Genomic DNA, 72,089 nt, shown 5'->3' on the forward strand with positions numbered 1-72,089 from the left:
TGACCTCATCTGTCAACCTGTCCATCACCATTGCAAACAAGAAGGGGCTCAAAGCTGATCCCTGATGTAACCCCACCTTCTCATGGAATAATTCATTTTATTTATTATAATTTATTAATATGTTTTAATGACTGTACTGAATTTTATTCTAACTTTCACTTCATTAGGAAGTATATGGAAGGAAAAATATGTTTTTTTCTAAAGAAATATCACACAAATCAAAAGTATTTCATATCTGTTGAGGTCTTTACATTGATGTCCACATGTTTACAGTCTCATGCACAGGTGTGGACAAATAAAGCCTTATATTATATAATAGGATGCTAGTATATGTGAGCAATGTATGTTATTCATATTTAAAATATTTTCTGTCATATATTGCTCTATGTTTATATGTGATACACGAGTGTGTTTGTATACGTTGATATTTGGCTGAAATACATGAACAAAGTTTCATATATATGTCCATATATGACTCATATATGTTGGGTATGCAGGAAACGCATAAATGCCAATATAGGTCATATATTTGAAATTCATATATCAGATTTCTATTTGGGTGAACTGAGCAGATCTTTAAGTCATGACATCTTTTCTAACTCCCTGCTAAGTGCTCTGATATACACAGGCTTTAAAATGAAGTTAATCTGTATTATATTTATACACATTGTCTTTATTTGCATTATGTTTTAAAGGGGAACTTCATCAAATGTAACAATTCTCTGCATCATTAAACCATTAAGATGTAAACAGGGTTTGGTGTGCAATGCCCCGCTCTAGAGAAACTTACAGAGCCAGAATTGTTCTCAGTGGTGGTGATAGGAACCAGACGTCCACCTCTAAAAGCTCCCTCACAGAAAGTTTTTGCGTGAAACGTTTACACTGCCTGATGTCTGAGACATTGCTTTCCTATAGTTATGAGAAGGTTTTGGACCAAAACATACATTTAAAATCCATACAGAATGTTCTAAGGCAAGAAACCGGTCGGATTCCTATAGTAAAAATGTCTATATTTATGTTTTGGACATCTGTCCCTATCACCACCACAGCAAAGACCTTTCATTTCATACTAAACGCCTCTAAATAACTTTGTTTACAGCTTTATGTTTGAATTATAGTGAAATTTTAAGGGTTCGGTGGAATTCCCCTTTGAGGTGGAATCTTCTGTGCACCAGTTAATGGCAGTGGTGACTTTTTCCCTACATTTTGTTCCCCTAAATGACTCAGCAAGTGCATATCTCGTGAACATACAGGCACACTAACTCTACAACCTCGATATCTACACAGAACCTTATAATGAGAACCTTATAAAGCTAAAACACCCAGATACTACAAACCTTCTACAGAATAAAACCTTCTCAGTCAGAAATTCTCAGCTAGATATTCAAATATAGCTCGATTTCCTTCACAGTTGTAACAGAAAAGGACCGCCCTCTGCTGGACACTTTTAGAACAGTCATAAGTCGGAGACGAACTACAACTCCCGTCGTCGCTCCGTGTTGGTTCGGACCAATGAAAACACGCGCCTCATGAATAATATGTATCGAGACTTGTGATTGGTCATCCACGTGGCCATGATTGAAACGTGAACGTTGTGGTTTTTGGTGTTTGGAAGCCGGTTGTTTACCTTTTTCTCTCCCTGGTTTTTTGGGCAGGTTTGTTCGCCGTTTTGAGCAAATTTATTGTGTTTTTTTATTTTATTTTAAATACACCATGCCTGTTCATTCTCGGGACAGAAAAGAGTCTAATCACGAAGACATGGACGTGGACTTTCCTGAGCAAGAAGGCAGCAGCTCGGACGAGGAGGACACAGTGAGCTCCACCGCGTCTGAAGATGGAGACACTTCAGGTCAGTATGAGCCTTTAATGGTCTAGATACGCCATGTGAACACTAAAGCCCCCAGTCTGTACGAAGTTCCACCGAATTTCCCGTTCCACCTTAAATTGCGCAGCAGTTACATTGTGGCGCCTGCGGGATTTAAGGTGGAACGGGAAATTCGACAAAAAGCAAACTTCAGCCTCGTGATTGGCTCATATCAACAGAAAAACGTGTAATTCTCCACTCTTTAAAAACGGTTCCTCAAAGCTTCTTGGGTAAAGGCAGTGGTTGCATTTAGAACCATAAGTTCTACTCTGTGTAGAACCATTTGCATGTATAGATGGTTCTTTGCATGGTGAAATGGTTGTTCAGATTGATGGGGGATATCCTGTTGTGTATGGCTGTATGCAGCACAAGTTTAACATCATAACCATAGCAGAACCTTTTTTTGGTGCTATATAGAACCGGATAATAAGCCGGAGAACCATTCCAGCATGCAAACAATGATTGAAGCGTGCGAATGGTTCTGAATTCTTGAAGAACCTTTTTTTTTTTAAAGATTGCAGACCCCTTTGCGGCTATACCATATGTACCATATGCAACACGCCGGTCTGAAGAACCATTTCAGAAGAAGTACCCTTGAGGAACCATCTATTCTAATTGTGTAGTGTGATTAATGCAACCTGTCAGGAAGAAAAAAGAAAGTTTTTCGTTTCCATAATATTTTGTTGTAATGTTCCTGAGGGTGGTTCTCTAACAGCTTGTGTCAGGCCGGTGCCTGTAGGCCTGGGCGCTCATGATGTGTTTTCACATTTCCAGAGATGGATGATGAAGATTGCGAAAGGAGGCGGATGGAGTGTTTGGATGAGATGACCAGTCTGGAGAAGCAGTTCACTGACCTCAAGGACCAGTGAGTAGCATTAGATTTTGGACACTCAGAAGATAAATTGGTAGACTACCGTAGCGCAATACTACAGTAATACACAAGCACAGCGGGCCTCATTTACCAATATCTCCCTGATGTTTTCTCTTAATGGTGCGGTCTTAAAGCACAGGGCTGTTCTCACCTTTGTGCTTGAGTGTATGTAGATTCAGTTCTTACCTAAGAACAAACACCACATAATAAACATTGGTGAATGTCAGAATGTCAGTCTTCATAAAAACTGCATAAGTGGGTAAGGAAGAGATTTCTTCATGAGAACGGTTGCTGAATGAGGCCCAATGAGGTTCAAGCCTGAGTAGACTGATAAATCAATGTGATCAGTTATTAATCTCAGCATTACTGAGCTCTGCTAAAGCCTGAGTAGACTGATAAATCAATGTGATCGGTTATTAATCTCAGCGTTACTGAGCTCTGCTAAAGCCTGAGTAGACTGATAAATCAATGTGATCAGTTATTAATCTCAGTGTTACTGAGCTCTGCTAAAGCCTGAGTAGACTGATAAATCAATGTGATCAGTTATTAATCTCAGTGTTACTGAGCTCTGCTAAAGCCTGAGTAGACTGATAAATCAATGTGATCGATTATTAATCTCAGCGTTACTGAGCTCTGCTAAAGCCTGAGTAGACTGATAAATCAATGTGATCAGTTATTAATCTCAGTGTTACTGAGCTCTGCTAAAGCCTGAGTAGACTGATAAATCAATGTGATCGGTTATTAATCTCAGTGTTACTGAGCTCTGCTAAAGCCTGAGTAGACTGATAAAACAATGTGATCAGTTATTAATCTCAGCGTTACTGAGCTCTGCTAAAGCCTGAGTAGACTGATAAATCAATGTGATCAGTTATTAATCTCAGTGTTACTGAGCTCTGCTAAAGCCTGAGTCGACTGATAAATCAATGTGATTGGTTATTAATCTCAGCGTTACTGAGCTCTGCTAAAGCCTGAGTAGACTGATAAATCAATGTGATCGGTTATTAATCTCAGTGTTACTGAGCTCTGCTAAAGCCTGAGTAGACTGATAAATCAATGTGATCGGTTATTAATCTCAGTGTTACTGAGCTCTGCTAAAGCCTGAGTAGACTGATAAATCATCGTGATGATCAATTAATGTCTTGGAAAGTGTGAAAACCCCGACTTCCTTTATCATGAAACTTTGTCAGGTTGTACAAGGAGAGGCTTAACCAAGTGGACCTCAAACTACAAGAGGTGAAAGCTGGCAGCGCTCCCGAGTATCTAGAACCCCTTGCCAACCTCCAGGAGAACATGCAGATCCGTACAAAAGTGGCTGGTGAGTGTCCATTAATGAAAACTGCATCAAACTTGAGTATTATATTAGTAATCAAGTAATCTGCTGATCTGATGAAGAAATGGCCAAACAGTCAAATTCATTTAACTGAATTACGGATTCAAACATTCCAAAATACCTACTTTTGCCTTTTGCCATCCCAAATCTGCACCCAGAACCAGTTTTCTGCTTGTTTGGGTGAGGAGCTCATTATCTCTGGTTTACTTTCACACACAAGAATTCCAAACCATGATCGATTGCGGTGCGTCTCTTTTCTGCATGCAGTGGTCGGGACTAGCTTTGCTGCTTTTTATGATTTTCCTTGGATACATACTCTCAAATGGCAAAGAACAGCACTTTTTGTCCAAAACCATTTCGTCAGGACCAACATGAAACTTGGTAGGTAAAGGTAAGTGACGCAGTCTCGTTACGAAGTCGGCCAATCACGCATTGAACCCCACACATGACACTGAGGAGCGGAGAGCTTCCACCCGTGCGGTGGGCTGCGCCAGAGTTTACTGGAAGCGAATCCCATACCACGGAATTCAGGAGGACCAGAGATCAGATCTGGACCACTTCCAGGCTCACTAACAGCTTTCACACTTGAGCAAACTTGCCAAACCCGTAGAGCAAGCGGTCCTGGGCGCAGAAAACAGCTATAGCATGAAAACGTCCCAAATGTAAAAATATTTTGAGCAAGCTTCATAAATGTTTTGTACAACCTGCAAATCTGTACTGAAAATGGAAATAAGCGCCGGTTGTTTATGAACATTTCAGCTGAAAGTGCAAATGTTACAACTTTCCCCAAAGGCGGTGTTAACTGAAGCAGACTCGGGGTGAGAGTTTAACTTTAGCTGGAAAAAGGCTGAAAATGTTAAAACACAATTAATTCAGTACAGTTAATGTTATTTGAACCAGACAAGCTTTCTAATCTAAAATATATAAACATAAATTCTAAAAGTATATACAATATATAAGCATATATGAAAGAGGCTGTTAGACACTGGCAAATTGACTCAAAATATAACAGCAAATATCACGTTAAATACATTTAAATCAGTGATTTTTTTTAAAATCAGTTCCTAAAGGCTTTTATTTTGTACTATTGTACTATTTGTACAATTCCGTGACTGTGTTGTAAGCCTGTGGCCACCACTGAACCACAGACATCCAGCAGTGCAACGTTCCTAACGGCTCTAATCCTTAAGAATGAAGTCTTGTTAAAACTAGATTGTTTATGAATAAGGATAATTGTCCGGATCTTGGGGCTCTGCTCACTTCCGGGTAAATGTAATGAAGCTGGCTCGTGGTTTTATGGAGCACGCTCACCGGAGAACTCCATGAATTAAGGATATAAATAACATTTAACAAGCCAGACTGAATTGAACAGCTTATGAGCTTTGAGCTTTGCTTTGAGCATCGTAATTCATTACACTTTGATGTGTCTTGCAGGGATCTACCGTGAGCTGTGTTTGGAGTCTGTGAGAAATAAGTATGACTGTGAGATGCAGGCAGCCAGTCAGCACTGGGAGGTATGAACTATCACTAGGGCCTTGTGTTGTAGATTATTTATATATATATATACACACACACACACAAACATATATATATATATATATATATATAAGTGCGTATGTATCAGTTTTACAGTGACTCTTTCAGTAAAGAGTTCTGGCATAGAGCTGTCACTCTAACCGGAACCTACTTATACCATGTTGCATATTCATAATCAGTGAATCTAAAACCTCCAGAAGAACTAAAGTGATGTTTTTCTTAACTTTAATTGTAAAGCAAAATGAATTTCATTGTTAATATAACGTGTAGGTCCAGCTCCTAAAGTCCTAACCAATGGGAGAGCTCCCTTAGCTACATCTACCTAAATACAGAGAAAACCGTCCTGATTTTTATTTTTATTAGACGTTTCAAAATTTTAGCTCATTGCTTCTGACCAAAACTATATATGAAATTATTATATTTAAATAAATTTAATAATTCAATTAAATAATATACGCAATATTAAAGAAGTGATTTTAATAAATTAAAATAAACCATAAACTTCAGGCGTGCCTTTTTTAGTGTACAGAAATCTAAACGCCTGAGGCCTGGGGGATTCCCGCTGTAGACAGAGAGAGGTATTCTGTTGATCTTCACGGTGAAATTTGGGTGTGGGACAAAAAAAGAAAAGAAAAATATGATAAAGTATGGAAGACAAGGTGACTTCTGACTTCTCGCTGCCTTCCAGCCATCGCATTGGCTTGCTCAGTCCCACCAGCAGCACCGGATTTAGTTTAAAGAAGAACTGATTAGATAAACCAGGTATTGCATGATGACTGTAAATACTGGAGTTCCTTGAGGAGAAAAGACATCAAATCAAAATGGATTTTTTGTATTTATTCTAATGTGAGTGTTTTCTGATCAATAAACGCAGTTCTGTTGTGTTTGTTTACATATTATGAGTTTCAGGAATGTCAATACTGCAGTAACATTTAACCAGCAGTATATCGTACAGCCCTGGCTGTTTCTAGCCTCATGTCTCTTTTATTAACTCGTTTATTTTGAGGCTGTGTTGTTTTCATCTGCTTCTCTGACAGAGTGAGAAGCTCCTGCTGTTTGACACGGTTCAGAGTGAGCTGGAGGAAAAGATCAGACGGCTGGAGGAACACAGGCACAGTATAGACATCACTTCAGGTAGAAGTCAAGCCTCTATTACATAAAATATTTGACAGATTTCACTTTCTCATCCGCACATCTGGGTTTTTGACTTGGCATCTTACAGTACCTTGCCTTATTATACCTAACTGTATAGTAGGTTTTCATAATTCTGAAGTACATGTAATTATAAGGAATAATTCTAACCGTTTGACATTATTTTTGAGATTTAAAGTCAGAATTATGAGATACCAGCTCGTTATTATGAAATATCAACTCGGTGTTTTGAGACACTTCCTTAGTGTTGAGTTTCTAACTCATTATTGAGATTATTATTACTTATTCTAATTTATTATCAGAAACTAATTTATTATGACATACTAACTCATCATTATGAGACGCTAATCTTCACTTGCTCACTGTTTTATTTTTTGAGATGCGAACTTGTAACTGGAAACCCCTCATAATTGTGACTGAATGTCTCTTAAAATGAGACGCTGTCTTATAAAATCTGAGTCTGAATTATGATACCAGCTCATTATTATAGGAGATTAACTCATTATTACAAGGCACTAACTCATCATTATGCCATATTTAATCCTTATTATGAGACGTGTTCTTGTTATTGTAACTTACTAAATGGCTTGTTTTATTTCTCGCTAATAAAACGACATTATTTCAGTAAAATTGATCTCACTTTTTTTCTTTACACCAGAACTGTGGAACGATGGCTTGCAGGCGAGGACAAATAAAAAGAAAGATCCCTTCTGCCCTGGCAAGAAAAAGAAACCTGTTGTTGTGTCAGATATCCTTTATTTTATTTTTATACTTTCAGCTACACACTTAAAAATGATGGTACTTCAAGGGTTCTTTAGTAAAGGAAACGGTTCTATATAGAACCATGAACACTCAAACAACCCTTTGCATGAAGATAACGGGTTCTTTGCATTGTAAGATATTTCTTCAGATATATTCAGATTCATATAACACCAAGAAGAGTTCTTTTGTTAGTACAAGCTTGACATTGTAACAGTAGAAGAACCTTTTTTGGTGCTGTATAAAACTTTTCAGAAAGGTTCAACATGGAACCATCTACAACATGCTTGCCATGAAGCTGAAGAACCATTTCACAATACAAAGGATACACTGAACCATACAAAGGGTTCTTTGAGTGTCTGAACCATCTTCTTCACTAAAGAATCCTTGTAGAAGAACCTTTTACTGTAGCACAGAGTAATGGATGCACCCATTTATACTCTTTGCCTTTGTAAAAGGTGTTTTGCCGTCTTTGAAAGCCTCTATGTGGATAGTTATGGCTCAGCTGAGTCCATCTCTAATATAATCAGTAGCTATAGACTTTTTAATCGAATTATATCTATTATATCCAAGTTTGCTTTAGTTAGTATTTGAGTGTTTGTTTCCTTAATCGCTCCCACGACCGTACATTGTTTACATGTTGCAAGACCTGGACATACTTGAAGACTGGACAGCGATAAGAAAGGTTTGGACGGGTTTTCACGAGAGTTGTATTGATTTATGAAAGTGGGTTGTGTTATTCACTGTGCTGTGTTTCACAGGCGATGGCTTCGATGGGACCACACAGAGTCAAAGTTGACGGTAAGATATTTCTGCAGTTTGTCACCCTGACAGTGTGATACCAGTCTGCTGTGAATCATCAGACTTGGGAATTTCCTTATGCAATGATTCATTTTAGGCATGTGTGAAGCGTTCTTATGAGGAGTGTTTAACAGTGTGAGTGCCGTGATTAAGAAAAGGAAAAAAAAGAAACTAATTACTTAAAATTAGTTCAGCTGTATTTCACCAGACATCCACAGCGAGGTCTATTAGGTCTTAGAGAGGTTTACTCTTTTAGGTCAAAACGTAGGAAAACAATTACAGATGTGTTTCATAACATTTATGAATTGCTGACATTTTAAGCTTTTTTTCTCCCTTCTTGTAGAGGGGAAAGATTCACAGAGCTCATTATTATATAATGTATAAATGTAATATTACAATACATGTTATGTCACAATGTGTTTTTCTGATATACTGATAACTTGGAACAGACCACCTAGTGCCACATGAAATAAACAGCCATAAACTATGAGTTCAGTTATTTGTATTCGATACTTTAATACATACTTCTACTAAGTGGGAAGTGTTGATTAAGCAGTGATGATATCCGTGATATGCCTAGAGAAGCATGTCATGAAAACGATGATTATGGTCATAATGCTCAGCCCTACAACACAGCTGTGTCTCAGTTTATTTACATTTCATTACAGAAAAAATATAAGAAGTGGCTAAAAATGTGCCTTACATTACGAAGTTAATATGATCTTTAAACAGGAATGCTGTACTTTATACCATCTCCATCTAACACTCTATATGTTGTAGTACTGTCTGATTTAAAAAAAAAAAAAAATATATATATATATATATATATATATATATATATATATATATATATATATATATATATGTGTGTGTGTTTTATCGTTAAATCCCTGCTTTTTTCAGCTTGTATAAAGTGATAGCATGTGTTAGGAAATATACATAGAATTAACACGCTATAAAATATTATCAACATCTGTTGTATGACCTTCTAAAAGTGATAGGATTGTGAGAATGATGTCATTAAAGGCCCCATGGGTGGGTTCCTGACGTGATTAACTAAATGAGTTCTTATGATTTGTATATTGCCTTTTTTATTCCAAATGTGTTGCAATAAGCATGAAAACAAATAAGCATGGCCATATAAATTAAAACACACCATATAAATTAAAACACGAGAGTATTATGTTGTGGCGACAGGAAACTTGCAGCTTCACAACATGGCTGTGCTACCATCAAATGTTTGAGATGCTTGGGCTGTGCAGTTAACAGTAGGCTGAAATGGGTTCCCTTACGTTCTGGGAGTTTTGACTCTTTAAATTGTGATGGTCTGAAATTTTTGTTTCACTTCTGTCTAGTAAACTCCTAAATATGGTCTGTGGAGCTGTTGGTCTGCTGAGTCAGCACTTTTGCTAGTCTAACAAATTATTCCACAGGCAAGTTTGGTTCTGTCAGATGTGGGCAGCTCGACGCCCTACAGAACAGGTTAGGCTCTGCCTTTTTGCCTTTTCTGACTCGAGTCAAATTTGAGTCTTTACCTCAAATCTTGTTTTGATAGAAAATCTGTTAGAACTGTAACAGGCTGGTGTGTGAGGCTGTTAGCACCAGCACTAACAGCTCCACACCTGTTTACAGTTTACCAGATGTGGGACAGACATTTCAGACTTCAACAGTTTTAAAGACATAATTACCGAAACGAAGGCAAGAGTTTGGGCCGTGGTTGGCGCGCTGAGGCAAAACTGGCGTCCCACTGGCTTTTTCTTCAGCGTTTTCCTGGCACCTCACTGGTGGATAAGCAGAGTGTTGGTCGAAATTCCACGTCTCATCACTCATTCTGCCATCAAAGTCCAGTTTATTTCATTTGTCTCTTTTGTTACTCTTTGTAAATTAGTTTAGTGTATAATTTCGACTTTAATATCATAAATAAAGCCGATTATGCCGTTTCGCAAAGAGTCAGCAGCATTTTAGGCCTGGTTGTTATTTTTTTTCCCCTTTCGATTACATTCACATTCACAGCATTTAGCAGATGTTCTTGCTCAGATCTAGAGAAAGTATCTTTGCTAGTTACAGATCTGAGATCTACAGGTCTGAGAGAAGTCCTGAGCTCAGATACGGCTGGAAACAGAAATCCATGTTGATACCTAAAGAAAAAGAAACGGAGTTAAACTCAGTGCAGTGCAGTGCATTACAATTAATTCTGATCGTTTGGAATATTGGTCTTAGCTTATTTTCCAAAAAGGCTGTGTTAGTATTTGTTTGAGGAAAATAAAGCTAGTTAGATCTTGTATGCAGGACAGTAATCTGGGTGGGTCGAGGGTGGGCCAACAGTCCATATATAGTCATTGGGGTGCCGCCCTTATGAAGCCAGGGGACTGATATATGCTCACTATCTAGGAACCACTGTGTATAATCTTAGCTGTTGTTGTTGTTGTTGTTGTTGTTGTTGTTGTTGTTGTTGTTGTAAGATTGCTCATTTGTTTATTTTAATTAATAATGTTACAGTGGGAGGTCATTTTTTTGTGATTAAGGCAGTTTGCATAGTCAAACATATACATATTTTTAAAAACGGATATTTTTAAAGGTGGATTTTGTTTTTATTTGTTTAAATTACAAATGTAAGGCTACTTTAACACAAAACTAGGTAATATGAATTGTTTTTCAGTGCGCTCATAATTATCGTCTTCATCCACTCTGTGAAAGTGTCGGTGGTGCTGCATGCTTTGTGTAATTACAGTTTTCACCAGAGGGGTCTGCAAATCCTGATTATGTACACAGCGCAGCTTCGAATTATATAAGACAACATGGATATATGAATATGTGGTGCCCTTTCTGTGGCCTGAGACTGTAAAATGCACTTAAACCATATCATGGCAAACTCGGATTAGAAATAGTGACTCATTCAAGATCACATTTGCATCCTGTGAAACTTCCAGGGTCAGTTAATAGATGCCCAGTGTAACCAAACAGGACAGCGAGAAGGTGTGTGGGTGTGTCTGTAATGGGAAAACCTGCTTTCGTTCAGCAGTTCCATCGAAAGCTGAGCGGCATCATCATGTCGCCCGATCTGAGGACGGCCGCTTGTTCTACGACAGCAAGTGGTATAGCCGAGGGCAGGCCATATCCATCAGCCGCAAGGATGAGTACCCCACCAGGTAGAGCCGTGTGAGCTGATTGTTAATCAGTATTGCAAAATTGGCTTTAGCTGTAGTGATTTTAGCCATGCCTGCGGTATGTAAATGAGCCCTCCAGCCAATTGTGTTATGTTAATGAATCAGGGTGTTCAAGGCATGTCCTCCACCAAACATTAATCCAGACCTTTCTTTAACCATATTACAGGATTCAGTCTTCCAACAAGTCAGTAGAAGTCACACACACACACACACACAAACGTTATTGCTTTTCGTTTTTATTACCTTTTATAAGCCTTTTACTTGACTTTTTAATTTGAATTTGCTTATTTATCCTCTTTTTACAATTTTATTATTTTGCTTTTTTTTGTAGTTTTGCTCATTTTACTTTTAATTTGATTAAATTCGAGATTTATTAAGCAGAAAATCTCACAGAAGTCTCAACAACTAAATCTGATATCAGATGTTTGAGTGTTCAGTGTGTCCCTCTCACCCTTTAATACAGCCTCCATTCTTTTCAGGAGACTCACTTTCGGTTTCTCAAAGAATCTGCAGACACACCTCCAAAGTTCAGTCTTAGAAGTTGGTTCAGTGTTTTCTGAAGTGATCAAACACATTCAGTGATGTTGAGGTCTGGACTCTGGGGTGGTCAGTCCATTGTTCTGACAACACCAGCAGTCCCGTTTTTGTCTTTCTGTCTTTTGGGGGGTGGGGGGCAGTTTTGGAAACTCCCTTTTCATTTACCTTCTTTTGACTTTTCCCTTCCTTGTGCGAGTGGATTATCCCATATCAAATCTCACAAGTATCTCTGAAGAAGAATAACTTGAATGGATTTTGGCTTAAAATGAAATAAATAACAAGTGGTCTTTATTTATTTAAGCTCAAAATACTTTTTTGTGAAGTTCATTTATTTCATTGTCGTTCACTTTTGGCAGTAGCAGTTAAACGTGCCTGACAGTAGGGGGTGCACAGCACCCTTTACACTAAAACACCTCTTTGTTTTTCTCCTTTAGTGCCATTATAACCACCATTAACCACGACGAGGTGTGGTACAAGCGCTTCGACGGCAGCAAGTCAAAGCTTTACATCTCCCAGCTCCAGAAAGGCAAATACACCATCAAGCACTCGTAGATGTTCTTCTGTTCTCCACTTCGGTCTCTGTGCCTCTGTTCTGCCCCGGACGCACAGAAGCGTTGACCCCATCTTCGGTTCTTGCTCGGTTCTCATTTGCTTGCTGAAGCTGTGATGGGTTGTACGTCTGTGTGCCATACTTTTTTAGCCCTCTTGGTCTAAGAGGAACACAGTGCTGCTAAGAAGAATAAAAAAAGACTGGTTGCCAAGGAAACAGTGAAAGGACGTGTATGTCTGTGTGCATGCACATGTGCCTTGAATAGGACTACGACACATGAGCTGTTATTTCAAGAAGGCTTTGTTGTAAAAAGTGAGAGAAGGGTGAGGAAAAGCTGCCTAATGCCAAATAGAGCTCTGTGTGCATCGCCAACTCGAAACCCGAGGATAAATCAAGTGTTCTTTGTCATATTATTGTCAGTGCATCGTGTGAGCCTGCTAGTCATTTGTTTTAGTATTTAAAAGGGAAATTCCACCCATTAAAAAAACCCTGCATGATTAAGTGTTTGAGAGTCATTCAGATGTGAAATGGTTCAGACGGCTTTACAGTGGTGGTGATGGGAACCAGGCGTCGCCATGACTACAACACAAATATAGACACTTTATTTACCTCCCAGAACCACCAGAGATCCTACACGAGTCTTCTGAGCTTATATGGAATGTTGATGATGGTAAAATTTCTCTCTCTTTCTTTACGGACTCTTTTGCCTCACAGTGTCCTGCATGTATCTTCCACCATGAATGGATTTTAAAGTGACTTTCTGTGAGGCAGCTTTTAGAGGTAGATGTCTGGTTCCTGTCACCACCGGTGTGAACAATTCTGGCTCTTAAGCGTCTCTAGAACTGAGCGTTTCGCATTAAGCTCCTCTGAATGACTCTGTTTAAATCTTAACCATTTGATTATGCAGAAATTTTGGAAAGTCAATGGATTTCTCCTTTATGTTGTAAGACATGCACATAAACTGAAGCAGAGCCTTTTTAAGCCTCTGTCTAAAGATTGTACATACATACCTCAGACCTTTTCTTTTTCATGAACTTGCTTAATGTTGCTTACGTCCATTTCAGTGCCAGAAATGTAGCATTAAAAGAAGCTTGGATCAAATGCGTAGTTGTTTCGGAAGCCTTATTGAACCATGTTCTCCAAAACATCCACTCTAAAGAATTTTAAAGATTCCCAATCATGGAAAAAAAACACTTCTTGTCCAGTATTTTCTGTCCTCAATGCTACAACGGAAAGTGCCATTGCTCAATAAAGAAACAAAGAAAACCTTAATACGCAGTGCGGTGTAAAGATCTGTTTATCTGGGCAGCAAGCAGGTCTCCTGAAAATAGAAGCTGTATTACCAGTTACTGAAAAATCTGATATTATTTAGTTGTGGAAGCGTCTGTGTAATTATTTGTTAAATGCCAAAATGACATGACGAATGAATAATTTGTAGTTAAGGGCCATTTTGACCGGAAAGTAAATAAATGAAGGGTGGTCTCTGACTTTTGTACGGTACTATATATTTAGTGTTTATGGATTTTAGGCTGTTCTTTAAACCAAACTGATGCACCCAGCAAATTACTTTACTCTCCAGTTAAATATCAGGTCCTTTGCATCACAAGTAAAGCACATAAAATGTTATTTAACTGCCTGACAATAGAGACACCAGGCTTTTACCTAGTACCAGGTAAAAGCACTGGGCCTCATTCATCAACCATCATTCAGAAGAACTTCCTTCTTAAAACCCATTTACACAGTTTTCATGAAGATTCTGACATTCATCAGTGTTTTCTTATCTGGGATTTGTTCGTAGGAAAGAACAATCTACACACACTCAAGAGCACAAAAGTGAGAACAGTTCTGGGCTTTAAGAACACGTCATGAACTTTTCTCAAAGTTTGTTTGTTGTTTCTTAAGAACAAACTTGGGAAGATATTGGTGAACGAGGTGCAACGTGCACAGCGCGAGGCCTCTGCGGCTGCTGCAGGCTCTGTCAAGAAAAGAAAATCAATATGCAATATGTCAGTGCACGAGTATAGTCGATGTATTGGTCATCTCTAGGTGTTTTACTAAGACCAAAGTGCGAATTGGCTGTCCTGGGGTGTCTGGGACTTCCTAATTTAACCTATTGGACCCCCTGAATGTCTCAAAATCAAAATTCTGTGGAGTCCCTGAAAATAAACGTATTTTCGCATTATGTTGTCCGTTAAAGCAGATGCTCTGTTAAAATAGATTCAGTGAAGCTCATCGTTTATCTGCTTCACCCACAATCAGCTCGTCTTTGCTGCACTGCTGTGCGCTGCAGCAGACCAGTTCACCCAGTTGGTCCTTCATAGCCTAGAAACTGTAACTCTGCCCGGCTAGTACTTTGGCCTATCAGGATATGGCATGCATGTAAATGTAGCTTATGATAAATATATGTCTTATCCTGAATGTTGCACACAAACTCTTCCCATACCGGGAAGGTACACCAAACCTCTCTGAATCATCTGTTTACACCTCAATGATGGAATTATAAAGACAATTTTGAAGTGTATATGGACTATGGCTTTAACTACCTCTGGAAAAGGCCAAACCTGCCTGTAAACCAATCAGGACAAAGTGGCATGTTTACCCACCTGTCAATCATGTTTCACATCCTCAGCAAGCAGCAGCATGGAGATTTTTAGCAGTTATAAATGTGACTTCTAATTAAACTAACCTGCTGCGGCTGGTTAGGTCTGATAGAAATAAAACAAAAGCAATAAAGACAGACTGAAAATGACGGAACTAGAGCAGAAGAGTGCAGGAGTGCAGTAGAGAGAGGACATTAGGTTGGTTGGAGGGTCTGAAGAGGGACTCTGAATTTGCTAGACAGGTAATAATTATTTTACTCAGCACATTTGCGCTCGAGCAAAGCCGACAAACTGAGATTTAACGTTAAGCTAGCCTCTCTGTGGGCTCGGGTTTGCTGTGTATGCTCACCACTGATTTAGCTACTGAGAGATGGTCGTGTGAACTGATTCATTAAGATTTTAGGCAGTTAGGCTCAGCATGATTGAATTGAATTCTGCAACACTACACACGAAAACCACGACGAGTGCAGACACTGAAAGGGTGAGACGTCAGTTGTAAAGAAATGAAATGTAAAGAAAACGTGAACGATGTTCTCAAACTCAGACCTAATGATGTGAGTCGATTCCAAAAGAATCGATTCTTCGAGTCCCAGGCCAGTGACTCCAAGAGTCGAAATGCTCGAATTCGACTCCCCGATTCCTTGTGTTTTCTTTGTAATCGACTCGAGTCGAATCGACCTGAGCACAGACTCGGCTCAACGATCCGTCCTGCGCTGCGGCTCGTTTGCTTCAGGATTTGGGTCGCAGTAAACATTTACTAGAATCGGTACACGGAGCGAAAACCAAGAGCGAAGACTTATTCGCCAGCTTTTGATTCAACTTTCCGGTCCACCTTAAATGACGCCGTTCTTACATTCTGACATGCAGGCAGCCGCTGCATAAACTAGAATTTAAGGTGGTGCGGAAAAATCCAAGTTTAGGCTCGAGAAGAGAGGAAGAAGTTAACACCACACTGTTTATTTTTCAAGGGATTGTGACTACAGTCGTGATGCTCTCAGTGCACCACTCAGCTCCAATCTGCAACCTGTAGCTACTCTAAAAACAGGGTAAACCGCGTTTGGAGTGGTCTGATATACTGTCTACTGCACCCCTTCATCACCGGCTGTCTGGGTCGTGAGCCAGCAGGGGGCGCACCGCTCCACGCCGCAGTTCGGCCCCGGAGTTAATCCAGTTCGTCTTCACGTCTGTCCCTTGGTTCAGAGTAGTTTCACCTTGTAGCGTCTAAAATGCAGCGGTTTACCCACGTGGGTGCTGCTTGTTCAGGGATTTGACGCTATTTTTGTGAAATGAACCGCGTGTTGTAATCAGGATCCAGTATAATAAACTCTTCCCATACCGGGAGTCGAACCCGGGCCGCCTGGGTGAAAACCAGGAATCCTAACCGCTAGACCATATGGGAGTGCTGGTCGTCGCCCTGTCAGCAGCGGTGATCTCTGAAATCAGACCACAGCGCCGGCCCGAGAGCTCTTCCCTGGGCAGAAATTGGGTCCAGTGGACCCGCTGTTCTGAATGGGGACCCGGAGAGGTCAATCGTGTCACGTTCTGGTCGCCTTCTCGTGCTGCGGATGGCCGGAACGCCTTAATAAGGCAAATTCCCCGAAAAGTCCAAACCGATTTGCAGGGGAATGACTTGTTTTATCTCTGAGAAGCTGCTTTATGAATATTGCATATAATAAGTACTTCCCATACCGGGAGTCGAACCCGGGCCGCCTGGGTGAAAACCAGGAATCCTAACCGCTAGACCATATGGGAGAGATAGCACTCATCTAATACTGACTGGTGCAGTTCACTCCAGCACACAGCTGTTTATTCCTCTGAGTAATATTGATTATGGTAATGGTTATATGTTTCTAGGAAGTGATAATGGAGTGATGTTGAATTATATAAATATGGTGCAGAGTATGGATTGAATCCTGGATTATCTGATGTCGTAAACCTATCTGGGTTAATAAGCTTATACAGATGTTTTGTTCATACTTTTCTCCAGTTTTAATGTAGTTCATTAAATATGACATACCATTACTCAGAAAAGCACAAATGCCTGTATATTGTCAAAATTATTGGTAAAATATATCCTTGAGTCCTTATATCCATTAATAAAAGGTTTGCAGCAATTAGTAATTTAGAAATTATTAAATTGGAGTATAGAGTCATTTTTAAGTGAGCCAGATAGGCCCAGGCAGCCTTAGGCAGGAAAGTTAGGCCTGATGCTTCTAGGCGAGAGGTGTCCGTGCCAGGCGCTGCTGAGAAGGTTTTAAGAGATGAGCGGACACCTGCGTGTAAGAAATACTGCCTGTTCATTAAAACAAGCCAGCTTTTAGTGAGGAGACAGAGAAGCAGCGAGCAGGAACGGGTCGTAACTCTTAAATAATTAAAAAGCCCAATATGGACAGTCGTGAAAATGGTCCTTGTCAGACGAAGCACAGAGGTGTCAAAAAGTAAATAAACACAGTGAATATAGTGACAGCCAATAGGAACCCTAGGATGGTCGGAGAGGAGGGGTGAAGAAATGACCCCAGGGAGGGGCAATGAGCATATTCGAAAAACATTATAAAATCTGATGTAATGTTTTCGCATTTCTGGCAATCCAGAGGCATTTTGGCGATCCGGAAGACGACTCGTCACCTGAAACTTAATAAAAGCCTTTTTCTTCAAAAGAACCATCCATCCATCCATCCATCCATCCATCCATCCATCCATCCATCCATTTTCTAAGCCGCTTCTCCCTCAGGGTCGCGGAGGGGTGCTGGAGCCCATCCCAGTGGTCACCGGGCGGGAGGCAGACTTCTTCATTCTTGCAAGAAAATCCTTTAAACTTCTTGGCGAAATTGCTTTTTATACTTCGCAAGAACTTTTAATCTTTTGATTTAATAAGCTTTTTCATATTAGAAAACAGATTAAATTAAAATTAGAATATTAAATAAAAAGTTAATTAGTTGCAACATAGCACTACGTCTGAGACACAGGATGGAGGCTGGACTGCTCTGGATCCCGACAGTATCCTGAAGAAATAGGTATAAGAAGGTAAGTATCAGCTGTGCTATATATTCCGTTTTTTCCTGCCTCTCTCTAACAGACATTGTCCCAAAGCAGCTTTAATGCAGAAACATGGGAGCAGCTTCCTAATTAGCGTTGCTGAGAGAGATTATGCAAGATTACAAAATTTGAAAGTAAAGGGAGTTAAAATAAAAAATAAAATAAAAGCATCGAGCCGGCCAGGAGTCGAAACTAGAATCCTCTGACCTGTCAGTCACGTTATCCATTGCACCGCTGTCCCATGGGTGGGTGAGTGCTTAAGTGAGTTGGGTGTGATCAGCATTTAGTCCAGGCTTATACTAGCTGCTCTGTTTGAAGAGATTTTAGTGCCCTTTTAACAGTTGTAAAGAGTTGTAAACAGAGTGATTTAGAGCGGTTTGGTGTGAAATGGTTCAGCTTTCTTGACAGTGGGGGTGATGGGCACCAGGGGTCCCCATGGCTACAACACAGATGTACACCTTTGATTTACTAGATCAGAAACCAGCAAAGTCTGAGATTTAACCATAGAAGATAATGTGGGTTTACTATCAGGCAAACAGCAGGTCACTGATCCCCTTGGTATTTATATGTTGTAAATGCTTATTACTCATTTTTAAGGTGTTTATGAACTCATTCATAACCACTTACTAATTTTCAACCATTGGTGAAATCTTTATACGAGTAGTCTTATTCTAAAGTGGCATCAAATCCTATAAGACAAGCTATAAGCAGAAAAAGGGTGAACACTGAGAAGAGCCCAGACTCAGCACTCAAAACTGAGTGTCGCTGAGAGCGACGGTGCGGTCAAAACAAGGTCACCAGACTAAAAGGTCAAGGGGGTAAAGACAAAACCATCGAGCCAGCCAGGAGTCGAACCTAGAATCTTCTGATCCGTAGTCAGACGCGTTATCCATTGCGCCACTGGCCCTGGGATGAGAGACATGGGGAGGGGTCCCTACAAGGGAAGTTCCCCACATTTTTAAAATTTTGTAGAACATAAAAAAAGTATCCCCAAAAATGGCATCTTGACAGGAGAAGGCAAAAACCTTTGCAACTTTAAGTGCAAGTTAATGGAAAGAGATTTAAATCCAAACGAAATGTTTTTATTTGTATGTATTTCTGTTAATCAGAATTTAAGAAAAACAAACCCCCCTTTCCCTCCCAGTCTCACTGATCCATCCCCCTTTTCTTTACAAACATTTAGAACAATTTAAAAAGATTTAATGAAAAGAATGAGATCAAAAAAGGACGCCAAAACTATAAACGCACATCAGAACACAGAGCTGTGATTTCCCAGTGCACGTAAACTCTTACTCAGACTGTAGAGACTCCGATTTCTCTACTGTGGTACAGTGTCTCTACATTTTTATTACAGTTAATGCTTAGTTTGACTTGCTGATGTTTACATTGCGTCTTGTTTTAGTAAAAGAGTAACTTAAAGGTAATTAATTATACTGTGTGTTCAGTATGGCCTTGTTTACTTGGCCTTGTTATTTTCCTATAAGGAACATCTTAAATGGAAATTTCTGCATATATGACTGAGATGTAAAGAGTGATTCAGAGTGCTTTGATGTGAAATGGTTCAGAGGTCTTTACAGTGGTGGTGATGAGAACCAGGCGTCTCCATGACTACAGCACAGACATAGACACTTCATTTACCATCCAGAACCGCCAGAGAACCTACACGAGTCTTCTGAGCTTTCATATGGAATGATAAAAAAGATAAAATAGTGGAACATTCGAACAAATGACGGCCTGCGTCCCCTCCACCATGAATGGATTGTGAAAATAGGTTTCAGGCAAAAACCTTTTCTTAGAAATCAGGCAGCAAATTCTTAAACATGCCATGTAATAACTTTCTGTGAGTGTATACAGAACTGAAAGAACCCTTGAAGAACCTTCTGTTTTTTATGGTGTAGCTATTGTCAGGAAAAACACCTGGTAACACTTTATTTGAAGGCTACCTACATAAGGGCTTCATAACACATTCATAAGCACTGAATAATGTGTTTATGAAGCACTACTTGAACATTTATTAAGTGCTTATGTCGGTTCTCGCAACCTGACATAAGATGTTTTATGAAATAAATGACATTGTACTGACATAATATGAATAAACCTTAAACATATTTAAAACACTATACATAATTGCATCAATCATCTTATCTATGCCATGGAGTGAAGAGGGGGGGTTTCCAGGCATATTTCACCTGATATTAATACAACGTTGTCTTAAGAATGCTGACATATATAGTTATGTATAGTGTTTTAAATGTGTTTAGTGCTGTAAATATGTTCAATGTTTATTCTTATGTCAGTACAATGTCATTTATTTCATAAAACATCTTATGTCAGGTTGCGAGAACCGACATAAGCACTTAATAAATGTTCAAGTAGTGCTTCATAAACACATTATTCAGTGCTTATGAATGTGTTATGAAGCCCTTATGTAGGTAGCCTTCAAATAAAGTGTTACCAGGTGTTTTTCCTGACAATAGCTACACCATAAAAAACAGAAGGTTCTTCAATGGTTCTTTCAGTTCTGTATACACTCACAGAAAGTTATTACATGGCATGTTTAAGAATTTGCTGCCTGATTTCTAAGAAAAGGTTTTTGCCTGAAACCTATTTTCACAATCCATTCATGGTGGAGGGGACGCAGGCCGTCATTTGTTCGAAGTAGTGTTCAAGTAGTGCTTCATAAACACATTATTCAGTGCTTATGAATGCGTCATGAAGTCCTTATGTAGGTAGCCTTCAAATAAAGTGTTACCAAACACCTTAAAGCACAAGAGGAAGTGCTGCTACTAAGGCTTGCTCAAGAAGATGTAAAGGTAAAAGCGTGAATGAAAAGTGTCGAGCCAGCCAGGAGTCGAACCTAGAATCTTCTGATCCGTAGTCAGACGCGTTATCCATTGCGCCACTGGCCCTATAGATCTCAGTGGTGGAGGTGGGGCTTACAAAGACCTCCAGTCAAGTGAGAAGAATGCAGTTTGTTTTCAACTCAAAAAGCTTCTGCCGTGACCCGGATTCGAACCGGGGTTGCTGCGGCCACAACGCAGAGTACTAACCACTATACGATCACGGCTCGCCACTGAGCACCCGAGCTCAGGGCTTCTCAAGCATTAGCACTATCGTAATATTACCAGGTCACTCCAGAAGCAGCTGAAGAAGGTTCTGCTCTGGACGCGTCTGCACTCTTACGAACAGCCCGTCTGCGGTTCTCTGAGTTTCACTGGACCTTCTACTGGATTTATGTTCAGGCTGAAATATTACTGAAAATATCTCTCACTCATATAACCAGTGGATTTTATTATAGCCTCAATTCACCAACCATTCGAAGTTTCGGTGAAGATTAAGAGGCTGTAGATATTCACAGGGGAGTGTTATGGCGGCACACGGCCGCAGGGCTTCTATTTAAGCTCCCCTCCCGGGGTGTTTCGTCATCGGGCCAGTGGCGCAATGGATAACGCGTCTGACTACGGATCAGAAGATTCTAGGTTCGACTCCTGGCTGGCTCGGATTTCTATTTTTTACTGTTTTTGCATTCATTTGTTTTACTCTTCACTTTGTGTCTTTTTAACCGATTTATTATATGATTTACCTTTTAATCTTCATTTTTGTTCCATTGTATTCCTATTAATATTCCATTTTATTATTAATTTTATTCTTTAGCTTTAATTATTCTTCTACCCTACTTAATTTACCATTTACCTTTTAATTTTATCATTTTAACCCAAATTTGTTTTACGATAGTCCTTTATTAGTCCCACAATGGGGAAATTCTCAGTGTTACAGCAGCAAAGGGACAGCAAGGAAAAAAAGGAGGAGAATTAACAAGCATGTAATTAACTTTGTTAACTTTGTAATTAAGTTACTTGTTACTATATAGATCAGATCAGAATCCTTTATTGTTCCCAGAGGGAAATTGCAGTTGTTACAGTTGCAACCATTTATGTAAAAGAATAAACACTTTAATAATTTAAAACAAAGATAAAGAGAAAAACTGCAATATGTACACAAGATTTAAGTTCTTATGAATACAGTAAAGTGACGGTTGCTGTGATAATAAATATGAAACATCTAGTATAAAGCAGTTCAATTATTGTACCTCTGAGTTTTTGCATACAGTTATTATTATTATTATTATTACACATATGAACTGTTTGGTATGGAGTTTTGCACAAATGAACCACACTTTGTGAATCACACACTGAGGGAGGAGTTATAGAGTTTGATGGCCACAGGTAACAATATACACACACACACACACACACACACACACACACACACACACACACACACACATTTTCTAAGCTGCTTCTCCCTCAGTGTCGCGGGGGGGTTGCTGGAGCCTGTCCCAGCAGTCGTTGGGCGGAAGGCAGGATACACCCTGGACAGGCAGGTAGCAGTATTAAAGAATATAAACTCTACCTTTCACAAAGAATAACAAAACAAAGAATTATAAATAAATAAAAAAGCTGAGATATTTACACTGTAAGGATATTTTGCCTGAAAGTCACATGGAGTTTTGCACATGAGGTACTGTTTTATATCACATGTGGGACGGTGAGGACTTAACAATATAGAGAATTATAAATGGAAAGCTCAAGAATTTACGCTATAGAGATATTTAACAATACATTGCACATGGAGTGTTGATTATACTGCAGGAAAAGGTGATAAAATCACAGTATGTTCTGTAGGTGTGTGAGGTCCAGTGGGGGGGGGGGGTCTAACAGTAGCAGGAAGGAAGGACCCGTGAAAGCACTCCTTCACACACTTGGGGTGAAGTAGCCGGTCACTACAGGAGCTGCCCAGTGCTGCCAGAGTCTCACGCATGGGGTGGGAGGTGTTCTCCGGCATGGATGCTAGTCTAACATCCTCCGGTCTCCCACTGTCTGCACTGGGTCTAGGGGGCTTCCCAGGACAGAGCTGGCCCTCTTAATGAGTCTTAATGAGTTTCTTCCTGTCCGCAGCTGAGATGCTGCTGCCCCAGCAGACCACTCCAAAGAGGGGGTTTTTGAACAGCTGCAGCTTTCATTACAAAAAGAGCTTAATTAGTCCAGTTTAACCCCTTTAAAAGGCCAGGCCTCCAGCAGGCCTTACGTTTTACTGCACACTTCTATGATCTAAGAATAGCTCAGACAGATTGCATTAAAGTCCCTGTAGTTACTAAATAATAAGCTTTAGAATGTAATAAGCCTGGGATTTTAAGGGGTTAACTGGATTTAGTGCAGGGTATGAAACGCTGAATTAAAATCACTGTATGTTTTTTTTTATCTGATCCAACTTATCAAACTAAATATTGTTTTGCACCTTGTGAAATATCTTGGAATATCTTGGAGAAAATTATATTAGTAATTATAACTGCCAAAGAAAACATGACTACCTTTACTCTTGAGAGACAGCTGCACCACTGAACAGGTCACTGTCAGCTCTCCCATATGGTCTAGCGGTTAGGATTCCTGGTTTTCACCCAGGCGGCCCGGGTTCGACTCCCGGTATGGGAAGTGTTTATTATGCAAATTATTCATAATGTATTTGATTTACATCACACTCCCTTTACTTGCTTACAGTATTTTCATTAACTACACTATTAAAGATGATTCTTCAAGCGTTCCTTAAAGAAGACAAGGGTTCTTTCCTATTGCTTGAAACGATCATATTGCATTTGGACAAACGGTGATTTTTAAACAGTGAGGAGTTAGAGCACTTTGATAAAATGCGGAATCCTTTGTTTGCCGAATTGGAAAATGGCCAAGATTAACCTGGTCCAACTCCTGAAACACCAATTGCTGCGAGTGACTGTATATTTAAACGCTGAAATTCTGGATTGTAACTGCGCATTTTATTCTGTAAGATGTAACCGTGCAGTACTTTTCACACTATTTGCTCTGTTGCTAATTTGAAAATATATATCAAAAAGAAGACAATGGCTCTACATAGAACCACTGATGCTTAGAGAACCATTAGCATGATTAAGGGGTTCTCTGCATGGTGAAACGGTTCTTCAAATTGATGGAGAATGTGCTGTATGTGGTTCTAAATAGAAGCTCTTTGAAATGGTCACAGCCGCGACTGGAAACGTTGCTCGGAGATAATGACAGTTGGGGAAGTTGAGAGTAGTATCATCTTCAGTGTGTGACCAAAGCGGCTGTCGGTCAAATGTGATCTTAAAAGTATACATTATCTGTTTGTGCGCAAAGTAAAGAGTAAAAATGTTCAAATGAGCTTGAGCGTCTGCTACGGCTGTCAAACTTGTTGCTTAGCAACAGCGTCTTAACGGAGTGATACAGTGTTTGTGAAAGCAACATGACGTTATGGTGAAATAACAACACAGTTAGAACTTATCAACCAATCTCAGCTTGCGTGGCCGGAACCAGCTAATGTATAATACAGTACATCATGCGCATCATGATATTTATTTTTTCTGAGGTTCCAATACTTTGGAACAGACAAAAAAACTCACGTACTTGCCACATTAAAATATATGACTACATTGGTTAATTCCCCTCTAGAGAACAGCTGCAGCTTTCATTACAAAAAGAGCTTAATTAGTCCAGTTTAACCCCTTTAAAAGGCCAGGCCTCCAGCAGGCCTTAAGTTTTACTGCACACTTCTATGATCTAAGAATAGCTCAGACAGATTGCATTAAAGTCCCTGTAGTTACTAAATAATAAGCTTTAGAATGTAATAAGCCTGGGATTTTAAGGGGTTAACTGGATTTAGTGCAGGGTATGAAACGCTGAATTAAAATCACTGTATGTTTTTTTTTTATCTGATCCAACTTATCAAACTAAATATTGTTTTGCACCTTGTGAAATATCTTGGAATATCTTGGAGAAAATTATATTAGTAATTATAACTGCCAAAGAAAACATGACTACCTTTACTCTTGAGAGACAGCTGCACCACTGACCAGGTCACTGCCAGCTGTCCCATATGGTCTAGCGGTTAGGATTCCTGGTTTTCACCCAGGCGGCCCGGGTTCGACTCCCGGTATGGGAAGTGTTCATTATGCACAATATTCCGGATAATCTGTGTTTATAATATACCTCATTAACATGCGTATAATACCTTAATGACCTACAGTCTTAATGGTTCGTCAAGCATTACTGAATAAAGACAACGGCTCTTTCTCGTAGCATTAAATGATATTGCGTTTATTCAGTGGAAAGAAAGTGGGATATAATGTTTTATATATATTGTCATTTGCAGAACTCCAGAGAACAGACAAACTTTCTGTCTCTCGCTTCTTCAGACATTTACAAATCCAGAAGTTTGTAAGATCACATCTGTCCAACTTTTAGACCATTTATACACATAATACAACCGATTTAATCCTCTGGACCACAGGACAGTCTCTACTTTTACCGAATATTACTAAGGCACAATGACTCCGTACTGGTGTCTAACAAGCTTGTATGGGAAGATTTTACATTTCCTCTTTCTGTTGTTTTATTTAGTTTTTATGTACTTTGTACTTTCATTCATTCGTCTGTTTGATTTCTTTAAGCTACTGCATTTTTACACTCTTAAATTCTGTCTTTATTTTTCCCTTTGATGATGCTTTTTGCTTTTATTCATGCAAAGCACGGATCCAACTTTTCTAACTCAATATTATTTTGCATCTTGTGAAATGTCAAAGTATCTCGAAGAAATTTATATTTAAAATCACTGCCCAAAAATAGAACCACTGTTCCCCTTGAGAGACAGCTGCACCACTGACCAGGTCACTGTCAGCCGTCCCATATGGTCTAGCGGTTAGGATTCCTGGTTTTCACCCAGGCGGCCCGGGTTCGACTCCCGGTATGGGAAGTGTTCCTTATGCACAACTGTGTTGATTATATGCTGCTTATACATGCACACAACATCTTCATTGATCAGTCTTAAAAAAGATTGTTAATAAGAAGCTCTATTTAAATAATACTGTATTTACTTAAAGAAAGTGGAATAAAACATATTGATTAATACATACATGGTACATTTGTGTAATTTGCAGAACTCCAGAGAATGTACAAACTTCCCGCATCACACTTCTACAGATGTTTACAAGTCTGAGATTTGGTGAGGTCACATCTGTCCAACTTTCAGATCATTTAAACACATAATACAACCGATTTAATCCTCTGGACCAAAGGACAGTCTCCAGTTTTTAGCAAACATCAATAAGACACGCTGACTCTTTTCCTATTGTTTATCAAGCTTGTATGAGAAGATGAGTCAGGATTGGAAACAGAAAATGTTAAAAAATAAAAATACTTGCTCAATGAATGTAAGACTTCATTAGTTCAGTCTAAAGCCCTGCACAGAATAAACTTCTACAAAACTAAGGCCCGTATATTTCCCCTTTATGTAAACGATGTAACAGAATGGAAGCTACACTGATACAATTATCATTGACAATTCATTGTATTGATTGTTTATATACTTTCCAGTAGTGAGTCCAGGTGAACCTAGTTTTCTCAAGGCCTGGGAGCATCCACCATGGTCCATGGGATGAGGAGAACCTGAAAAAGATTTTATTGATGTTATTGATAAACTATGGTTATAATGGTATACACACACACACACACACACACACACACACATATAAATATATATATATATATATATATATATATATATATATATATATATATACACAACCCCATTTCCAAAAAAGTTGGGATGCTGCGCAGAATGTAAAAAAAATAGGATGTGCAGATCATGTACATCATATTTTTAAATGAAAATACTAAAAAGACAACGTATAAAATGTTGAAACTGAGAAATTTTATTGTTTTTTGTAAAATATTTGCCCATATTGAATTTGATGCCGGCAACATGTTCCAAAAAAGTTGGGACGGTGGCCTGTTTACCGTTTACCGCTGCGTTTCATCTCTTCTTTAACAGCGCTCTGTCAGTGTTTGGGAACTGAGGAGACGTGGCTGTAGATCTGAAAGTGAAATGTTTCCTGTTCTTGTTTGATACAGGATTTCAGCTGCTCGTCAGTTCAGGGGCTCATTTATTATTTTTCATTTGATAATGTGCCAAGTGTTTTCAGCGGTGACCAGCCTGGACTGCAGGCAGGTCAGTTTAGGGCCCGGACTCTTTTAATACGGAGCAATGCTGCTGTAATACATGCAGAAGTTTGACATCATCTTGCTGAAATAATCAAGGCCTTCCCTGAAAAAGACGTCGTCTGGATATATAGGTGTATATGTAGGTGTACATGTATATATAGGTCAGCATTAATGATGCCTTCACAAATGTGTACGTCTAACATGCCATGTCCACTAATGCCCCCTAGACCATCATGAATACTGGCTTTAGAACTGTGCACTGATAACAAGCTGAGTGGTCTTCAGCCCGGAGGACAAAGTTTCCATGATTTCCAAAAAGAAATTCAAATGTTGATTCGCCGGACCACAGGACTTTGTCTGTTTTGCTATCTAATGACTGTCTGGAATTGATAGCATTCATCAATGAAGTTGTTCTAACCCGTCAAATTATTTGATCCTTTTGCTTCTGTTACTTTTTTTCGTTTTCCTCTCACTGTGTAACCAGTCTGTGCCAATCATTAATAAAATAAGATCACTTGTGGGTACTCTGGCCTCTGGTCATCTTTAATCACTTCAAGCTTATTTGTACAGCACTGTTTACAACAATGTTGTCACAAAGGAGCTTTACAGAAGTTTAGAAACACACAGTTACAACATAGATCCCCCAGTGAGGAAGCCAGAGGCGACGGTGGCAAGGAAAAGCTCCCTCAGGCTGGAGGAAGAAACCTTGGGAGGAACCAAGACTCACAAGGGGAGACCCGTCCTCCTCTGGTCAGACAGTGTTTACAGTTTAATAAGCTAAAGACCAAATAGAAACTAAGAGGATCTCTGTTTGAAGATGGGATGGTAAAGCTTTAGAAACTGCACTGGTAGAGGCGGTCTCTGACTGAGGCAGTCTCTACTTAGGCGGTCTCTGACTGAGGCCGTCTCTGACTGAGGTGGTCTCTGACTGAGTCTTCATGAAAAGTGGGAGTGAGCTGAAACGGTCCCATCCTATTTCAACTTTATCTGAGTCTCTGATACACCAGGTTAATCAACTTCCATTCCTGGTGCTGTCATTCCATTCCATACGGGTGATAGCACCCGTAACAGCCTGTCAAAGGCATTTGGAAGGGATTAGAAACCTAATCCACTTTGGGCTGTTTTGGGAACTTCTAATGACTCAGTAACCGTGTAAAAACATGAACAGCAGGCCAACAGCAGTAACGGTAACCAACCAGCACTCAGTGGCAATAACGGTCAGTGGATCTGCAGTTGCTTAGCTTGGCATCCGGTAGTTTCTGTTTTCCGTTCCACCTTAAATGGTGCAGCAGTTTTACAATGACGTGCCAGAATGTAACAGGAAAATTCATCAGGGGGACCACTGCTCGTCCTGCCCGGCGTCTCTGAGCTACAATCAATCATAAACAGATGGCAAATGGCTGTAAAGTTGATTCTGTCTGAAGGAAAAACTAAATTTTGTAAATGTGCACAACATGCACAGAACTAAACGACTGAATATAAACCCGGCTACTGACTGCGTGCGAATACATGCACTCACTGATCCGATCATAACTGAATCACTGCAGTTATCTGATTACTCAAATGGCCATGTAAACTCTTACTCTGATTTCTTTTGGATTTCACAGTCTGCACATGTGCGAAAACAGACAGCGGTACCAAAAATAAGTAATCAGCTTTGCAGCGTGTCGACTGGATTGACGTTGAAACCAAATACATGCTTGACAAAAACAAAGGATTTACCTTAAAATGGTTATCGTGTTCCTCATTTCATGAGGCTGAAATTGGCTTCGTATTCACCAGATTCGTGTTTTTTGATTGGAAAGCTTTTCAAAGGTCATTTTCAGTCTGTCTTTGTTGTTTTTGCTTTGTTTGGTAACTCAAGCTCCTACAGACTGTCATTTTTATTAGAACTAACCAGCTGGATGGAAGTCGTATGATGATATTTATCGATTTCATAATAAATTACATTACATCACAATGTGATATTTTGAGCATGTTGAGGATGTCATCAGTACTTCAAGAGGAATTTCACTGTTTTTTTTCTTTCATAGTGCTGTTTAATTCAGTGGTTGAGATCTAAAGTGTCACTGAAAGTAATGTGATTTTTTGCTATATAGCTTAGCTGTACAGAATATTATTGCATTATCAATAATTATATTACATTAATATTTATATTTAATATACATTATATTTATCTAGACTTGTGTATATTTAATATATTACAAATTTGAATTTTTTATATATATGCATATATATATATAACTTTTTTCTGTAGAGTGATCACCTGAGCCTCACCACAAGCATTTCAATGCATAAATATCTTGACATGTTGTGCAAATGACAAACAAACTTGAAACTTATCACTGAAGCTATGATTCTCAGCAGTAACACAAACATCTTGGAGAGAACAGCCCTAGTCAGTATGAGGGCAAGTCCCATATGGTCTAGCGGTTAGGATTCCTGGTTTTCACCCAGGCGGCCCGGGTTCAACTCCCGGTATGGGAAGAGTTTATTGCGTGTCTTAACGTGAACATTTGTCATATACTACGTTTACATGCCTGCAATATCTTGCCTGAACCCAAATACCAGTCTATTTATAGTGCTCTACACGCAATGCTGGATTAGTCTGTGTGTCAGTGTTTGAAACACCCCCCGGTAGTCGGAGGTCCCACGTTGGCTGGCTGCTAACTTGCTCACCAACTTGAACCGGCCCTGTAACCAGAAGGTTGTTGGTTCGATCCCAAGAGCCGACAGTAGGTGACTGAGGTGTCCTTAAGCAACGCGCTGCACTCCGGCGCTACGGATCGGGCTGCCCACTGTGCCCAGTAGTGTGTATGTGGTGTCTCACAGGTGGGTTAAATGCAGAGGTGAAATTTCCCCGTTGTGGGATTAATTAGTTTTAGAAATGCTCTTTTCTAGTGTGGTTTTGTTCAGTTTCCACATTTTATCTGAGATCTTACTCGTCTCCTCTTCTGTCTTCGGTTTACACCAAACTTCTGAGAAACAGAGCGAGTTTTCAGATCTACAGATTTGCTGCAGCACATTGTAACGTTTCTCAGAGGAATCGGGGCAGTTACAGTTTCTAGGCTACCTTGACCATCTAGGTGAACTGGTCCGCTACAGCGCCCCCCTGAGGCAGAGCAGTGCTGCAGCTGTAGTTAGTTAAGAACAGCAAAGACAGAAGCTGATTGTGGGTGAAGCAGATAAACAATGAGCTTCACTGAATCTGGATTTGAGTGTGTCTTAATGGACAGCATGACGGCAAAACACATTATTTTCAGGGACCCCACAAAACTTTAGTTGCGAGACATTGGGGGATGCAATAGGTTAATTGTGGGGTCCCAGACCTTCCAGGACCCCATTGTATTCCGTATCTTTATCTTAGTGAAACACCTGGGGCTGACAGGTACATCAAATGCACTCGTACACTGACACGCTGTGGTTAGGCCTGAGAAGTTATGTAAAGGTTATGTCAGGTTGTTTGGAGGAGAAGCTACTGTTGGCTGACTGTTCTGCTGCTTTAGGAGGTTTTCTTTTCCTGCGGTGGAAGGTGACGTCACGTTTGAGTGATTCATGACTCTGACTCTTGACTCCTTTTGCTCGAATCTACGGACTTGACTCTTCGACTCCTCTTTACCACCGGCTGCCTTGGTCAAAAATAAGAGATATAGATATATCCTCAAGGTAGTTCAGACAGTTTTTAGAGTAGCTACAGATTACAGTGATTTCATCACACAATAAGAAGCGCAGTGATGCACTGAGAGCATCATTACCGCAGACAGAATCCTTTGTAAACTAAAAAGCTGGATATGATCTTGTTTCTCTTTTCTCGAGGCTGAGGTCGGCTTGGTATTCCTCTGGAATCGATTCCCATCATTAGTCTGAGTATGAGAATATTGGCTCTAGTTTGTGAGCTTTGCTTGAGCACCAGCTTTCAGTCTGTCTTTGTGTTTTTTCCTCTCTTCACAGAGCCTGTGGCCACAGAGGCCGAGTCTCCCTCCTCTAAGCATTAAATAAAGGGTTCCCTGAAATGGTTATTCAGATTGATGGAAAGTTTGTTGCATGTGGGTCCATATAAAACATTTTTTTGAAAAGGGTTCTATGTAGCACCAGGGTTCTTCTATTGCTACAGTGTCAAGATGTCAAGAACCATAGACAACAAATTCACCGTCAACCTAAAGAACCCTTTCATGGTGTCATGACATACCAGACTTGGCCCCCAAGTACTGAGAAGCTAAGCACTGCTGTGGCCCTCTTCATTCGTCCACGGTGGTGGGCCACAACATTCATGCCAAACTTGGCCCTTAAAAGTAGATATGAGTCAAAACCACACACAGCTGTCTAACATGTGGCCCACTTGCCTAATATTTCCCTGGAAATCAACCAACCCTCTATTCATGCAAAGGGTTGTTCAAGTGTTTATGGTTTTGTTTAGAACTATGTGAAAAACAACCCAGTGTCCTTTTTTTTCGCGAAGGGCTCTTTGAGTGTTCTTAGAACCATTTTCTTTACAAAGAACCTTTGAAAAAACTATTTTTAAGAGTGTACAAGATGTAAGTCATAACGTTATACAGTTCCCTAAAACGGACTACAAATTCTGGCCTTCTGATGACGTCACTACCACACATTCCCCGAAGCGGCGCCCTCACTGAACTGTGGGTTTTGTAGTTCAGTTGTATTTTTTCGGTTTACGTAAGTTTTGTAAGTTTGCCAAATGGAGTACGGGTTCTGTTATATTCGTAGCTGCTGCTAATATGACCGCAAAATGTTTTGCAAACGTCCCGGCTTTAAGTGACTTTTTAAGCAATCAAAAGTTTCCAGACAGAGAAATGAATGGCGATTGAAATGTTTTTAACGCAACCAGCAGATGGCGCACTTCGAAAGGGATTAAAGGGTTCTTTGCGTTGTGAAAGGGTTCTTCACGTCGATGGAGAATACAGAACCTACACAGGACAGACATAGCACCAGAAACTCCAGAGTTCTTCTGTTGTTAAAAACTTGGCATTGTTACAATAGAGAAATGCTTTGTGGTGCTATATAGAACCTTTTTTCGAAACAGAACCATACATTCATTTTGCGAATCCTTTAATCATGCAAATCATGCCTGAAGAACCATCATCTTAAGAGTGTATAAAATAAAATAAATAAAAATACATTTTTTGCATTTATTTTTTCATATTTTCATTTTTTTATGTTGACTAATTCGAGATTTAAAATTTCTCAATAGCAAATTATTGACAAATCCTGCTTTTTGGGCGATGGCTGCAGATGTACATTTTCACTGTTGACCACAAGGGGGCAGCAGAGACTTTCCACAAAGCTCCTGCTAGAGGCAGGCATGTGGTCTCTGAATCTGGGGCATCCCACTGCTGTATCACCACTGTGTCAGACAGCATCTGATCAGCTGCTACTGTTAAAGGGGAACCCGATCACCATCACTTTACCATCACCTTGAGCATCAGCACAGCAGCAGTGTTGCTCAACTGTTCTACTGCTGCATCTGCAAAATCCACACTGACCTTCTACACCTTATTTTAGTTTGTATGTCAGAAAGTTTATAGACACAGGCTCATTCAGAGTTTCTTCTGAAGTGAAGAGTATTGATAGTGAGTTTGTACTGCAGTAACAGCCTCTACTCTTCTTACAGTAGATGATGGAACATCGCGGTGAGGATTTTATTGAGCATGAGTGTGGTCAGTACTGGATCTCTCCAAGTCATCCCAAAAGTTTTGGATGGAGCTCCATCACTCCAGAGAACCCTACTGCTCAACAACTGCTCAAGACCAAGAAAATTGGTGTAAAAGTGACTGTTCCTCATTTTTCACGCTGAAGACAGAAGAGGAGATGAGTAAGATCTCAGTTAATGTGAGGAACAGCGCATCACCAAACTAGAACAGAGAATTTACAGAAACATCAGCGCCACTGTGATGAGCGAGTCAGCAGCTGGTCAAAATGGGTACGTACTGGACAGTGTGACCTCAGGCTTATGTGCAGCTGCTCCAGAGTCTCACTCTGTTGGTCAACGCTTTCCTATGGAGATGACCTTAAAGCAGCTGAATTCACTCATTAGACAAGTTGGTTAGTTGTCACGGGATGTGGCTGGTGTCTGACTCCTGAATCGTTGATGAATTATTAATAAGTCAGAACAAACGGAGGCTTGTCTTCTGCTTCATTCTGAACTAATGAGTGAAGAAAGTGCTTTTTCGTTAACACTGTGGCTTCCCAACCTGGTCACATGCACAACGTTGGGTGTGATCGTTTGGCATTGCAGTTCCTGTTTAGCGAGCTCATTCAGCTGCAATTGGCGAAACACACTGTGGTCGGTAAACATCAGCAAAATTGCAAGTTGGACTTTGGCTTTTTCGATTGTTCCCTATACCAAATGGGCCAAATTAACCCATGTAAATGGAAAACACCAACACCGCCAGCAACAGGCCCAAGGTTTTACACACTTCTGTAACCTAAGAATAGCTCAAACAGTTTGCATTAAACATCCCGGTAGGTGCTGAATAATAAGCTTTAATATGTAAAAAACCTGAAATTTGCAGGGCTTAAATGGCTTAAATTGTCCTGTTCCACTGTAAACTGGGCGGTCGTCATCTTCGGTAGTGCCTATGCAAACAGTATCCTCACCAATCACGAAGCTGATGTGATTTGTCCTGTCCATACAGCGTTTACAGAACTGTGTTCCCTCTGTGTTGAAGTCAAAGAAGCTTACAGAGAGAAGGCTAACCACCAAGCAAAAGCTAAACTAGCAGGCACAACAGAGCTCTCAAGCTAGCTCATCTCTCTGCCTGTTGTCTATCTGTCCATCCATTCATCTGTTCATTCATTCAACCAGCTACGCCAGTGTTCCCAGGATGCAGATCCAGCACTGCAGTGAAGAAAAACCTTCTTTAAGGTTCTCCACTGGAGGAAACAGTGTCCATGATATCCAAAAATAATTTCAAATTTTCTGAAGACCACAGGACACTTTTCCACGTTGCCTCAGTTCATCTCAAATGAGCCCTGGCCCAAAGAAGGCGGCAGCATTTCTGGATCCTGTTTATATATGTTTTCTTCTTTGCATTTAGAGTTCTAACAGAGAGTGGTTTTCAGATGTGTGAGCCCATGCAGTCATTTCCTCCACAGAATCATATCTGTTTTTAATGCAGCGCCACCTGTGAGCCCAAAGATCTTGGTTAACCAATGCTGGTTTTCATCCTTGTCTCTTGCATACAGAGATTTTTCCAGATTCTCTGAATCTTTGAATGATATTTTGTACTGTAGGTGATGAAAAGCAAAAGTTACGCAGTCTTTCACAGAGTAGTGAACCCCTTCCCATCTTTACTTCTGAAAGACCCGGCCTGTCTGGGATGTTTTTTTACATATCATATAAAATGATTTGCACATAATTGCATTTTGTTTTTATTTACATTTTGCACAGCGTCCCAACTTTTTTGGAAATGGGGCTGTACTTTAGGTAGCAAAAATACAGTCTACAATGATAAAATAACATAAATCACACAAACTGACATTTGTCTCAGAAAAAACGGAATAAAAATACTTTGACATGCTAAAAAAAGCTTCTAAAAAAATCTCTAACAAGACACATCAGTGTGTTCAGTTTTGGATGACACATTTTGAGTTACTGTTGCCACAAAATATGTTAAAATATTTCTGTGCCTAGTTACAATTCAAGTTTTGAGCTATTTTTCAGACAGAATGTGTTAAATCAGAAAGCTATATGACACAAAAAGTGTTAATGTCACGATTGGCTCCTCCCACTCCATGTGCTTTTTGTGTTGATCCAGCCCCCTTGTTTAGTGACTCCACCCCTGATTGTCACCACCTGTTTTCCGCCTGTACCTTGTTATCCCTGTGTTTTATAATCCCCATGTTTGCCCTTTGTTTTCGTTGGTCTTTGTACTGTTCGCTTATCTCCACATATGTGTCCGCAACCTTGCTCCCCGTTACTGTTAAAACGATTAACACAAGTGTGTTGTTATTTAACACAGCACGTTTTAGTGTGTATGTGAGAAACATATGTGTGTGTACGTGTTTGAAAAAGAGGCATGTAAGAGTGGAGAACCTTTGAAAGGTTTAAAGGACCTTTATATAATCGTCTTTTTTTATTATTTTCAAATAACTTTGTGTGACGAGGAGCGAGGTAGCGGACGCATGTGCGGAGGTAAGCGACTTTTATTGAGGGCAAATCCAAAATCAGCGTCGTAACGGTCCAGGGTCATAGCACTAATACGGACAGAACGGGGTGCAGACATGACAAGCAACACAAACAACCAAACAGTTCTAACAGACCAACACAAAGACCGATACAAAGACCAGCAAAGACAAAGTGCAAACACAGGGCTTAAGTAACAAAGGGAAAACGAGGGACAGGTGAAAATAATCAAGGGCGGAGTCATGAAACGAGGGGCAGGACTTCAGATACCAAAACAAACGCACATGGGCAAAACCAAAACATGAACACATGGACTGGGAGGGGCCAATCGTGATTTTATGTCAGGTCAAGTCAAAGTTTATTTATACAGCACTTTTTACAACAGGTGTTGTCACAAAGCAGCTTTACAGAAAAATCTGGGTCCAAGACCCCATGAGCACCACCAATGGCGACAGTGTCAAGGAAAAACTCCTTAAGAGTAAGAGCAAGAAACCTTGAGAGGACCCAAGGCTCAAAAGCGGAACCCATCCTCCTTTGGTCATAACTGTATATCAAACAATAACAGCAGAGAATGAGATTTGATCATTAGTATAAGACACGAAAATGGGAAAAGCAAGGGAAGTAATGTCTATGATTTAAAAATGCAGGTGAGGTTTGCTTTCTACACCAGGAGAAGACGGTACTTTTGCTACTTAAAGTATTTTTCTAAATAATAAGTATGAAAGTAAGTGATACATTTTTAATCCCACAAATGGGGAAATTCCACCTCCGCATTTAAACCAATCCATGAAGTGAAACACCACATACACACTAGTGAATACACACACTAGGGGGCAGTGAGCACACTTGTCCTATCCACAGTGCCCGGGGAGCAGTTGGGGGTTAGGTGTCTTGCTCAAGGTCACCTCAGTCTTAGACTGTCAGCACTGGGGATCGAACCGGCGACCTTCAGGCCGGTTTCCTAACCTCCAGCCCACGACTGCCCCAACAAACCCAAATATGTTTGTTGTCTCATTGAATGAGTTTTAGAGGGAGGCACATCAAACACCTTTCGTCTAAAATAGATGTTTTATTCATTTTTATAGGTCGCTGTAGGTCACACCATGCCCTAAACCACATCTTCAGCTCTCTGCCGCCTTAATAAAGAGCTGGTTCTGATATGAGTAGGTTGAGAAAAGTTATTTCAACTTTAAAAAAGGCTTTTACGGAAGTCCAGAGAAGCCCTAAGGTAGTTATAATTTTCCAGATTGTTATCTTGAGATAATGCGTTCATTGTCTTGTGATTTCATGTAGGTCCGTAGGTTCTTCACTCTGACACATCTCTACAAAAATGGATCTGTAAACAAACCATCAATTGAAATGTGGTTCTGCGGCAACACAAAAATAAGAATATAACTGTGAATTTGGACCAGAGCGACTAAGTATGAGCTAAGTTTATATTTCTGATTAACCTCTTCAGTGTCAGCGCTTCTGCTAAGTGGTCTCAGCTGGTCATTTGTTGGACATTGTTGTGTACAGTGTGTGCTGGGTGTGGAGAGGAGTTTCCATACAAATGAGTCTGGCCTCCTGCGCCCACTGCGGTATGTAAAGCAACACCTGCCCCATCATTTGATATGCCTCACCTTTTACTGCTCACACTGCGCCGGCCTACAGACCGCTGTACTGGAAGAAGCTGATATGGAAATTATATTGAAATCTTTCAGCAACTGATGCAAGCTTGGGCTGAGCTGAGTGTCACCCACCACATGTTTCACTGCTGAAATTTACTCCAAATGTCAACAACTGAGCTCTCCAAGCTCCGCCCACAAACATGTACTTACAAGATTTACAGAAGTTTGGTAAAAATGGCAACAGGCTCAGTTTATATCACAATACCTACATTTAGAGCCGGTTATTCATTCAGCCTAATGAGAAACTGTAGAACAGACTCGGTTTATATCACAATACCTACATTTAGAGCCGGTTATTCATTCAGTCTAATGAGAAACTGTAGAACAGACTCGGTTTATATCACAATACCTACATTTAGAGTCGGTTATTCATTCAGTCTAATGAGAAACTGTAGAACAGACTCGGTTTATATCACAATACCTACATTTAGAGCCGGTTATTCATTCAGCCTAATGAGAAACTGTAGAACAGACTCGGTTTATATCACAATACCTACATTTAGAGTCGGTTATTCATTCAGTCTAATGAGAAACTGTAGAACAGACTCGGTTTATATCACAATACCTACATTTAGAGTCGGTTATTCATTCAGTCTAATGAGAAACTGTAGAACAGACTCGGTTTATATCACAATACCTACATTTAGAGCCGGTTATTCATTCAGCCTAATGAGAAACCGTAGAACAGACTGAGTTTATATACAACCCAATTCCAGTGAAGTTGGGACGTTGTGTAAAACATAAATAAAAACAGAATCCAATGATTTGCAAATCCCTTTCAACCTATATTCAATTGAACACACTACAAAGACGAGATATTTAATGTTCAAACGGATAAACTTTATTGCTTTTTGCAAATATTCACTCATTTTGAATTTGATGCCTGCAACACGTTCCAGAGAAGTTGGGACAGGGGCGTGTTTCCCACTGGGTTACATCACCTTTCCTTTAACACTCAATAAGCTTTTGGGAACTGAGGACACTGATTGTTGAAGCTTTGTAGGTGGAATTCTTTCTTAAAACTGAAGGTTCTTCCAGGGTTCTTTAGTGAAGAAAATGGTTCATTACTGAACAATGAATACCCAAAGAACTCGTTGCATGATTAAAAGGTTTGTTGCATCATGAAAGGGTTCTTCACATTGATGGAGAATGTGCTATAAACAGTTCTATATGGAACCTTTTTGAAAAGGGTTCTGTATAGCACGTAAAAGGGTTCATCTATTGTTACAAGCTTAACATTGTAACAGTAGAAGAAGCTTTTTGGTTTAGAACCATATAAAGCACATTCTTCATCAATTTGAAGAAAAAAACATTTAATTATGCAGAGAACCCTTCAATCATGCAAATGGTTCTTTTGTGTGTTCATGGTTCCATATAGAACTATTGGTAACACTTCACTATAGTGTGCTGTTCATAAGGCTACATGACACCTAAAGTGGTCACTACAACTGACATAAGCCTACATAACTGTTTATTAATGCTTATTACAAAAGGCGTCATCTGTCAAAAAGGCTACTTTAGCTGACTTTGATCAAAACGGGCAAATGTAGCCTTTATAGCAAATGATGCTTATTGGAACAAGCATTTATAAACAGTTATGTAAGGTTATGTCAGCTGTAATGAAAACCTTATGTAGGTGTTGTGTAGCCTTATGAACAGTACCCTACAGTAGTGTTACCAAACTATTTTCTTTACCAAAGACCCCTTAAAGAACCATCATTTTTAAGAGTGCAGGGAAAACTAAAGTCATATACTCTTAAAAAAGGGTTCTTCAAGGGTTCTTTCGTAAAGGGCATGGTTCTATTTAGAAATGTGTGTTCATGTTTAAATAGATCTTTAAAGAAATCTTTGCATGGTGAAATGGTTCTTCAGATTGGTGGAGAATGTGTTGGTTCTATAGCACCAAAAAGGTTTCTGCTATTGTTATAACCTTGGTGTCCGAACAATAGTAGAACCCTTTTTGGTGCTGTATAGAACCCTTACATTGTGTTCCAAATTATTATGCAAATTGGATTGAAGTGTCATAAAGGTTTAATTTTTTGTTTCTCAATTAAACTCATGGATGGGATTGTGTCTCAGGGCTCTTTGGATCACTGAAGTCAATCTCAGACACCTGTGATAATTAGTTTGCCAGGTGAGCCCAATTAAAGGAGAACTACTTAAGAAGGATGTTCCACGTTATTAAGCAGGCCACAGGTTTCAAGCAATATGGGAAACAAAAAGGATCTCTCTGCTGCCGAAAATGGACAAGATATGAAAACATTAGATATTTAATGAAAACCTAAGCGTGATCATCGCACTGTGAAGAGATTTGTGGCTGATTCAGAGCACAGACGGGTTCGTGCAGATAAAGGCAGAATGAGGAAGGTTTCTGCCAGGGAAGTTCGTCGGATTAAGACAGCAGCGGCTAAAATTCCATTACAGAGCAGCAAACAGGTATTTGAAGCTGCTGGTGCCTCTGGAGTCCCGTGGACCTCAAGGTATAGGATCCTCCAGAGGCTTGCAGTTGTGCATGAACCTACTATTGAGCCACCCCTAACCAGTGCTCACAAGCAGAAACGGCTGCAGTGGGCCCGACATACATGAAGACTAATTTCCAAACAGTCTTGTTTACTGATGAGTGCCGTGCAACCCCGGATGGTCCAGATGGATGGAGTAGTGGATGGTTGGTGGATGTCCCAACAAGGGTGAGATGTCAGCAAGGAATGCGACGGAGTCATGTTTTGGGCCAGAATCATGGGGAGAGAGCTGGTAGGCCCCTTTAGGGTCCCTGAAGGTGTGAAAATGACCTCTGCAGAGTATATAGAGCTTCTGACTGACCACTTTCTTCCAGGGTACAAAAAGAAGAACCATGCCTTCTGGAGCAAAATCATCTTCATGCGTGACAATGCACCATCTCATGCTGTAAAGAATACCTCTGTCATTGGCTGCTACGGCATAAAAGGAGAGAAACTCATGGTGTGACCACCATCCTCCCCTGACCTCAACCCTGTTGAGAACCTGTGGAGTGTCCTCAAGCAAAAGTTCTATGAGAGTGGGAGACAGTTCACATCTGAACAGCAGCTCTGGGAGGCTATTCAGACATCATGCAGAGAAATTCAACAGAAACTCTCCAAAAACTCACAAGTTTAGTGGGTGCAGTAATTGTGAAGGTGATATCAAAGGAGGGGTCCTATGTTCGCATGTCACTTGCCCTGTTAAGATGTTTTTGATTGAAACAGCTTTAGATTTTCAGTGTAAGCTCTTAATGCTGCAAATTCAACAAATGACCATTTTCAGATCTTTACAACCTTTAAAATGTTTTGAAACTATTGTGCATAATAATTTGAAATAATGCATTTTGAGTTTTATATTTTTGAAAAAATACCGTATCATTGGGAGGTTTGTTCAATAAAATTCAATTTATACTCGGTTGATGGCTTTAAAATAATACTTACTGTCATTTGCATCGACAATTTAGGAAGATCAGAGAAAAATATAATTTGCATAATAATTTGGAGCATTCTATTCTATTTCTAAAACACATTCTCCGTCAATCTGAAGGATCGTTTCACCGTGCAAAGAACCATTTAAGCATGAATGGTTTCTCAGGGTTCTAAAAGAACCCTTGCCTTTACTAAAGAACCCTTGAAGAACCATGTTTTTTGAATATATAAGGTGTAAAGCAACTGCCAGCCATTCAGTTCTAACACAAATTCAGCATGTCATTGTTGAAATGTGAATCTTTGCGCACTGATTTTCAGCACGGGGGTCAGACGAGGTGAAAGCAGTGTGACAGCCGTTTTGGTTTGCATATATTCTGCATGTCACTATGGAAAAGTGACGTCATGCATGTATTGTGTTTCACATTTTCCGCTGCAGTGATTTTCAGTTGGCTTGTCAATTTGGCACTGTGACTTAATACAGGTCACTGCTGCCTTAACGAAACCTTGCTTCTCCGGTTTTTTTTTGGTTTTTTTTAGTTTTTGAAATAATTTGAAAATGTCTGTTGCCCATTAAGCAGCACGGTGGTGCGGTGGGTAGCGCTGTCGCCTCACAGCAAGGAGGGTCTGGGTTCAATTCCCTGACTGGGGTCCTCTCTGTGTGGAGTTTGCATGTTCTCCCCGTGTCTGTGTGGGGTTCCTCTGGGTTCTCTGGTTTCCTCCCAAAGACATGCAGTCAGGCCAATTGCACATGTTACATTGCCCCTGGGTGCGAGTGTGAATGTGTCTGTCTGCCTGCCCTGCGATGGACTGGTGACCTGTCCAGGGTGTTTCCTGCCTTCTGCCCAATGATTGCTGGGATAGGCTCCAGCAGCACCCCCTGTGTGTGTGTGTGTGTGTGTGTGTGTGTGTGTGTGTGTGTGTGTGTGTGTGTGTGTGTGTGTGTGTGTGTGTGTGTGTGTGTGTGTGTTGCCCTTTACATGCTGTGTAAAATTTCATGGACATTGACCTACAGTAAATGTGAAGTATGCCACTGTTATGAAATGGCTCTTCAGGTTGATTGAACATGAACTGTAGATGGAGTCTTTATGAAAAGGGTTCTATAGAGCACCAAAAGAGTTCTTCGATTGCTACAAGCTTGGTATTGTTGCTATATAGAGCCTCCGACAGGAACCCTTTCCATGATGAAAGGGTTCTGTACATCGTAAAATGGTTCTTCAGATTGATAGAGAATGTGCTATAGATGGTTCTATGTAGCACATAAAACAGTTCTTCTGTTATTACAGTGTCAATCTTGTAACAATAGAAGAGCCCTTTTTGGTGCTATAGAGAACCCTTTTCAAAAAGGTTCTATATAGGTCCATCTACAGCACGTTTTCCATCAACCTAAAGAACCATTCATGGTGCAAAGAACCCATTAATCATGCAAACTGTTCTTTAAATGTTCATGGTTCTATATAAGACTATTTTCTTTACTAAAAGAACCCTTGAAGAACCATCATTTTTAAGTGTGTACTATACTCCGTCCACCTTTGAAAATGCCACAGTTCAAGGTGACCTGGATTATTACTCCAAGGGTTGATTTTAAGTTTTAGCACCGTTCTAAACCTTTGTGAGACTTTCTTTTGCTTTACTAAATTGCAGTAAAAATTACCACATATTTAGTGTATATTTTAGATAAAATAAATTCTAAGAACGCAAAACATGGATTCGCCACAATGAGCTAACACACTGCTTTCCATATGGTTCTCCTTGAGAACTTCCAAGCTGAAACTTTGGCATTAAATGAGAGCTACACCATTAAAAAAACTGCATAATTAAACAGTTAAGACATAAACAGAGTCATTCAGAACGGTTTGGTGTGAAACGCTCTGTTCTAGAGAAACTTACCGACTCAGAATTGTTCACAGCGATGGTGATAGGAACCAGACGTCCCCCTCTAAAAGCTCCTCACAGAAAGTTGAACATGAAACGGTTATGAATTCACTGCCTGATGTCTGAGATATTGTTTTATGATAGTTTCAGAAGATTTCAGCCTCAAAATACATTCGTGTCGGAGGGACACAGGGCAGGGCTCTATGAGGCATAATAGTCCCTAAAGAAAACTTATTTCAGATTTTCCACTATTTTCCCATCATCAACATTCCATATCAAAACTCAGAAGACACGTGTAGGTTCTCTGGTGGTTTTGAATAGTAATCTGTGTTGTAGTCATGGTGACCTCTGGTTCCTATCACCACCACTGTAAAGAAATCTAGACCAATTTCACACCAGACCACTCTGAATCACTGCGATCTCACACACTGAACTATGGAAATGTGGAAAATCCCCTTTAACTACAGAAATGTAAATGCAAGGAAAATGTTGGTTTTGATATTTTATAACTAGGACTGTGAGCACGCTGAATTAAATTGACAGCAGCTCAAACCTGCACTAGGTATGTATAATGAAGGCAGAAGAGGTAGAGATGATAATACCTTCACAGGTTATGCAACCCACTGTCATGAGGAGTCCTGTCGTCATGAGTTCTGTAATGACACCAGGATCAGGTACCGTTTCAGTGCGGAGCTGAGTGATGGAGGCAGTTTAATGCATTTAATCAATCAAATAATCTGTGATTATCTGTGGCTTATATTCCAAACATTTCCCCATTTTACAAATTCCTTTACTCTTCAAGTCCAGATACAGTGACCTGGAACCTGAAACTGTGTGGAATGACTGTGACAGTGCTTTAATGATTCATGGGAACGATGTAAGTCACTGGTGATGAAACTGGCATCACAGGGGGTGGTTTAAAGCGCTCAGATGAAACAGCACAGTCATGTGCTCCACCAACACAGAATATGAATATTCATGAGGAAATCAAGTCTGTTTCCTTTAACAGCCTTGTTCTCATCCGGGCTTATTATTAGACTCTGCTGCAAGGCAAGGAAATCACAGGTGAGGACAAAATGGCACATTTTCTACTTAAAGGGCAGCTTCACCCATTTAAAAAAATCTCCAAAATGAAATATTCGAGATGTAAACGAAGTCATTCAGAGTGGATTGGGCTTTATTATAGTTTTGTGGTACAGTTTTGCCTAAACATGTATTTATATCCATTTATTTTAATTCATTCTTTGAGGAAGGATCCAGAATAGTCCCCACAGAAAGCTTATTTTTTTCCAATTTTCCACTATTTTATATCACCATCAACATTCTATATAAAATTCAGAAGACATGTAGGTTCATTGGTGGTTTTGGATAATAAATAAAATATCCTTATTTGTGTTGTACCAGGTTTCTATCACCACCACTGTAGAGAAATCTGAGTCTGTACAAGCAGTCATTTCACACCAAACCCCTCGGAATCACTCTTTACATCTCAAACACTGCAGTATGCATACATTTTGGGGAAAAAACGGTGGAATTCCCTTTTAACCAAATCTAAATAATGTCGAGCGGCAAGTGCAGTGAGAAGTGAGTGAAAATGAGAAATAAAATGAAATGAAATGAGAAATGAAAATAAAATGAGAATGAAAATTAGAATAAAGTTTATCTCTGGAGCAGTTACAGAAACTTGTCCTGTAATTTCTGAAAATAATGAAGAAAATTTGTCACCTCCTTTGCTGTAGTAACCACTGCACTTCTGGGAAGGCTTTACACCAGATGCTGGAACATTGCTATGAGGATTTGAATGCGTTAAGCATTCACATTAGTGAGGTCAGGTACTGATGTTGGGCAGTTAGGCCTGGTTCACAGTCACTGTTCCAGTTCATCCCAGAGATACTGGATGGGCTTGATGTCAGGACAGATGTTCTTCCACACCAAACTCAGCAAACCACTTCTTTATTGAACTCACTCTGTTCACAGGGGCAGGAAAGGGCTTTTTTGTTCCCACAAAGTTGGAAGCACATGATTCTCTAGAATGTGATTGTATGCTGTAGGATTAAGATTTGATTTCATTTGAACAAAGGCCGTGGCAGCACAGCGGCACGGCGGCACGGCGCTGTCGCCTCACAGTGAGGAGGGCCTGCGTTCGATTCTTTGGCTGGGTGACCGGGGTCCTCTCTCTGGGTCTGCGTGGGTTTCCTCCTGCAGTCCAAAGACATGCAGTCAGACCAATTGGACATGCTAAACAGCTGCCACTGGGTGTGTCTGTCTGTCTGTCTGTCTGCCCTGCGATGGACTGGTGACCTGTCCAGGGTGTATCCTGCCTTCCGCCCAATGACCACTGGGATAGGCTCTAGCTCAACCCCCCACACCCCCCCCCCCCCACCCTGAGGAAGAAGTGGCTTAGAAAGTGGATGGATGAACAAAGGCCATTATCCCTCCTCCACCAAACTTTAATGTTGGCTCAATGCATCCAGGCAGGTAGAGAAATTCTGTCTGACTGCCAGACTGTGAAACGTGACTCATCACTTCAGACATCCTGTTTCCACTGCTCCAGAATCCAACAGTGCTTTTCAATGATGTTGCACAGGAATAGATTTAGTGATTCTCGGTCTCAGGTTGGGAAAAAAAGGGAATGGCACCCCCTGAATGCACATTTTTAAAATAACTCCTCAGTGGCATATCTGTCTACTCTGCAAAAATGTTGTAAAATAATCTGAACCCCCTAAAATCCCATAACTTAGTGCATAGTAAGGCTTAATCCTATCAAATCCTATCCTACCTAGTTAGATATCATGACCAAGTTCTTAGATGATACTTTTTGATCTACTCTAGACAGTGTGGCTCCATTAAAAAGCAAAATAGTAAGGCAGAAAAACTCACTCCTTGGTATGACGATCATACTCGAGCTTTAAAACTGACTGGGAGACAACTAGAGTGAAAGTGATGCCTGACTAAACTAGAAGTGTTAGATGAGCACTTGCTCTAGGAGGATCTCTCCTCTTTCATAGACAACAATAAGAATAATCCTAGACTACTATTAGCACAATTTCTTAAATAATGGAGAACAAAACAGTTACTGGACCCCAGATGCCATTAGCCTATAGCAGCAATGATTTTATGAATTTCTTTAGTGATAAAATTGAAAAAATTAGGCAGAAAATTCAAATTACAGAAACTCTGCAAACCTGCTACCTTATAATGCCAGTCTTAATCTTTAGATTATTATAATCACTGCAGAGAGGCTGGAATCATTTTCCTTACTTCAAGAAAATGAACTAGTTAAAATTGTTTCTTCCGCAAAATCTTCTACTTGTATGTTAGATCCGATTACTACAGGTTTACACAAGGAAATTTTGTCAGAAATAACCAAGCCTATTCTGTCAATAATAAACTCCTCTCTTAGCCCTGGATACATCCCAAAAACTCTTAAACTAGCAGTAATTAGACCGCTGATTAAGAAAACTAACCTGTAACATCCGTTCATTCTTTGTCCTGGTCTTTCGGTTGGCCTTTTTCCTGGTTTTCTAGTGCTGTTATTTGTTTATCTGCCATGTGCTTTTGTTTTCTTTTGACATGTGCTTTTGTTGTGTTGTTGGCTCCTCCCCTGTCCTGCCCTGTCTTTACCTGTTCTTTGTCTCCCTGCCCCGTCCTCTCATTAGTCTCAGGTGTTTCTTGTTTTCTTTTAGTATCTATACCCTTGTGTTTGCTCAGTCCCTTCGTCTTGCATTGTGTGTCTTTATATCCTGTTGTGAGGTTCCCCTCGTTGTTGGTATTGTTTCCTTGTTTATTGCTTGTTTGCTTTGTTTGATTTTCTACTGGATTTGTCTGTCCCACTCACCTTTTCCCCGGTGTTTATGAACTCTGCATTGTGTGTTAATAAAAGCAACTTGCACTTGAATCCTGCCCCAATGCCTCATACATTAAAGTGAACTATCAAATTCTAGACTTATCTCGAATCACTCCTTTATATATAAGATCTTAGAAAAAGCAGTAGCAAAACAATTAAGCTCCTATTTGTATAGGAATCATATACAAGAGAAATTTCAGTCTGGTTTCAGGCCACATCACAATACAGAAACAGCACTAGTGCAAATTATCTTTTATTATTCTCCGACCAAGGAAATGGGTCTTTGCTAGTCCTCCTTAGTGTGGAATTTGACACAATAGACCATGCTATCTTACTAGATAGACTAGAAAACCTTGTAGGGGTAACAGGAATAGCTCTTTCCTGGTTCAGGTCCTTACTGACTGCTATCAGTTTGTTAATGTAAATGGTGAATCATCTGCCCTGGCAAAAGTAACTATGGTGTTCCACAAGGCTCTGTTTTAGGTCCTATATCATTCACAATATATATGCTACCACTGGGCACCATTATGAGTAAACATGGCATAAATTTCCACTGCTATGTTTAATTGCTTGTTAACACAAAAGCTAATCAGCCAATCACACGGCCACAACTCAATGCATTTAGGTGTGTAGAGGTGGTCAAGACAATTTGCTGGCCGAGCATCAGAACGGGGAAGAAAGGGGATTTAAGGGACTTTGAACGTGGCGTGGTTGTTGGTGCCAGACGGGCTGGTCTGAGTATTTCAGAAACTATGATCTACTGATCTACTGGGATTTTCACGCTCAACCATCTCTAGGGTTTACAGAGAACGGTCCGAAAAAGAGGAAATATCCAGTGAGCGGTCAGTTGTGTGGACGAAAATGCCTTGTTGATGTGAGAGGTCAGAGGAGAATGGGCAGACTGGTTCCAGATGATAGAAAGGCAGCAGGAACTCAAATAACCAACCAGAATCTCTGAGGAACGTTTCCAACACCTTGTTGAAAGTCTGCCATGAAGAATTAAGACAGTTCTGAAGGCAAAAGGGAGTCCAGCCTTTTACTAGCACTAACCCTAATAATGTGGCTGGTGAGTGTATATATATTTCATAAGAATAGATTTTATAAGTCAATATTTGTTACTATTATTAGAAATAGTAATAGTGCAAATCAGCTGAATATAATAAAAAGATTAGGAAAAAGATTGATTTATTTAAATTTCACTTCTCTAATTGCCTCGTTATTGTCCTCCTTGCTCTCAGTACATTTGCGGTTAGGACGGCTGACTGCTGTTTACATTTTTGTCCAGGCTCCGCCCACCCCAATCACTCGGCCTCCGGCTGCTTCTGCACTGCCTGCACATCACTGCAGTTACATAACACAGAGAGGAGAAGAACAGAGAGAGAGAGAAAAGAGAAACATCATCCTTCTCTCTGTCCTTTCTTCACCAGCACGATTGAGCATTAGAATGGCCCCCTGGGTGGGAGGAAGCCCACGGCTCTCTACTGCAACTCACACACAGGCTTGTTTTTATACGTTGTGAGAATATAGCAATATACATATACCCCATATATTATATATTTACAGTATGCAAGAAACCTATATATATAATAATATTCTTCATCTATGTGAATACCGATATAGATGTTTTATACATATATACTATATATACACTAATGTGCTGCTTATGTATTATATTACCAGTAACGATGCTTTTATTAATAATGTTTCCCTGTTTTCCATGTATAACCCTAATCTTAATCCCAGGAGTCAAAAAGAGACTTTTTTGTTATTTCAGTTTTAAAAAATGAAAGATGGAGCTTCTGTAAAAGCACTGTACACAGCATTCTGCTGGTCCTGTAGGTCTTGTTTGTCATTTTTGCCCAGGAAATGTATGAAAAAAGTAGTGTAGGCATTAAGTCCCCACTTAAACAATGCTACCCTTTTTATGTGCACTGCTTTGAGAGAAATGCTGCCATGTGAAAGGGCTTTGAAGCCTGTGTGAATGGAAGGATCCGTATTTAGACGACATTCCCCTTTCACGTACTGTGAAAGAGAATAAAGGAGGAATGAATGGAAAGAGCACTCTGTTCTTTTCTGAGCTCTCATACGTCCATACATACATCTTTCAGAGGCGGAGGGTCTGAATGGACTCCAGGCTTTCTGGACTCCAGTCTGAGCAGTGGTGTAATAGTGTAACAGTGTAATGAAGAAATAAGTAATAAGAATATAATTAGTATTCTTAGTAATAAGAAAGTAATAAGAAAAGGTGGATTTAATTATTCAGGTTGATTGATGGACAATGTGCTATTTATTTTTCTATATAGCACCAAAAAGGTCACTCTGTTGTTACAAGCCAGACATCATAACCACAGCAGAACCCTTTTTGGTGCTATATAGAACCATATAGAACACATTCTCCATCAATATGAATACGTATTTGACCATGCGAAGAACCATTTAAGCATGCATATTGTTCTTGAGTCTTTAAGATTCATGCATGTATTTGCATCTGCAGAATACAGAACCACTCTCTTTACTAAAGAACCCTTGAAGAACCACCTCTTCTACAAGTGTGGGGTTGGGCTGCATGACAGTAATGAGGCACTTCAGTACTTAAAAATGTTGACAGTAAATTCAAAATCATGACAATGTCAAGTTTCTATATACACAATTAAAAATTATGCTTCTTCAAGGGTTCTTTGCACATTCTCCATCAATCTGAAGAACACTTTCACAATGTAGAGAACCTTTGGACCATGCAGAGGGTTCTTTGAGTGTTCATGGTTCTATATAGAACTGTTCTGTATAGAACCATTGTCCTTACTAAAGAGCCCTTGAAGAACCATAATTTTAAGCATGTTGCTATGTGGTTGCTAGGTGGTTGCTATGGTTTTGCTAAGGTGTTGATATGGTTTCCCAGGTGGTTGCTATGGTGTTGCTAAGTGGCTGCTTTGGTGTTTCTATAGTATCCCAGGGGGTTCTTATGTGTTCTTATGTGGTTGCTCTGTGGTTTGTATTGTGTCACTAAGGTGATGCTAGGTTGTTGCTTTAGTGTCACAGGTGGTGGTTACTATGATGTTGCAAAGTTGGTAGTTGCTATGGTCTAATTCTACTGCTACCTTAAATGCACTTCCACTTTAAATCCAATACCACTTCAAATCTCCTGCTAATCTCAGCCACTGAATTATGCATAACATTTGAGAAATCTGGGGAATTCCTCTTTAGCTTGACTTTAGTCTGAATTTTTGTCCATGTTTCTAGATAACGGTGTGTCATACAGTGTTAGAAACCACATTAACAGTTCTGTTTAGGCAAGTATGATGATTTTGCTCCATGTTAAGTATAGATAAGCTTTTTTTTTACTTTTTAGCTACATTAGCCTCATAGCTTCAGCGCTACGAGGACACCAGGCACTAAATATGACTCATCTTTGGGTTAATGGGAGTAAATTTGTAGATGCAATTTTACTGAACTAACCAGAAGCCCAAACATAATTAGCAGTGTCCCTCATTCAATGAAGGCTTAGTAACCAGACATTTAAAGCCATGTGGGTCTTGTAAGCCCAACATACAGGTCTTTTAGAGTCATTAGTTTGAGCATTAGTCCTGTAGCTAAATAGTATTGTAGTCCGTCCATTACTGATGAGGGTTCGTCACGTTGCAGCCCCATAAACAGGCCGTTATCGTTTGGGATCCAGTGACTGGACTCATTAGCTGCTGAGGTCATTTAATTATTGCTACAATGCCAGTGCAGCACGAAACGGTGTCATTCTCCTGCTTTACTGCGCACAGCTTCTGGAAGGCAGGTGGCTCACAGAAATCTGACAAGAGACTGCCGCGGCAACAGTAGACGCCACTGGGGTGTGGGTTACAGACTGGGGGCTCGAGTGTTCGTCTTTTTTTCGCCCCACTAAGGTCCTGCAGTACCAGAGGAAGAGTGTTTTTGTTTTATTTATAAGCCTTACACACGTTTGACTTATTTCGGGAACTAAGAGGGCTTGGTGGAGTCTGACTACCCAAGTCTGAAACCGAAACAAAAGCAGATGGATGACATCACATTCACACATGAACAAAAAAGCACCTGTCCTAAATTTTTTCCACAAAGCTAGAAGCCTAAAATTGTCCAAAATGTCATGATACGCTGAAGCATTAAGATTTCCCCTGACTGGAACTAAGGTGCCTAGGCCAGCCCCTAAAAAAACGACCCCATAGCATTATCCCTCCTCCAGTAAACTTTACAGTTGGCACAATGCAGTGAGGTAGGTAAGGTTCTCCGGGCATTGGCCAAATCCAGACTCATTCATCAGACTCCCAGAAAGAGCAACGTTATTGGTCATGCCACAGTTATTGGTTTCCAATGCTCCAGAGTCCAGTGGTGGCGTACTTTACACCACTACCCCCAACACTTGGCATCGAATATTTTGATCTTAGGTTTCCGTGTAGCTTCTAGGCTGTGGAAAGCCATTTGGTGAAGATCTTCTGTGACTTTGTGCAGTCTAACACTTTGTGGCTAATTTGTTGTTACTCCTTTTTGCTTGTAACAAACATTATCATATATCTGAGCTTGTATGTATCAGTTTTACAGTGACGCTTTCAGTAAAGCATTCTACATAGAGCTGCTGCCTTTGTTTTCCATTCCTAACAACTAACCGGAACCTGCTCAGACTACAACTCATATTCACACTCAGTGATGTATCTAGAACCTCCAGAAGGACTAGAGTGATGGCTTTATCAAATCAAATCAAATAAAATTTATTTGTATAGTGCTTTTTACAGCTGATGTCATCACAAAGCAGCTTCACAGAATTCAAAGACAAAGACAAAGTTTTAACAAGAATGTAAAACCCCCCCGGTGAGCAAGCCAGGGGGCAACAGTGGCAAGGAGAACCTCCCTCACAACCGAGGAAGAAACCTTGGGAGGAACCAGGCTCACCAGGGGGGGGACCGATCCTCCTCTGGTCAAACTACCTACAAGTGAATTATACTACTAATATTAATAGCAGTAATATTAGTAGTAGTAATAGCTGGGAGTCTATGAAAACATCAGTGTAGGGTGGGCAGCTAGTCCAAGGCAGGTGGAGGTATCTGGGGCATGGGCAGCTGGTCTGAAGTGGGTAGAAGGAGGGCTTGACAGTCAGTTGTCCTTCAGTGTCCGGCCGGACATGTGGGCGGTTGTGTACTCAGAATAAAGGCAGGGAGAGGGAATTAGTTTTATTCTGTCTGTTTGTACATAAAACTTTTACTCACTCATTGTTATTCAAAACATGATTGTCTGTAACTTCTTAATTGTGTTGGTAGTTAATCTAACGTCTAAGGCCTTCTGTCCAGCTCCTGAAGTCCTAACCAATGGGACAGCATGCTTTGTTTTATCTACCTAGATATCACAGAGCAAAAAATTCTGATTGGACAGTTTTCCTTTGAAAGTTTCAAGATTTTAACCCTTTCATTTAGGACCAAATCTTAACAGTGAGATAAGCGTATTATTAAAATACAACAAGTGTGACATTACATATATTACAAATTACATGATGTTGTTTTACAAATGACATGCTTTTTTTCCAGAAATAGAGGGTTCTCCTCTCTACCTTAGTATGGGGTTTACGTTGAAAGCACCACCTTCAGGTTGAATAATTTGGTCTATTTGAATGATTTATTACTTATTTATTACTTATCGTTTTTTTTCGCTGTCACCCTTTCACTTTCTCTCTGTCTCTCTATGCCTCTCTCTTTAGTGTCAGTGTTGTGCTCCTGCAGAGTTGAGTCAGCAGCGCTCCTCTCTGCTCCACAGGTCAGCACTCACACAGCAGTGCTGAGAGGAACTCTGGCAGGACACCAGAATCACAAGAAACTCCGTCGAAGCTCCAAACGATTAGTCTCTGCTCTGCGGCACAGTGCGCTGAATGATGAACGTCAGCCACAGTGAAGTGAAAGTCTGACTGTAGCAGTAAAATAACTACAGCCAGAAAATCAGGAACTGCACCTCATCCTTTAAAGTGAAAGTCAAGGGAAAAGTATAATCTGGCCAGTTTTCCCCAAATACAGTTGATCCAATAATGTTCGGAGTCTGAAGTTTGCTTCTGTAGTAGGCATGTCTCTAACAGAGTGCTGTTATTCAGGTAAGCGTGTGGACAATAACTGCATTAAACGCTTAACAGCAGGTGTGTGAGCAAACACAGTGAAAGCATATGAGTTAATGAGCTTAATATTTGTCAAATAAAAGAATAGCTGTACAGTTTACCACCTGAGGCCACTTAGATTTCTTAGCGTGATGCCTTCTCTGTAGTTTGAAACGGCCTATGTCACTTGATTAATGAGCTGTTAGCAAGTTCTTGCTAAGAGGCTATTGGGACAGGCATGATAGGTTGCTCCACCAGGGCAGCTCAACAGAACAATTTCATCTACATGGCCAAAATTATGTGGACACCCGACCATCACCTGTATGAGCTTATTGAACATCCAATTCCAAAACCATGGGCATTCATTTGGAGTTGTTTCCCCCTTTTTCAGCTATGGCAACCTCCACTCTTCTGGGAAGCTTTCTATAGGAATCTGTGCCCATTCAGTTAAAAGAGGATTTGTGAGGTCAGACAGGTCATGTTGGGTGAGAAGGCCTGGCTCAAAACAGGTATTCCAGTTCATCTCATAGGTGTTCAGTGGGGTTGAGGTCAGGGCTCTGTGCAGGCCACTGGAGTTCTTCCACACCAAACTGGTCAAACCGTGTCTTCATGAAGCTCGCTTTGTGCTTAGGGACACAATCATGCTGGAACAGGAAAGGGTCTTTCCCAAACTGCTGACACAAAGGTAGAAGCATATAATTGTGTAAAATGTCTTTGTGTGCTGAAGCATTAACATCACTCCACTGGGACTAAGGGGGCCAAACGCTGGAAAACAACCACAGCCCATTATCCCTCCTCTATCAAACTTTACTGCTGGTATTGTGCATCTCGGTTGGTAATGTTCTCCTGGGAACCGTGAAGCCCAGATTTGTCCAGACCGCCACATATTGAAGTGATATTTATTACTCCACAGGACACATTTCCACTGCTCCAGAGTCCAGTGACAGCATGCTTTACAACAATCCAACCAACACTTGGCATTGCACATATTGATCTTAGGCTTGTGTGCAGCTGCTCGGCCATGGAAACCCATTTCATGAAGCTTCCAGTGCAAAGTTCTCAAGCTGATGTTGCTTCCTTTAATGAGGGATGCAACAGAGGATAGGCAATATTTGCTTTAGAGCTCAGCAGAACCGCTCTGTGAGTTTGCTTTGTCTGCCACATCGTTGCTGAGCTGTTGTTGCTCCTGGATGCTTCCGTTTCACCGAGCTCTTCAGTACGGCCCATTCTACTGCCAGTGCTTGTCTATAGAGATTGCTTGGCTATGTGCTTGGCTTTATACCTGTTAGTAATTAGTATGACTAAGGCACCTGAACTCAATAATTAGGAGGGGTGTTCACACAGGTTTGGGTAAAAAACTGAATGTAAGGGACAATATCTCAGACATTATAACCATATAATGTAATATCTTTCTGTCTGGAAGCTTTTAGAGGTGGATGTCTGGTTCCATTTAGCCCTGCTGTGAAGATTTCTGACTGTGAAAGATTCCCACACAGTTTGAGACAATCATGATTCTAAACTGCAAGTTAAAAGCTTGTATTACTTGTTAGCTACATTAGCCTTGCAGCTTTAGTGCTACAACTAGGAAAGCAAACTTCAGACACCAAACATTTCTAGGCTGATGCCTACATTTGAAGTAAAGGGCGGAGGTGTTCTGTCAAACTGTCGTTTTAATGCATTTGACTAGGCAGAGGGAAGCTGTCTGTAATTGCCGTTCTGCTGCTCCGTTACCTTGACAGTGTCTCGTCTGCATTGCTCTGCATTAGGCTATCATTCAGAGTTTTATTGCCACTGCATTGCCTCTGCAAGATGGCCTCTCCCCCGTCCCGGCTCTGTTCTGAAGTGTGCATGCTGGCTGGAGGAGCGTAAATCCCAGTGAAGATTAGTGTGCGGTAGAGGAGGGAATACATCAGGCAGAGGAAATCCCTGGCAGGAGCGTCCCAGCTCAGCACTTTCTCCAAACCAGCCACCCTCACGGCCGTCCGTGCCAGAGCCTGCTGACTGCTGCAATTGCTCTGCAGCACTGTCTGTGTGCACCAACAGAACTTTCCCCAGTGGAGATATTCATGACTCTGTCGTTACGCACTACATTCATTTTCCTTCTGTTGACTGCCTGGTTTATACACCACAATTCCCTTCAATTCTCTTCAGTTCTCTATTTTTCAGACACTGACAGCGCATTATACACACAGAAGACTGATACCGTCTCTGAATGCTTACGGGCATAAATAAAAAGGCCCTGGTAGAAGAAGAATGGTGGGTTTCTGTGTAGGTTTCAGGGGATTCTCTCGCAGACACCCTGGAGCGAGGGTCAAGCATGCTTTAATACAGAATAATTATACTGGGTCTCTGGCACACAGCCAAATTGCAGTGAGCTGGGCTATGCCAGGTCACCTTGACCCATTTCATGAAGCTACTGATGCAAAGTTCTCAAGCTGATGTTGCTTCCTTTAATGAGGGATGCAACAGAGGATAGGCAATATTTGCTTTAGAGCTCAGCAGAACCGCTCTGTGAGTTTGCTTTGTCTGCCGCGTCGTTGCTGAGCTGTTGCTCCTGGATGCTTCCGTTTCACCGAGCTCTTCAGTACGGACCATTCTACTACCAGTGCTTGTCTATGGAGATTGCTTGGCTATGTGCTTGGCTTTATACCTGTACTTTTATACTCAGACTTTCATCTGAATAACCACACCCACTCACCCAACCTTCAGACTTTCACCTGAATAACCACACCCGCTCACCCAGCCTTCAGACTTTCACCTGAATAACCACACCCACTCACCCAGCCTTCAGACTTTCATCTGAATAACCACACCCACTCACCCAGCCATCAGACTTTCACCTGAATAACCACACCCGCTCACCCAGCCTTCAGACTTTCATCTGAATAACCACACCCACTCACCCAGCCTTCAGACTTTCATCTGAATAACCACACCCACTCACCCAGCCATCAGACTTTCACCTGAATAACCACACCCACTCACCCAGCCTTCAGACACTCACCTGAATAACCACACCCGCTCACCCAGCCATCAGACTTTCACCTGAATAACCACACCCACTCACCCAACCTTCAGACACTCACCTGAATAACCACACCCACTCACCCAACCTTCAGACTTTCACCTGAATAACCACACCCGCTCACCCAGCCTTCAGACTTTCACCTGAATAACCACACCCGCTCACCCAGCCTTCAGACTTTCATCTGAATAACCACACCCACTCACCCAGCCATCAGACTTTCACCTGAATAAGCACACCCGCTCACCCAGCCTTCAGACACTCACCTGAATAACCACACCCGCTCACCCAGCCTTCAGACTTTCACCTGAATAACCACACCCGCTCACCCAGCCTTCAGACTTTCACCTGAATAACCACACCCGCTCACCCAGCCATCAGACTTTCACCTGAATAACCACACCCACTCACCCAGCCTTCAGACTTTCACCTGAATAACCACACCCACTCACCCAGCCATCAGACTTTCACCTGAATAACCACACCCGCTCACCCAGCCATCAGACACTCACCTGAATAACCACACCCACTCACCCAGCCTTCAGACTTTCACCTGAATAACCACACCCACTCACCCAGCCATCAGACTTTCACCTGAATAACCACACCCACTCACCCAGCCTTCAGACTTTCACCTGAATAACCACACCCGCTCACCCAGCCTTCAGACTTTCACCTGAATAACCACACCCGCTCACCCAGCCTTCAGACTTTCACCTGAATAACCACACCCGCTCACCCAGCCATCAGACTTTCACCTGAATAACCACACCCACTCACCCAACCTTCAGACACTCACCTGAATAACCACACCCGCTCACCCAGCCTTCAGACTTTCACCTGAATAACCACACCCGCTCACCCAGCCTTCAGACTTTCATCTGAATAACCACACCCACTCACCCAGCCATCAGACTTTCACCTGAATAACCACACCCGCTCACCCAGCCTTCAGACTTTCACCTGAATAACCACACCCGCTCACCCAGCCATCAGACTTTCACCTGAATAACCACACCCACTCACCCAGCCTTCAGACTTTCACCTGAATAACCACACCCACTCACCCAGCCATCAGACTTTCACCTGAATAACCACACCCACTCACCCAGCCTTCAGACTTTCACCTGAATAACCATACCCACTCACCCAGCCATCAGACCTGAATAACCACACCCACTCACCCAACCTTCAGAGTTTCACCTGAATAACCACACCCACTCACCCAGCCTTCAGACTTTCACCTGAATAACCACACCCGCTCACCCAGCCATCAGACTTTCACCTGAATAACCACACCCACTCACCCAGCCTTCAGACTTTCACCTGAATAACCACACCCACTCACCCAACCTTCAGACTTTCACCTGAATAACCACACCCGCTCACCCAGCCTTCAGACTTTCACCTGAATAACCACACCCGCTCACCCAGCCTTCAGACTTTCATCTGAATAACCACACCCACTCACCCAGCCATCAGACTTTCACCTGAATAAGCACACCCGCTCACCCAGCCTTCAGACACTCACCTGAATAACCACACCCGCTCACCCAGCCTTCAGACTTTCACCTGAATAACCACACCCGCTCACCCAGCCTTCAGACTTTCACCTGAATAACCACACCCGCTCACCCAGCCATCAGACTTTCACCTGAATAACCACACCCACTCACCCAGCCTTCAGACTTTCACCTGAATAACCACACCCACTCACCCAGCCATCAGACTTTCACCTGAATAACCACACCCGCTCACCCAGCCATCAGACACTCACCTGAATAACCACACCCACTCACCCAGCCTTCAGACTTTCACCTGAATAACCACACCCACTCACCCAGCCATCAGACTTTCACCTGAATAACCACACCCACTCACCCAGCCTTCAGACTTTCACCTGAATAACCACACCCGCTCACCCAGCCTTCAGACTTTCACCTGAATAACCACACCCGCTCACCCAGCCTTCAGACTTTCACCTGAATAACCACACCCGCTCACCCAGCCATCAGACTTTCACCTGAATAACCACACCCACTCACCCAACCTTCAGACACTCACCTGAATAACCACACCCGCTCACCCAGCCTTCAGACTTTCACCTGAATAACCACACCCGCTCACCCAGCCTTCAGACTTTCATCTGAATAACCACACCCACTCACCCAGCCATCAGACTTTCACCTGAATAACCACACCCGCTCACCCAGCCTTCAGACTTTCACCTGAATAACCACACCCGCTCACCCAGCCATCAGACTTTCACCTGAATAACCACACCCACTCACCCAGCCTTCAGACTTTCACCTGAATAACCACACCCACTCACCCAGCCATCAGACTTTCACCTGAATAACCACACCCACTCACCCAGCCTTCAGACTTTCACCTGAATAACCATACCCACTCACCCAGCCATCAGACCTGAATAACCACACCCACTCACCCAACCTTCAGAGTTTCACCTGAATAACCACACCCACTCACCCAACCTTCAGACACTCACCTGAATAACCACACCCACTCACTCAGCCTTCAGACTTTCATCTGAATAACCACACCCACTCAACCCAGCCTTCAGACTTTCATCTGAATAACCACACCCACTCAACCCACCCATCAGACTTTCACCTGAATAACCACACCCGCTCACCCAGCCTTCAGACTTTCACCTGAATAACCACACCCACTCACCCAGCCTTCAGACTTTCACCTGAATAACCACACCCGCTCACCCAGCCTTCAGACTTTCACCTGAATAACCACACCCGCTCACCCAACCTTCAGACTCTCACCCGAATAACCACACCCGCTCACCCAGCCATCAGACTTTCACCTGAATAACCACACCCACTCACCCAACCTTCAGACACTCACCTGAATAACCACACCCGCTCACCCAGCCTTCAGACTTTCACCTGAATAACCACACCCGCTCACCCAGCCTTCAGACTTTCACCTGAATAACCACACCCACTCACCCAACCTTCAGACACTCACCTGAATAACCACACCCGCTCACCCAGCCTTCAGACTTTCACCTGAATAACCACACCCGCTCACCCAGCCTTCAGACTTTCACCTGAATAACCACACCCACTCACCCAGCCTTCAGACTTTCACCTGAATAACCACACCCGCTCACCCAGCCTTCAGACTTTCACCTGAATAACCACACCCACTCACCCAACCTTCACTCATTCAACCTCACTCAGCCTTCAGACTTTCACCCGAATAACCACACCCACTCACCCAACCTTCAGACTTTCACCTGAATAACCACACCCGCTCACCCAGCCTTCAGACTTTCACCTGAATAACCACACCCGCTCACCCAGCCTTCAGACTTTCATCTGAATAACCACACCCACTCACCCAGGCATCAGACTTTCACCTGAATAACCACACCCGCTCACCCAGCCTTCAGACTTTCACCTGAATAACCACACCCGCTCACCCAGCCTTCAGACTTTCACCTGAATAACCACACCCGCTCACCCAGCCATCAGACACTCACCTGAATAACCACACCCACTCACCCAGCCTTCAGACTTTCACCTGAATAACCACACCCACTGACCCAGCCATCAGACTTTCACCTGAATAACCACACCCACTCACCCAGCCTTCAGACTTTCACCTGAATAACCACACCCACTCACCCAACCTTCAGACACTCACCTGAATAACCACACCCGCTCACCCAACCTTCAGACTCTCACCCGAATAACCACACCCGCTCACCCAGCCATCAGACTTTCACCTGAATAACCACACCCGCTCACCCAGCCTTCAGACTTTCACCTGAATAACCACACCCGCTCACCCAGCCTTCAGACTTTCACCTGAATAACCACACCCACTCACCCAGCCATCAGACTTTCACCTGAATAACCACACCCACTCACCCAACCTTCAGACTTTCACCTGAATAACCACACCCGCTCACCCAGCCATCAGACTTTCACCTGAATAACCACACCCACTCACCCAACCTTCAGACTTTCACCTGAATAACCACACCCACTCACCCAGCCATCAGACCTGAATAACCACACCCACTCACCCAACCTTCAGAGTTTCACCTGAATAACCACACCCACTCACCCAACCTTCAGACACTCACCTGAATAACCACACCCACTCACTCAGCCTTCAGACTTTCATCTGAATAACCACACCCACTCAACCCAGCCTTCAGACTTTCATCTGAATAACCACACCCACTCAACCCAGCCATCAGACTTTCACCTGAATAACCACACCCACTCACCCAGCCTTCAGACTTTCACCTGAATAACCACACCCGCTCACCCAGCCTTCAGACTTTCACCTGAATAACCACACCCGCTCACCCAACCTTCAGACTCTCACCCGAATAACCACACCCGCTCACCCAGCCATCAGACTTTCACCTGAATAACCACACCCGCTCACCCAACCTTCAGACTTTCACCTGAATAACCACACCCACTCACCCAGCCATCAGACTTTCACCTGAATAACCACACCCACTCACCCAGCCTTCAGACTTTCACCTGAATAACCACACCCGCTCACCCAGCCATCAGACTTTCACCTGAATAACCACACCCACTCACCCAACCTTCAGACTTTCACCTGAATAACCACACCCACTCACCCAGCCATCAGACCTGAATAACCACACCCACTCACCCAACCTTCAGAGTTTCACCTGAATAACCACACCCACTCACCCAACCTTCAGACACTCACCTGAATAACCACACCCACTCACTCAGCCTTCAGACTTTCATCTGAATAACCACACCCACTCAACCCAGCCTTCAGACTTTCATCTGAATAACCACACCCACTCAACCCAGCCATCAGACTTTCACCTGAATAACCACACCCGCTCACCCAGCCTTCAGACTTTCACCTGAATAACCACACCCACTCACCCAGCCTTCAGACTTTCACCTGAATAACCACACCCGCTCACCCAGCCTTCAGACTTTCACCTGAATAACCACACCCGCTCACCCAACCTTCAGACTCTCACCCGAATAACCACACCCGCTCACCCAGCCATCAGACTTTCACCTGAATAACCACACCCACTCACCCAACCTTCAGACACTCACCTGAATAACCACACCCGCTCACCCAGCCTTCAGACTTTCACCTGAAAAACCACACCCACTCACCCAGCCATCAGACTTTCATCTGAATAACCACACCCGCTCACCCAGCCTTCAGACTTTCACCTGAATAACCACACCCACTCACCCAGCCTTCAGACTTTCACCTGAATAACCACACCCGCTCATCCAGCCTTCAGACTTTCACCTGAATAACCACACCCGCTCACCCAGCCTTCAGACTTTCACCTGAATAACCACACCCACTCACCCAACCTTCACGCATTCAACCTCACTCAGCCTTCAGACTTTCATCTGAATAACCACACCCACTCAACCCAGCCTTCAGAATTTCCTCTGAATAACCACACCCCCTCAGCCAGCCATCAATCCTATACTGAATATAACCACACCGCCTCACCCAGCCTTTTAGTAAATAACATTGAGGTTGAACTGAGATTTTGTCTTTAAATGGCTGTTCCTCTTATATGTACAGTCTTGCATGATTAAATTAATATCCTGTAGCATAATAAACATCCATGTTCACCTTAAAACAGAAAGCCATCGAGATAAAGCCATGTGGATCTAACCAATCTACAGGATGAAGTCGTGTAATTCAGTATAGTTCAGTACAAACTTAACTTCATCTCCAAACTGAGTTTGTATGCCGATGGCATTTCATTGAGGTAATGAGAGAAAAATGAGTCCATCTTGCAGTTAAAATATTTTTAAATGGGTGAATAAATGAGTGCTTGCGTACTTTGACTCCTGAACACACTGTGAAAAGAGAGAAGCATGTTTAAAATCATCATGCAGCTTCTTCAACACCCTGAATCTCCAGACTGTGAGCGTGAGTCAGTATTTTGTTGGTGTCAAGCAGAGCTGACTTGGTGGTTTGAGGTGTTTCTGACTGGCGTTTCTGTCAGCATGCTTCATTCCTTGCCTCGTTTTCCCGCCTCATCAGCAGCCTGTCATATCACACCTGCCTGTGAGAGACCTTTCAGTCATATTACTGACCCACGCACTGACAGCAGCACAAGCACAGCAACATGCTCACCACCAACACTGACCTCATACCACTGACCACACATAAGACTGCCTTTACACCATAAAAACAGTATTAATAATATTTTGCACTGCAGGAAATTATATCTCAGCAAGAGAAAACATCTTTGGTCTAATCAATATGAGACCAATATTTGGCCGCTGTGCAAAATGTCACAATGCCACAATGTGCAAATCACTTAAACCCCACATTTAATTTAAAATAGTACAAAAACAACAGGTCAAATGCCAAAAGTGGGAAATGTTATTGTTTTCTGACAAATGTTTGCCCATTTTGAATTTGATATCAGCAACACTTTCCAAAAAGTTGGGACGAGGGCATGTTTACCACTGTGTTTCATCACCTCTTTAGCTGATTAACAGTTCAGGGTCTTCTTTGTCATAATTTACACTTGTGCCAAATGTTTTTAGTGGTGACAGGTCTGGACTGCAGGCAGGTCACCTGGTTTAGCACCTGAACTCTTTTAATATGAAGCAATGCTGTTTTAATACATGCAGAATGTGGTTTGATATCGTCTTGCTGAAATAAGCAAGGCCTTCTCTGAAAAAGACGTCTGTATGGCAGCATATGTTGTTCACAGATCAAGTCACCCATGCCATGTGCACTAATGCCCCCCCCCCATACTACTATGGATGCTGGCTTTTGAACTGTGACTGATAACAAGCTAGATGGTCCCTGTCCTCATCAGTCCAGCCCATCATTTCCACAAAGAATGTAAAGTTTTGATACTTGAACTGACCATCCATCAATACCTGACCTCACTAATGTTCAGTCACATCCTCAAAGCAATGTTCCAACGTCTAGTGTGATTATTATTATTATTGTTATTATTATTATTATTATTATTATTATTACACCTTTCATGCATGTGCATTTCATAATAAAATAAAACAGTGTAAATAAAACAGTGAATAGGACATAAATAATCAAATGAGAATAAAAATAATTTCATTAAAATAAATTATAACATAATAAGACAAATAGAATGTAGGATTCAACAAATATATAAGAAAGAACAATATCAAATGTATCAATCTTCCAGGATTGTTTCCTAATAAATCTCTTTACATTAACTTATACTGAATGTAAAGAACGTTTTGCCCTTTCCTGTGAAGTTACTCTTTTAAAGATACTTGTTTTTCTTTGGAAAGCCATGATGTACAAACAAATCAATTAAAAGAACTTTATCTTTGGAATATTCAACAAAGCAGCACCTGACACTCGATTTGAAACACTGTCAGACATTCGGAAATGTATGAAGCGCTAATGCATTAAAAGCTTTAAAACCCCCCCCCAAAAAAAGATACTGAAAATGTTTCAGAATAAAAACAGCGTAAAAACAGGTGGAACGTGTTCTCTGTTACGTGTCGGTGCTCTGGCTGCAGCATTCAGAACGAGCTCGGTCGGTCTATAGTGGTTTAGGTAATCCTAAATAATGAATAATGTATTGCAGTAGTCTAGACATGAAAAGACAAAAGCTCAGCTTCTTATCATCCTGCATTGTAAGAATCAAGGCCTCATTCGTGCTGCATTTCTTTAATGAGAGAGCAGCTTTAGAGATGTTATCAACATGTAACTTTAACCGTTAATGGTAGAAATTCATATATATTTCATATTTTGTTTGTAGAACCTTTTGCTCTCTTTGTTTCCAAAATCTTCTTTATCTACGTTTAGTTTTACTAAAGAAAGACTCATTGGATTCACTCATTCAGTAGATGGTTTAATGCTCAAATATTTATTATCTTTATAACTATATAATTAACCATATATATGACCTAAGGGAAGCATGTATAATGAAAAATAAAATGGGCCTAGTACAACACTCTGTGGTACACCATAAAGAACATCATGTTCTCCAGAGAAATGCTCCCTAACAAAGCACTTTTTATATTTCCAATCACACCACTGAAGGAATGTCCCTGAATGATGATTTAATGAGGATTGTATTATGTATTTTGTCAAAATACATTAAAAAATATAAAGGTAATACATTCCCTATTAATATCGGGATTATCTTTTTTATTTTTCATTTATTTGTATGAAAACTACTGGTTGTAGTATTTAAGGTTTGCGCTTTTTGTGTTTAGTTCATTGAAACTGAGGAATTTAAGGCCGGACTACAGCAATGGTGAACTGGATCAGCAGGTATCTACAAACGTCGGGTGTATTTTCGTGTCAGGTTAGTTGTTTAGAAACACTTTCACACTCAAAAATGGGGACTTTTTTTACGTCAACCTCAAATTCACATCTGAAGTTTGCATTGCAGGCCTGAAATGATCATGCAATCTCTTCACCATGTTGGCATAACATTCTGCTTTGATTCAAAAACCATTTTTTCTTGATTTGGTTTTATTTTTCATTCTTTTTCGACTTGTGCAGGACCCGGTGGTAGATAGCCTCAGCACATCCACTGGTCTAAAACGGGGTCACTATTTGCAAAATGTACAGTCATTTCTAAATGGTTCATCTGAAATGGGTGAAGCTACTTTTAAATTAATGATGACACCTTAATCCCAATAATCCAAATCCGTTTCAAATCCAAAGTGCTGCAGGACAGAGCCTGAAGGCCAAGCAAAATCACAGTCCACATACTGGAAATGCATTGCATCCTGAAATTACATGCAGAGTTACATTTACATTTACAGCATTTAGCAGAGCGACTTACAAGAAGTGCTTTGTCAATCTAGAGAAAGTATCTTTGCTGGTTACCAACAGCTTAGAGAGAAAGAGACGGTCCTGAGCTCAGATACTGCTAGAAACAACATTTCACTGCAGACACCAAGAGAAAAAGAACCAGAGTTGAACGCAGAACTCTGTGCCAGTCAATGCAATACAATAACAATAAGATACAATACAATAAACTACAATACAGAGTGCAGGACAGTTAATGGCACAGTTACACAAGATTCACTTCATAGTGAACAAATGCTTATTACTGTTCTGTCCACACAACTAGAAAAGGCCAAACTTACTTTCTGGAAAATTCTGGTAAAATCTGCGATAATCTGGTGTTGTTTACATTCCACCTTTAGCTGGCAGTCAGGTGTGATAAGTCACTGTCATTACGGACAGCTCAGCTAATCCTCAGAGTTTTGGAGTTATTACTGTCACTTTACTGTACATGTATGTAATTACATGTACAGCAAAATGACAGTAATTACAAGGGGCTAATTACATTAACGCCTTTTCTCTCCTCTGTAACTCCACTTTTTTATCCTAATCTAACTTTTAATTTTTAATTCGATGCTTTAATCGCCCTAATTTAATTTCTGCTTTGATTTATAATTAAACGATTTTCTCTTTTAAATCCCTCGATTTAATCTTTTTTTCATCTCTGTTCTCCTTTAGACCTGTCCAGGGTGTATCCTGCCTGCTGGGATAGGCTCCATCTCCCCCCATGTCCCAGAAGGATAAATGGCTTAGAAGATGTGTGTGTGTGTGTGTGTGTTTGTTCTCCTTTATTTCATATTTAAAAACAACTATATTTTTTCAATTTGTAGAACACAGCAGTGGATGAAAGGTGTATATAAATAAACTTGCTTTGCCTACATGATGTCATAATTCGCTGCATAGTTTAGAAAAAAATTACATATAATTTCAAGTGAAATTTTGCACTGTAAAAAAATCCAGCTTCAATTTGTCGACCTTCGCAGCATTTTTTTGGTTTTTGAAAATATTGGTTTTAAATGTTTATTTTAGTTCAAAACACATAAAATACATTGTTAGAAAGTCTAAAAACATTCATATTTTGCAATTAAACTTTTAATGTTACGGTAAAAACTAAAATGATCTTTTTTACCTTTGAGTTAAATGATTCCTATCTAGTGGGGAGTCTGAAAATATCTGAGAGTGCTGCTAAAAATGCTTCTATTTTGCATTATTTTTAAACTTTAGAACTCATAATGTCTTATTATCAGTATGTTAAACTGAGTGAACAGCAGAATCTTTGAAATTTGACCATGAATACTGAATTTCTTACTGTTTTCCCACGTTTTCTTTAACCCCTTAAGATCCCAGGCTTGTTACACATTGAAGCTTATTATTGGTGACTACAGGGACTTTGGTGCAAACTGGTTGAGCTATTTTTAGATTATAGAAGGGTGTTTCATAAACCTTTGGGCCTGCTAGTGAGTCATGGCTATTGAACAGTGGTGGACAGTAACTGAGTAACTGAGTAAATGTAATTGGTTTCTGTACTTTAGTATTTTTGGTGTATCTGTACTGAAGTTTCTCCGTTCTGGGCGACTTTTTCCTTTCACTCCACTACATTTCAGAGTCTAATATCCGACTTTTTCCTCCTACATTTTGAGAAATCTGTCGTTCCTTTTGGTTTCTGTGTGTATAAAAACGTAACATGTCAAAACAAAAGAAGCGGCTTTTTTCTGAATTTCTACAAACACCATTTCATTTTATAGTAAATGAGTTTGGGCTGGTTTATGTTTATGAACAGACGCTTACAGATCAACATAGTAAAGGAGCTCATCTGTGATCCTGAGTTTAAAGCCAGTTTTTATTCAACTTAAACTTGGAACTAAGTTGTAAATAAATCTGAAACTGAAACTTTGCTTGTGTGTAAAAAGTGATTTCAGAGCCACTCGGTTCTCCCTGATGGAAACTGTTTACCTTCAGTGTTTTGTGCTTCTGATCATTTTAATAGACGTCAGCGTCACTAATTAATGACGTTCTATTAAAAGACTGGTTTACCAAGAGAGACGCTGGAGGACTTTCACCTGAAATGAGTTCATGAAGTCAGTCTGGTTATAAAAATGATAACAGGACATCAGAGCCAGAATTACTCTTTTAGTACTTTTACTTTATACTTAAGTACATTTGAAGGTAAATACTTTAGTACTTTTGCTCAAGTGGAGGTCTTGTATCAAGCCCTCAATGTGGTCAGCTTCACAAATTCGACTCATATTGAGTAGAGCCGCAGAAACAGCGCATGATTTGGCCTAAGTTGAGCTGAATGTATTTTACAGAGCGCAAACAGGTTCAAGTCGGCACTTCTGACAGTTTGCTGTTTGATTTGATGTAAAAAGTGACATAAACTTGAAGAAAATGTAAAGTATGGTCTTTCCTTCCACAAAAGAAGACAATAAACACAACAACCTTTCATTAAATTCAAAAGATAATAAAATACCGCACTAAAGATTTGTAGACTTCAGTGTATTTTTCTGAAATATAGGTTACTATTAGTCAGTTCATCCTCTTTAACAGCCTCTACTCTTCTGGGAAGGCTTTACACTAGATGTTGGAACAATGCTGTGAGGATTTGATTGCAGCCACAGGACCATTAATGAGGTCAGGTGCGGATGTTGATTGATCAGTTCAGTCACTCATTAGAAAGACTGTTTGAATAGTTTTTGAGTATTATAACTGCTGCTCTGTGAAGCCACATAAGCTATAATTAAATGTATAAGTAATAAACAATAATTAATCCATTTCTTCCTAGCTTTTATATCAGCCTTATAAGGGTGTTCACTCAGGCTGACCTGAGAAGTTCTGAGAGTGAGATTACTTATTTAGGTCCAGACCGAGACTCTCCGTTTCATTAACCATCCAGAGTTGTTGAGGAAGTAGGCGGTGGGAGCCGACTCAGTTGCCCCATATTGTTGTTGTTGTTGTTGTTGTCTTATATCTCTATTGAACACAGTATGAGTAAAGAATCAAGCTGTAATAAGTCAAATGACGAATGCAGTCCCCTCTGCAGGTGGAATGGCAGACGGGGGGAATAAGGAAGACACCCACATAAAGGACTGCAGGAATAATGAAAAGATGAGTGATGTCCAGTAATAAAGGCGAGGAATGAAAGGCAAACAGGAAGTGGTGGTTGGGGTTGGGGGGGGGTTGTAATGAGACGAGCAGTGGTAAGTCATTCAGTGACGTGTCCAGGATGGGTGTGTGTGTAATAGGAGGGAGGCTGTGGCAGATTTAGTGAGGCAGACAGACAGACTGCACTGCGGACCGTACGATCAGCTCAGAGGGAATCAGCTCAACACGCACTGACCACACCTGCACCGTACGGGGAAAAGAACACGCTGCCGTTATACTGCTACGTACTGTGATGGCAACATGTATTGAATCACATTAGTGAATCTTTGGTGAAGTTGAAGATCGTTTGCATATAGCATATTTGGGGGCAGTCGTGGGCTGGAGGTGGGCTGCCCACCGCTCTGTCTGTGTGTGCTCACTAGTGTGTATGTGGTGTTTCACTTCACAGATGGGTTAAATGCAGAGGTGGAATTTCCCCATTTGTGGGGTTAAAAAGTCTCACTTGCAGATGTTTCAATTCAAACTAATTTGAGATTGATTTACTTTAGACTAATCTACGATTATTCTGATCTGAATTTAGACTCGTTTGTATTTGTTCTGATCAGATAATAAACGAATCAGAGTTTATTTTCATCCGAGTTTAGCCTAATCTAAATTATACCTGTGTAGTCTGATCCAATTTTTTACTGATCTGAGATAAAACCTAACTGAGTTTAGACTGACCTACGTTTAGTTTAACCTAAGATTAGCCTGTTTTTAGATTAGTCTGATCTGTGTTTAGACTGATCTGAGTTTAGTCTAAGAAGTGTTAGGTCCAATCTCAGCCTAGACTGATCTGCATTTACATTGACCTGAGTTTAGCCTGATTTGAGTTTAGACTGATCTGAGTTTAATCTAATCTGAGTTCAGTCTGATTTGATTTCAGATTGATTTGTGTTTAGTCTAATTTGATTTTACACTGATCTAAGTTTAGTCTGATCAGAGTTTAGTCTGATCTGTTCAGCCTGATCTAAGTTTAGTCTAATCTGAGTTTAGTGTGATCTAAATTGAGTCTGATTTAAGCTGAGTCTGATCCAATTTTAGTCTATCTTGAGTTTAGTCTAATGGGTGTTTAGTGTTGCACAAGTTTAGTCTGCTCCAAGTTCAGTTTGATCTGAGTTTAATTTGATCTGTTTTATCCTGATTTGAGTTTAGTGTGATCTAAGTTTAGTCTATATGAGTTTAGTCTGATCTGTTTAGTCTGATCTGTTTTATGCTAATTTGAGCTTAATCTGTTTTAAGTCTAATCTAGTCTAAGTTTAGTCTCATCAGAGTTTAGTCCGATCCAAGTTTAGTCTATCTGAGATTAGTTTGATATGAGTTTAATCTTGTCCGAGTTTACACTGATCCGAGTTCAGTCTGATCTGAATTTGTCTGTCTTGAGTTTAGGCTAAAATGAGTTTAATCTGATTTTAAAGCAATCCACACTCAGATCAAACTCCAATCAGTCTAACCCATGTAAAACTTGAGTTAAGACTGAACTAAATTTAGACTAGTCTGAGTTTCGTCTGATCTGTGTTTAGTCTCATCTGTTTTTAGTCTGATCTGAGTTGAGACTGAACTAAGTTTAGACTAGTCTGAGTTTCGTCTGATCTGTGTTTAGTCTCATCTGTTTTTAGTCTGATCTGAGTTTAGACTGATCTAAGTTTAGACTAGTCTGAGTTTCGTCTGATCTGTGTTTAGTCTCATCTGTTTTTAGTCTGATCTGAGTTTAGACTGATCTAAGTTTAGACTTATCTGAGTTTAGACTGATCTAAGTTTAGACTTATCTGAGTTTAGCCTGATCTGTGTTTAGACTAATCTGATTTCAGTCTAATCTGAGTTTAGTCTGGTCTGCAGTGTTGTGTATTCGCAGTGCAGACTGTCCTGTAATGCAGTGTTTGATGTGTCTGCGTTTTAATGCCTTCGTGGCAGAAACACCGTCTGTTTCTCTCAGATAACTGGGGTTTCCCTGCTTTGTTTTACTGCATGAGCATCAGTGCCCTGTGGAGCGTGTTTGTGTTGCCTGCTGATGCAGAAAAGCTTAGAACTCCTCTCTGCAATAAACAGCAGCTCTGCAGTGGCTCAGTATGAAGAGGCAAAGAATGTGCACAGCTCACTGCAAACAATAAAATCTTAACAAGGGAAATGATCTCATAAAAAGGCGATAAATCTTATTTATTCTTCTGATTAGATCACTTGTCATACAAAGCGCTGAGCCTACGAGTATTTTGCTTATATCAGAACATTTACCTTCATCAGCCTCACTTGGAAATGCTCTCAAATTAAGTTGTTAAACAAACACAAACACTCATTTCAGCCAATACCCTCTTCTTACATTTACAGCATTTGGCTGACGCTCTTTTCCAGAGCGACTTACAATTTGATCATTTTTACACAGGTAGGCCAAGGTGGTGTTAGGAGTCTTGCCCAAGGAGCCTTATTGGTATAGTGTAGGGTGCTCACCCTGGTGGGGGATTGAACCCCAGTCTACAAGGCAGAGGTGTTACCCACTACACTAACCAACCAACCCGCTTACGTTCTTACATTGTCGTAGGGGTTTTCAGATGGAATTTGATGTTGTTTGAAAGTCTTTGCTGTGATAATTTAAGCAGGTGGTTAAGTTGGGAACAGCTTGTTTACTTTTTGACAGAACCAAATCTCAGGAACGTCTTCTGAAAACAAATAATGAATGATGTACTTAATGGCTTTTAACTGGAAATTATATTCATGAAGAGTGGCCTCATTTATGTGCAGTGCTGTATAAAACTGTAACTGAAACAGTGCAGAATCCTGTAAGAGAGAACTGCGATGCTCCTATTCCCCATAAATAAGCACCCACCCCAGTGTGTGCAGCCTGCGGTGTACATGTGCTGCTCTCTTGAGAATATTCAGGCGAAATGATTTTCTTTTGTCACTCAGCCCTTTAAAAATCTCCTCAGAGCGTTTACTGTGTTGTATATTCACTGTGTGTGTGTGTGTGTGTGTGTGGTTGCACTTGCATGTGTGTGTTTATGCTGTCAGTGCAGTCTCTCTCTCTCTATCTCCCTCTCTCTATCTCTGTCTCTCTCTCTATGTGCGGATGCTCCTGTCAGCAGGGTTATGTAACGCTCTGTCTCCAGTCTCTGTAATCCTCACGCTGATGTTTGCGAGTGGCCGAGGTCGAGGTCAGACAGAACAATCCCCAGTGTTTGGTTTTAAGAAGTGAAGAAGGAGTCCTGTATCACTGATTAACTCTGAACGGTCAAATCCATAAGATAATAATACAGGTAGCAAAAGCCCTATTGGAGCTGGATTAGTAATGCCAGAGGATTTGAGTGAATACTGATAAGATCCATAATTTTAATCCAGTGTGAGTTGACAATATCTGTCGTCTAACAGTCTACTAAGTAATAACTCCTGAGAAAATTACCTCCTATAATTCTCCAAACTCACAGCTCCTCAGTAACAGCGGTCCTGCTGCAATTGACAACAAAACTGGCTAGCAGGAAACAGACGAGGCTGGAGTCAGCTTCCTCTTTGCAACCTCTTGTTTGAATTTTCCCGCCTTTCACACCTAAATGGTGCAGAAATTGCAGTCTGGCAAAATTTCAAGAAGAAACTAAGAAGCTGACTTCAGTTTCGTAGAAAACAGCAGCTCCCTTTTTGCGACCTGAAGATGAGTTAACAGCTAAAATGCAGCTCAAATTGTTCGTGACAAAATTACTAAAATCCCCAGCACTTTTGGTGATGGCTGAATTACAAAGACAAGAAAATGAATTTATAGCTCCTCTTGCAAGGCCGTGCGTTTTCTGTCCTGTTGGGATGCGTTTGGTAACTAGAATTACCCCACTTTACTAGCCTAATGCTAGCCCATTTGCCATTTAGCTGCTGTGTTATTGTTGTGAAGTGTGGCATCTGTCGCATAACGCTGACGTAAACATCCGCACAATGACATTTGGATCCGTTTTCTCATTTGGGCTCATTTGGGGAAATTACAGAGACCCTTTATTCTAAACCGGCCATTAGGGGTGTACTTTGTGTACTTCTGGTGCCGGTCCCAAGCCCGGATAAATGGTGAGGGTTGCATCAGGAAGGGCATCCGGCATAAAACTTGTGCCAAAACTATCATGCGGATCACGGATATCATTGCCATACCGGATCGGTCAAGGCCCGGGTTAACAACGACCGCCTCCAGTGCTGTTGACCAGCAGGGTGCCGGTGAAAATTGGACTACTGTAGGTCGAAGACCATCAAAGAGGAGAGGAGGAAGGCAGGTTAGAAGGCAGCGAGAGAGAAGGAAAGGCAGGAGTGTGGAGGTTAGAGTAGGGACTCTGAACATAGGGACAATGACTGGTAAAGGCAGAGAGCTTGCAGACATGATGGAGAGAAGGAAGGTAGATATTCTGTGTGTCCAGGAGACCAGATGGAAAGGAAGCAAGGCCAGGAACATTGGAGGTGGATTCAAACTGTTCTATCATGGTGTAGAGAGGAAGGGAAATGGAGTAGGGATAATCCTAAAGGAGCAGCTTGGGAAAAGTGTTCTGGATGTAAAGAGAGTGTCAGACAGGATCATGAGCCTGAAGTTGGAGGTTGATGGTGTGATTTTGAATGTGGTCAGTTCATATGCACCACAGGTTGGTTGTCAGTTAGAGGAGAAAGAGGAATTTTGGAGTAAGATGGATGAAGTGGTAGATGATGTCCCCAGAGAGGAGAGATTAGTGATTGGTGCAGACTTCAATGGACATGTTGGTGAAGGGAACAGAGGGGATGAAGAGGTGCTGGGTATGTATGGTGTGAAAGACAGAAATGCAGAAGGT

At 41.0% G+C, this 72,089-nt stretch overlaps 1 protein-coding gene and 10 non-coding genes across 15 annotated transcripts; 6 read left to right on the forward strand and 5 right to left on the reverse strand.

Annotated features, from left to right (window-relative positions):
• The first annotated feature begins 1,565 nt into the window (after positions 1–1,565).
• brms1lb (BRMS1 like transcriptional repressor b) lies at positions 1,566–13,839 on the forward strand. 5 transcript variants are annotated; one of them, XM_017724677.2, is made up of 11 exons: positions 1,566–1,655; positions 1,737–1,849; positions 2,639–2,729; positions 3,923–4,050; positions 5,500–5,579; positions 6,639–6,735; positions 7,412–7,501; positions 8,133–8,197; positions 8,274–8,313; positions 11,333–11,462; positions 12,452–13,839. In XM_017724677.2, the coding sequence occupies exons 2-11, from the start codon at positions 1,759–1,761 to the stop codon at positions 12,567–12,569; spliced, it is 930 nt and encodes a 309-aa protein (XP_017580166.1). In that variant the 5' UTR covers positions 1,566–1,655; positions 1,737–1,758; the 3' UTR covers positions 12,570–13,839. The 5 variants fall into 5 exon arrangements, with proteins under 5 accessions (XP_017580166.1, XP_017580167.1, XP_037393300.1 ...); XM_017724678.2 differs by having other exon boundaries at positions 1,583–1,849; positions 11,333–11,472; positions 12,452–12,587; XM_017724675.2 differs by having other exon boundaries at positions 1,584–1,849.
• A 2,655-nt stretch (positions 13,840–16,494) lies between these two features.
• trnae-uuc lies at positions 16,495–16,566 on the reverse strand. Its single transcript has one exon. It is a non-coding gene; the product is annotated as a tRNA-Glu (tRNA).
• A 281-nt stretch (positions 16,567–16,847) lies between these two features.
• trnae-uuc lies at positions 16,848–16,919 on the reverse strand. Its single transcript has one exon. It is a non-coding gene; the product is annotated as a tRNA-Glu (tRNA).
• Positions 16,920–19,037: 2,118 nt separating this feature from the next.
• Positions 19,038–19,110, reverse strand: trnar-acg. Its single transcript has one exon. It is a non-coding gene; the product is annotated as a tRNA-Arg (tRNA).
• Positions 19,111–21,039: 1,929 nt separating this feature from the next.
• On the reverse strand, positions 21,040–21,112 carry trnar-acg. The gene has a single exon. It is a non-coding gene; the product is annotated as a tRNA-Arg (tRNA).
• An 86-nt stretch (positions 21,113–21,198) lies between these two features.
• On the reverse strand, positions 21,199–21,270 carry trnah-gug. The gene has a single exon. It is a non-coding gene; the product is annotated as a tRNA-His (tRNA).
• A 360-nt stretch (positions 21,271–21,630) lies between these two features.
• Positions 21,631–21,703, forward strand: trnar-acg. Its single transcript has one exon. It is a non-coding gene; the product is annotated as a tRNA-Arg (tRNA).
• Positions 21,704–23,623: 1,920 nt separating this feature from the next.
• On the forward strand, positions 23,624–23,695 carry trnae-uuc. The gene has a single exon. It is a non-coding gene; the product is annotated as a tRNA-Glu (tRNA).
• A 1,426-nt stretch (positions 23,696–25,121) lies between these two features.
• trnae-uuc lies at positions 25,122–25,193 on the forward strand. Its single transcript has one exon. It is a non-coding gene; the product is annotated as a tRNA-Glu (tRNA).
• A 738-nt stretch (positions 25,194–25,931) lies between these two features.
• On the forward strand, positions 25,932–26,003 carry trnae-uuc. Its single transcript has one exon. It is a non-coding gene; the product is annotated as a tRNA-Glu (tRNA).
• A 3,662-nt stretch (positions 26,004–29,665) lies between these two features.
• On the forward strand, positions 29,666–29,737 carry trnae-uuc. The gene has a single exon. It is a non-coding gene; the product is annotated as a tRNA-Glu (tRNA).
• Positions 29,738–72,089: the final 42,352 nt, after the last annotated feature.

Source organism: Pygocentrus nattereri, chromosome 4 (assembly GCF_015220715.1).
Source record: "Pygocentrus nattereri isolate fPygNat1 chromosome 4, fPygNat1.pri, whole genome shotgun sequence".
NCBI classification, from domain to species: domain Eukaryota; kingdom Metazoa; phylum Chordata; class Actinopteri; order Characiformes; family Serrasalmidae; genus Pygocentrus; species Pygocentrus nattereri.

Coding starts and splice junctions, on each gene's coding strand:
- brms1lb (XM_017724675.2), top strand. CDS start 1,714: ATGCCTGTTCATTCTCGGGACAGAAAAGAGTCTAATCACGAAGACATG. Junction 2,730..3,922: donor TTCACTGACCTCAAGGACCA/GTGAGTAGCATT, acceptor AAACTTTGTCAG/GTTGTACAAGGAGAGGCTTA. Junction 8,314..11,332: donor ACACAGAGTCAAAGTTGACG/GTAAGATATTTC, acceptor GCTTTCGTTCAG/CAGTTCCATCGAAAGCTGAG.